General features: G+C 40.3%; 1 protein-coding gene across 2 annotated transcripts; it reads right to left on the reverse strand.

Moving 5' to 3' along the window:
* Positions 1–25,802: 25,802 nt before the first annotated feature.
* On the reverse strand, positions 25,803–52,703 carry map3k7 (mitogen-activated protein kinase kinase kinase 7). Of its 2 annotated transcripts, XM_050058021.1 has the most exons (18): positions 52,479–52,703; positions 51,799–51,918; positions 51,552–51,662; positions 51,264–51,329; positions 50,066–50,111; positions 47,781–47,919; positions 45,625–45,753; positions 43,465–43,589; positions 42,911–43,041; positions 40,622–40,703; positions 39,417–39,541; positions 39,154–39,301; positions 38,277–38,357; positions 34,056–34,123; positions 31,605–31,704; positions 30,113–30,174; positions 29,670–29,785; positions 25,803–27,535 (listed from the first exon to the last, which is right to left on the reverse strand). In XM_050058021.1, exons 2-18 carry the CDS (start codon positions 51,889–51,891, stop codon positions 27,355–27,357), a joined length of 1,803 nt encoding a protein of 600 aa, XP_049913978.1. In that variant the 5' UTR covers positions 51,892–51,918; positions 52,479–52,703; the 3' UTR covers positions 25,803–27,354. The 2 variants fall into 2 exon arrangements, with proteins under 2 accessions (XP_049913978.1, XP_049913979.1); XM_050058022.1 differs by lacking the exon at positions 38,277–38,357.
* Between the last annotated feature and the right edge of the window lie 19,386 nt (positions 52,704–72,089).

Here is a 72,089-nt window from a genome sequence, read left to right on the forward strand (position 1 = left end):
TTGTATTACTGCTTAGTCTGGATCTCTTGTTCAATTATATGTATATATACTGTATATAGCCTACCCTTCCTTCATAATTCATTTTTCTGCTTCTAACCTCTCCTGCACAATGTTTTAACTTATAATTTATTTTTTCCCATTGTTTTCAACACATGTACATGCAAATAACTAAGCTAAACTAAACTAAACTAAACTATGGAACCAGCACATTAAAGAAGTGATAGGCTATATGAAGACATGTTTCCATTTAGGGCTTTATATAAACCAATAGAAACCAATTTCTATAATGCGTCTTACTGTACCGAACCTTTTCATCCAAGATGCGATGATAAGTAGAGTAATGGTTAGAGGTAATAAATCTTAGGGCGGAGTGATATACTGAATCTCGGGGTTTAAGAGTGACGGCAGAGGAATGTCTGTAGATGACATCACTGCAATCCAAGACTGACAAGATGATGGATTCAGTTCTCTGCTTTCTACAGAGCATCGGAAAAAGCTCTGTGTGTGTACATATATCCAATGTTTTTGTTATAGCTTGTTGACAAGTGTGTCTGCATTCAGAACTTATTTCAAATTAAAAAGTGCATCTTGAAATTTATCAAAGGCTTGTTGTAGGATGTCAATGACCGAGTGTGCAGTACTAGCAAAGCAATACAGAACTGTATCATCCACATAAAGATGGGCATAAGAATTTGTTATAGAGGATGTAGTATCCTTCCATTTTCTAATTGCTTATCCCAACCTATCTCCAATCTGCATGACTTTGGACTGTGGGAGGAAGCTGGAGTACTGGTAGAGAACCCACGCTGACAACATTCAAACTCCGCACACGGGCTCCCACACCCGGGATTGAACCGGGAACCCTCTTGCTGTGAGGCAACAGTGCTAACCACCACACCACCATGCCGCAGGATGTAATATTGTCAATATAAATTGTTAAAAAGACAGGACCTAACATTGAACAGATGATTCATTGATGATGCAGATTGCAGCTATCTGATCAGTGTGTTTCTGTCTATATATTTTGCTTGCTCTGTGGTGGCCTGATGAAGTCATTAGCTTGTGGCAATTTGATTAAATCAAATTTTGTTCAGGAACATGCACCATGTGAGTACAATTACACCAAAAATAATACAGGTCTTAAAATAAAGATTTGACACAGGGATTCTTGATCTCCTCAGCTGATGTTATACTTAAGTGGTACAAATTTGCAATTATTGAATTTACCGAACCTAACAGACATACAGTACACCTTGGACATTTGGAGCCCCGAGGGGCTTGAGGCTGCCAGCCCAGTCACCAGAAGAAAATGTTAGCATTGTACGTTTTTGCAAACCAGGAATATGTTACATTTGCACATTTTATACCTATCATATCAAGTTACTAAAGTGATGAGGTATAAGATCATCGATCACCATCAAGAGGTGAAGGGGTGATGGATGCATGTCACCTAGGTGAGATGGCTGTCAAGCCCCTAGACAACAAAATCAGTTGTTTTTTAGTGAGTCATTGCTGTGCTTCCAGAGACTTTATAGCCACCAAATGTGGGTGTTTTCTAGTGACCTGTCGCTGTTTTTGAGTCACAAAAAGCGGTTGTGTGTTTTACCGAGACATTGCTGCTTTTCCCATGGAGACTGTGCCCCACAAACCGGGTATTTCAAGACAAAACACAAACTTTACGAAACCATAACCAAGTGGTGACTGTGCATAAACCAAACCACACATTAACCTCAGCGTTGTTGAAATGTAAACTTTCAACATGTCCTCTATATAATAATGTACAAATGTAATTTTTTCTGTGGTTTGCAGCACCGTATAGTACCAACATTTTTTCTGGTGAATTGGTTGGAGGCTGTAGGACATTTACCTGCTTTGTACAGTTGGTAATTCAGCCATGATGCGATAAGCAGTCACGTATTGTTTGCCTATAAAGGGTCATGGTACATGTCCATAGCAGCGTGTTCGAAAGCGAGGAGCATCCCAGCATTGTAAAGCATAATACATTTCAAAAGGACATCATGCACAATAAGTCCATTTCCCTATGTTTTGGGGTACTTATGGTGATATGAATGCAAAGGTTACTATAAACTATGACTAGTGAGTTCCCCAGTTACATTACAAGGTTCTATAGAAATGTTTTAATGCTATAATATTGTAAGATGGAGGGTCAAACTAAGTGATTGTATTTGGTGAGAAAACCAGTTACATAGGAGCTTATTCTAAGTTTTCAAAAGTGAAAACAGACCAGGACAAACAAACAGAAATGCAAATGCATGATGCTAAATAAGCGGAGCAAGGCAGTGGGAGGAAGGTAAGCTGGAGAGCGCTGTTCGGCTTAAACATCAGCCATGTGAGGGAGGCAGGGTTTTTGTTCTGGAAGGAGCTCACATCCTATTTGGACAAGCAAACACTCACTGGAGATGTTTTAATTTCTAATGTAAAAACTACCCCTGGGGAGTTTGCATGTAATTATGAATTATCACAGTACAGCAGACAGCCCCTTCTTCATAGCAGCCGTCACTTTTCACCGGATATTTCATGAGTGGCATTCAAAGAGCAGCTCCCTGTGCTGCTGCATGCATTAAACTGGCGATTTGAGATGGTGCTGCTGCTGACATCAAAAACAACACCACCAACAGGCGTTTGTTATTGGCATGGAGAAGGCATCAAAGTGAGAGACATTCAGAAAAAGGACAGAGAAGTGTGCATGCTGTGTGCAAAGGGAGATGATGGTGCCATTTTATGATGATGAGCAAACTTCAAAATAAAGTACAATATCAAAAATGAGTCTGAAAATGTCATTGTAATTTAATTGCTATCTTTAATGCACAGGAATTCTTTATTAAATAAACACCAGTGACGATGAACCTTAAACTCCATACTCTACACCAGTGGCTCCTGACTAATGAGTTGTGGTCCAAAAGTGGGTTGTAGGTCCATTCTCAAAGGCCCGCAAGTGACTCGCAAATGTGTCGAGTTTGTAAAAAACACACTTTATTTTAAAGCACAGTGACTTTCCGACACAGAGCTTTTATTTTGAGGTGCCATTTCCTGCTACCCTGGAAATTCAGAGGTCTCGCGAGAGCACAATTTGAATTTGCTTAGTGAGTCAAGGCCAAAACACACCGGCGCTGTACGAGCGCGTCAGAACAGCCGCCCCCATTATTTTCTATTTACAAACCCACACCGGTGGCGGCTCGACGCTCGTCGACGTTGTCCTATTTTTCCAGCGTCGCCGCCCTTGAAAAAGCGCTATTTTGTACTTCCCAGCTCCCGTAATTTAGTTTTTCAAGTTATTAATAACATAAAGACAACTACAATAAGCAACGTAACGTCGTTGTCTAGTTGTCGTGGTCGTCCTGCGTTGTGTGTTTTCTTCTTGCGCCCCATCTTCTTCCTCGTCTTTTGTTCTAATTGGCGGTTGGCAACCAGTACCGCCACCTAGCGGACTGGAGTGTGCAATACAAATCCGCTTGACACCCTGCAGTGCAACGCTTTTTGTGTGTGTTGGGGGTGGCACTTGACTCGCGTCAATGATGCCGCCGTCATATGACGCCGCCGATGTGTTTTGGCCTTCACTCTGGCAATCAGTAATGATGCTCATTACCCATGCCATTGGAGCCAAGCTGCACCAATCACATCAGTGTATCTGATATAGGCGGGATCAGAGGCGAGCTAAACAGATGACACNTGCTTGGTGCTGCCCCTCGAGTTGGGCCATTTTCATTACTCATAGCTAGACCCTAAATCTTTCTAGATTTGGGTCTGGATTTCCAGGCTAATTTCCTGCTGTAGAGTGACTGAATAACAGACAGCTTCTTAACAGAGACAGCAAACTAGTTGACGGCATGGCCAAACGCAAGTATGATGCTGAATATGTTAAACTGTGTGGACCTTGAACTAATGACTAAGGAGAGATCTGGACCCCGTGGCTGGACCAGTCTGTAGTCAGCGCTATGCCATACTTTTGGTACTCCATACTCTGTGATTCAAATTATTGACATTACTAGCCGTGTTCCCATAAATGTATTTTCACGTGCACTTGAAAGTGTTGCATTAGAAATGCAGTATGAAAATGGGCAAGTTTGATAAAGTACAACTTCCTTAATTGGGTAACAAAGTTTTTATGCTCACTTGAGCTGGTTTTTCCTTTGTCAGAAAAGATTTGCTGTGCTAAATGGGATATGGAAACACCTTTGCCAAATGATTTCTGACATTCCGAACATTCAACTTACATTACTGATCAGCTGTTTCAGCTGTCAGGGTCTTCCCAAATATTGAGTATCACTGCTATAAACGAACAACACCATGCTGTGGATGACTTAAAGTCACTATCACAAGGCTGAAAAGCTGTTTTCGGGAACGTTGCAGTGTGATGACGCTCTGTAGTCTCATTTATCCACCTGTTTGCAGCTGTCTTTTTAAAGACACATAAAGGCTTTAAAATTCACAAGTGGGGTATTTACCAACATATTTTATGTCATAGAACAAAACATGAAATTCTCTTAACCTTAATTCAGGCATGTAACTAAAATCTCATTCAAAAAACCTACGGACTTAAAGACAAGGGAAGCGGAAGTGCTAATATGCTTACACATTTCCAGGTTTAAGGACTCATTCCTGCACCACTTTATGCAAGACAATAGCAATTCTGCACAATGCCCATTCTCTTGTCACTATGGCACAGTTTTTAAGACACACACAGCTTTCATCACCAGTGTAGCCTAACAGTGGAACACAAAATGGGGGGGGGGAATGCTTTTTGCTCAGTATAGGCTATACAGCATGATCCTTCTGTTCAGAAGTGAAACATCAGTTGTTTATCACTCACAGCTGGTTTCCACAAATATGTCCAGAAATATTTTTACGCTTTTCTTGAAAACTTAGGTTCAGTGAGGAGAATTTACATTTCAGTTGGACTTTAAACATGTCACTTCTCGACAGGCCCTGTAAACATAACAGGCAGAGGAGCCATTTGCTTAATCCAAATGATACTTTTTTATGTGCAAAGTCAGCTTACCTCTAAGAACTCAGATGATAGGCACAGATTTCATTGCAGCCTGCACATGCTGCCATTTGAAATCATTATGCATTACTTACAATTTGAAAGTTAAATGTGGGAGAAGAAAATCAGAGGTTCCCTGAAATAAGAAGCTAAATAAAAAAGTACAGCACTGAGGGAGAATTGCAATCTGTCATGGGCTGATTTTTGGGGTCCAGAGAAACACTTTGACAATCCAGCAGCTAATCCCCTAGATTAGTGAAGGTATTCATATTCATATTCATCCACGCAGAAACCTCTGAGACATCTGGGGGTTTTTTAATTCTGAAGCCTGAAGTGGAGCTGCAAAGCTGGGCCGGGGGCCTTCAGCAGGCAGGAGCGGCCCCGTGTCTAAAGCGGCTGGGAGACGAGCCTCGACTCCTTTGTCTCAGCGCAGTGCATTCACAGTCAACATTTTGCTCTTGCTCCCAATGCACTAAATGCATGAGGAGAATTTAATTACAGAGTATAGACTCCCTGAACACACACACATGCATAGACACTCGGTAAGCAATGACATTCCTGCACTCGATGACCTTTCCTCGAGGCCTTTTCAAGAAAGACGGCTGACTGAAGTTGGGTGGCGGAAAAGGGGGGAAGGCGTGGAGTATGAATGTGGTGTTGGTGGAGGTGGAGGGGTGCTGAAAGAGTCTACAGAGCGATGGTATTGGCCTAGGCTTCCCGCCCAGCACCCATACTGTGGACAAACACTGTGTTCTTATGTCAGGAAGTCTAATTAGACTTAATAAAAGCAGCATGTGAAACGTCTGCCATTCCTCCATGACAGAAAGAGGAAGCTCCACGTAGAGGGGGGCCCGGTCTGTGTGGAAACTCTGAAACCCTCAGCTTAAGGACAAGGCAGTGCTGGTGATTGTGCAACATGAGTGGAATGTTTTTGTTTGGTTGATAGTTGTCAGAAGAAAATACGTCTTGTCATGCACGTGTTACTGAGAAGCAACCGATGGTAGACATAGCATGTCCATGTCAACAGGTGTTAGTCTTTAACCATGCAGGCACACTGTCCTAGTCCTGCGCTCAGACACAATATGACCAACATGGTTCACAGCAGGACAGGAGACAGGGTGAGGCAGTTTCTAATGACACTGTTAGTTACAAATATAATCCAGTTCTTTTTGTATCACATCTCCTACTGTGTGATGAACCACTATATACAGTTTTTTTTCTATGTACAGTCTATATTTCTCTATGAAACATGATTATATTGTGAGGTAAATGCCAACCCAGTCGCCAGAATAAAAGTTGGCATTGTACATTTATGTAAACCATAGATATGTTACATCTGTAGTGGATATGTTGAAACTTTACAGTACGTTCTTTTACATTTCAGCAACGCTGTGGTCAGGGGTGTAAGTATAGACAGTGCAGGCAGTGTGGTTGCACTGGGGCTTGTGAGGTGGTGGGCCTCCAACAATGTGTTGGGTGGAAAATGGGCCCTTCTGAGTGATTGCCACCTTGAAAATATGCCTGTGTTCAAAGAAGAACTCCCATTAAATTAGAAACAGTACCATTTGCTATATATGAAACTGAAAAAGGCAAACCCATCCCCGTCATGTATTTTTTTCTTTTTGTCTAAAATATTTAATAGCATCTGTAACAAAATTAAATGCTTATTCCAAATAAACAAATTTTTAAATGTAGTTATTAATTTTTCATTTTCTTTGGTATTGTTTGTGATATACAGATATGCAATGATGATTGCTGGGTAACATGTATGTTAATGTTATCCAATGTCAAGTCTCTGATCATGTGACGAGACAATATATGCACAATAGCGCACACTATTGGGCCCTTCATAATAGCGTGCACTGGGGCCTGTCGTAACTGCCTTACACCACTGGCTATGATTAACATGTAGTGATGCACAAAATCCACCTGGTAACGGTTAGGAAAACATCATGTGTCAGCCCCGATGCCTGAAGAAAATGTTGGCATTGTATGTTTCTGCAAACCAAAGATCCGTTATGTTCATGCGTATCATATCAATGTTTCTAAAGTGACGCAGTATATGAGCTGACGTTGTCAGGGGATGGTGGCCTGTAACCTAGGTGATTTGCCTGCTAAGCTACAGACCACTGCACACTACTGTTCGAGACCATAAAAAAAAGGTTGGTTTTTAGTCACCTGTCAATGTGTTTCCAGCAGGTACCATGGCAGGAAAAGCAATTACTTTTTACAAAGACATTGTATTTTTCATGTTTTAAGCCTGAACCAAGAGGTTTTTGTGCCTAAACCCTAGCCACACATTAACCACCGAGTTGTTGAAATGTAAAAATACACGAAGATTCAACGTATCAGCTTCGTTATAACATGTAATATACTTGTTGTTTGCAGAAACGTACAATGCTGACATTCACTCTGGCAGTTACTCCACTCCACTACACTTACTAAATAAAACATATACCCTTACTCTGATACATTTTTCCCAAGTGTCTTAGTTACTTACTACAAAATAGGGAAGGAAGGAGGGAGGAAGAGATGGAAGGATGAAGTGTCAGGGAAGGAAAAACTGGATTTTGTTCTTTAAATCATTTAAGTTGTGAAAAAAATATGTGTTCTTCAAGTTTGGTGTGGGCTCAATTTTTATCGGTGATATCCTACAATGAAATAATTTTATAATTCTCAAAATATTTAAAGCAACACAATGGAGTTTTTGAGCCCTTAAAATATATATCCAAGATCCTTTTGATGATACATCAACTCACAATAGGTTGGATGACACCGCCGTCATTGCTTGAGAGCGTCTGTTTCGCTTGCACTGGCACTATGTAGTTTCAGGGTTCAGGTAGGAACCCGGACACAAAACAGGACTACAAAATTTGGCTGCTTTACGGCATACATCATATCTACTTCCTCTCTTTAGAGTAGCGTAGCTGAACCAAGGTGAACGAAGTTAGACATGGTTGTCATGGCTGAAGTGACAAAGAAAAGGAAGAAGGTGAAGGTGTTGTCCGAGGAGACAAAGAAAAGAAAACAGGAGAGTGATAAAACAAGAGCTCAAACAAGGATTAATATTGGCCCGGCTTTCACACGCTTGCGAGAGCTGAAAGAGGAGGAGGGATGCCCGACCGATGGTGACCTGGCGCTGTTACTGCTGTTACCCTCTACTGAGGAGACTCACTGTCTGCAGGTCGGCTGCCTCAGGTACATCTTCAGATAAAGTGTTAGCCTACATACAGACAGCTTTCATTTTAGTTTGTCTTTAACACTTTGCTGTTAGCACTGCTAACAGCAAACATAATAGTGATGAATGAGAGACTGCAGACAGAGCAGATTGAAATACAGCTTTCTACATGCTGATCACATGTATTGATCACAAAGTATTGGCTTGGCTGGCAGAGGTTTTATCACACTTACTTACAGTAACAAGCGTAGTTGTCGTCAACTAGAGTGATCTTGAAGTTATATTCCCTTCATCTGCACTGCGGCCTCTCTGCTGTTGTCTGACTGCACTCTGTTGAGTTTGTGTGTGTGTGTGTGTGTGTGTGTGTGTGTGTCGGACCTTATGAGGTAAAAAGCGCAATCCTCCATTGTGTTGCTTTAATATTCTAAAATTACTTTTGATACTTACCTGTAAGTAAAGTGAATATCAGATACTTCAAGACAATTATTGAAGTAATATTCTTAGGGATGCACAATATTATTGGCATATCATCAGTATCAGTCGATATTGGCTTTAGAATGAACGGCCAACATGCTTTTTCTTATTTTGCACAATGAATGAATATACATACATTGTACAGCATTCATGTCTCAATCTGCTGGTGGGCCATCACAATAAGAGTATGTATGCATATCATAATAATTCCACTACAGAAGAGACTTGATGATCACCAAAATTAGAAAGGGGAAAAAGTGGATATATTGTTGTTGGTATTGTTATCGGTATCGTTTATCGCTTATCGGCCAAATAATTGTTATATATCGGCAAAATATCCAATATAGTGCATCCCTAAATATTCTAATAGGCGACTTGAACTTCTATCAAAGTCATTTACTGGTAAGATATCTGTACTTTTTCTTAGGTATAGCTTTCAAGTATTGCTTGCCCTTCCTGATGTCCCTATGTCTGTGGAATGTTTGCTTATCAAAGGCAAGGGTCTAAGAGGTGTTGTATGCTGCCAAAGGCAAATTTGCAATGTGAAAAGAAATCTGACTTGAGAAACCCTGCATTACCCTCAATGAGAATGTTTCTTTTTATGTCAAATAGCAACATTTTTTACATTTGTGTGAATAAATGATGGTTAAAGTGAGACAGCTTAAACACTTTGACAAGGTGAAGGATTTTACCCTGGTTACACGTGAAGAAAACTGCAACCTCTGATTTATTGTATGAAAGTCAGATATGCTACATGACGGGCACATTATGTCCTGTATTAGCACTAAATGTTGGCCTTGGACGTAAATTGTGAGATGTGTAATTTTTTAATATGGACTTATAGAAATTCCTAGAATGGACTGATACTGTATACTTTGTGCTTCAGTTAGGATTCAGTAGTAGAAGAGATTTGTTTCCTCTCATGCAGAGATATAACTCTTTGATGCTGCACCACTGGAACACAGTTGAGTCACAAAGTCAGGTTAATCACAACTGCTATTTAGGAGAGATTAGATAAAACACAGTCTCTATAACACTAGTTTTTGTACTCATGTTAACACAAACACACCAGTAGCGACACAATTACAGTTGACAGTTTTTAACTAGCCTGTATACAGCAGTTTAATCGAATTCCTGAAATTTAGTTATGGCTTTTGGTTTTGGTGTGCCACCCAAAGATTTTCAGCGGTCCCATCTGTCCATCCCAATGAAAAATCTCTGAGGGCACCACTGCAACACACACATAAACTGTGGCTGTATTTAGCTTCCCTTCTGCACAGAGAAGGCTCATTATTAAAGCGCCCATGAGAGCCATTTGCAACATGTTGTGAAACTACAATGTATGACAGGTTTAAATAATTCCTTTTCTTTATCCAACCATTTTGGGATTTCACTCGGCTTTTCATTCAGTAACAGCAGCACAGTTTATATCCAGAGCAGATCAGTAAATTTGCACTGTGAGCAAAACAGGCACATGTATAATCCTGCATCTTCTCATAGCTGTGACTCATAGGAAAAGTGTTCAAAGGCAAATCCAAAACCATGAAAAAAAAAGCCCTGCTCAGAACGAGAGACACGTCGGTCAAAGAGTCATCACTTTGAGAGCGAGGATGACTCATTTCCAAGTGATTCATCAGGGTTTGCGGTCCCACAGATAGACCCGCCAGCCAAGAAGAACTTCCATGAATTCGCTGGCTAAGGAGAGCGGCAAGTCCAGGCAGAGGTACAAAGACGTAAATGCAGTGCTGTTGTCAGCCAGCAAGCCGTCATGTGACCCAAAGCCAAATGCCTTTGATTACATCAATTACTGTGAGTCTGACGGTGCCTCAGGGAACGTTCTAACCGCCATTCATAACAGCGGCTGCCACAGACCGACATATCAGGCTCAGGTTACCTTCAGGACAGCTCCTCATTCCTCGAAAAAAAAACATACAAACACACACAATGTCATGTATGAAAGACAACACACAAGCAATGTAAACCCACAACAGACAGTCAGGAACACATATGACTCTCTTAACGCTCAACTCCGATGAACCTGTTTCCTATAGTGTTTAATACATTTCTGAATCTTGTTCTAACATGTCACTGGAATTACAATATGTGATGCTTATACGCTGATGCTTATTCAAACGCATGATGCAACTGCAAATGCAAGATGCAAACAGAAATGCACATCGTACAGGTTGGTCGTTTCCATACTTACGTGCTTTTTACACTTGTTTAGTTTACTTCTGTCTTCTGTCTGTCTTCTCCTGCTCCAACATTCATTTTTAAGGAAAAGTTAGAGGAATACATTAAAGGAAAAATGTGTATTTTATTTAACTTCATTTGTGTGTTTGAGTTGTTTTTATTTAGGCATTTCTCATCTTCCACACACTTGTTCGAACTTTATATGATGCAGGCATCCGTGTTTTTATGGCTGCATCAGTAGGTGCAGGACGTAGGAAGCAAGGGACAGGTCCCCCTCAATATTTAGAACATGTACTTTGGCCCCTCTGCGCCCTCATGAAAATATGAAAGTAGCGGAGGACTTTTACTTTGTCAAAATGGACTCTTGTGACTCTACGTCCCTGTATGCAGATGCTCAGGTCATTCTAATAAACTGCTCATACGTTTCCCTATGAAAAGTAATTCATAATTCTCTAAACACCCTCAATGAAAAGCTGCAATCACGTGACCAATGCGCTGATGGGAGTAAACAAAGAAGCAGTCCTGAGTGGTCTTGTAAGGGGTCGTCGTTATTGCTTAACGGCGCCTGGCGGCATCAGAGGGAAACACGGCGTGACAAGAACCAAAGGTGAGGCGGCGAAAGTCTGACTAGGGCAGGTGGGAGGGGTGGTGGATGGGTCCAACAACCACCGACAACATAAGTGTATTCTTAAAACAGACAATGCAGGTGGAAGTTGACGCGGCGTCCCACAATGTCAACAACGCACCCAGGGTACCTTGCACATTGTATCAAGGGGTGGAAAGTCCATGACCAAACATCTATGTGATGAGGTCGGAGTGGGACTGTATTGATGGGTCACAAAAATGTGGACTCTCCCCCAGGACTGTCCCCTGGAGACACATGTTCAGAACCATCATTTTAAGGTACATCCTCACCATGTTTCTTTCCTTAACCTAGCCTCCATAACTTTACATTAAGGATGTAACATCACTCATGGGGCATTAATTCGTAGGATAGGTCATGTGAACATTTTCACAGTATATCATGGGAACTGTTCTCAGAGGATACATAGGGAAATTAGATTTTGGGTTCCCTGCATTTTATACTTAATTTTGCTTAACTTAGACATGTTGTCCTCATTCGTGGACACTTTTATGTGCCATCTAGTAGTAGCAAGATCACAATACACAAATCCATGTAAAAACAAGATGGCAGCCATCTCTGCCAAGTCAGTGTAGAGACGATCCCAACACAAAAATGGATGAAATGCAAAACCTGATTTCATTTTATGGTTGAAACTTGTTTATTTGCGATCAATAACATCTGCAATTTGATGCTGTGGAAATATTTGACCAATTTTAGCAATAATAAAGCAAAGACACTGTTAATTAGGAAGGGCTCATTTTAGGACATTGAGACTTAATTACTGGTTTATAGCAACATGAAGCATACAAACAAATCACAAGCTTTTTTAGAAATGTTGCGCTATTTGCAATTTTGTCTTGTATAGCAATGTTCAGGCAGTTTTGAACCGTTTAAGACTTGAACAGTGACCCCTAACCCCTGGCGTTACAGAACACTGAACAAATGTTGCATTGTTTGTAATTTTGTTTCTGCACAACAGTGTTCTGGCACTGAAATAACCAGTTTTATACTTTATTACACATTTGTGACTATTAAAGATAAACCCAATGTCCCCACATGAAGACATCATTAAAAAAAACCCACCAAGACACAAGGCAATGCTTAGTTTGTTAATATTTATCAGGGGAAAAATGGGCAAAATTTGGTGCATAAAAATTCACCAGAATGCAAGACATTAACTGTTTTCTGGCAGAGGACCCCCAAACCATATGTGTCCCTTGGCTGCATTGTTCCATCAAATGGACATTTCCCCAGAATTCATTTGGTATCTTTGGAAACTTTCAGTACTCCACAAGAATTAAAAATCAAGTTCTGTGGTTTGAACAAAGTTTGACAACCTGACTTTGTAAAGACTGACTCATCTGTGGGTCACTGAGGCTAAAGAGTTTAACCCTTTCCGGTATTCTTTCTTTGTGTGGCAATGAGAGAGGACAGCAAACAAAGGATTTCATTATGCACTGCAGCTTGTTTTCTGTGTATATGACAATAAAGCTTTGAATGTTGAGTGTTTGCGGCTGCATCAGCCACTCAAGTGGAATTATTGGATATGTTTTATGCATCATTGTAGACATTTGGTATCTTTGGAAACTTTGCAAACTTGAGTACATTTCTGTACAAAAGTTCTGAACAGTGCTTGAGTGCACAGCACACTGTATGTTTGCAGTAATGAACCCACTGCTGGGTATGACGGGGTCAGTGAGGTTAACAGACAGAAAATAGTGGAATGTTGCAGAAGAACCCAGCTGCAGGAACCCACCTCCCAGTGTGTGTTCTCCGAGGAACTACTGTTTGGCTGGCTGAGTGGAAGGCACTGTAGGGTCAATCCCTGCCTCCGGCTTACCACAGGATCTATCTGACAGACTGAGCTAGTTTGCAGCTCTCTCCATACCTTAGAGATTAAAAGGTAAAAGCCTGAACCTCCACAGATGACAGGTTGTCATTGTGTGTTTGTCATGTGTGTACGAGTGTGCGTGGCAGGCATGTACGTGGGCGGTGAGCTGGAGAGTTGCATGGGTGGAAAGCCAGTTTCTTGGCGCATAAACACGACCATCATAGTTTTGGCTTACAAACCAGAAGTACAACTGTCCAGTGAGGAGGGTGTTGTTTACGCACTGAGAATCTGAGCTCGCAGATTAAACCTCGGGAGGGAATCTGAGTTCATCTAAACAAACAAATATATAATCTAAAGGTGGAGATGATGTCATGACATTCAAGCTACAAGAGTTTCAGATGCCGATCTGATGTTTTTCAGACTGTTAAACTGTCCGCAGCCAGCGTCAGTATGTTCTCACCACACCTGTGAAACCTGGCTCATGCACATCCTGCTAATACCACAAAATTTTGTATCACAAACAACAAAAGATGACTGTGCAAAAACAGCAACAAACTAGTCATACAAATAGCTTAAATTTTCTTTGTTCAGGAAAGAAACTCCATCGATCTCCATCTCTTTAAATTTTCACTGGGATTATGTTCTAGAGTGATATCTGTGGATTATCCTCACAAATGGAGACTGTCTCTTGATGGACATGTTGCTGTTGATATTTTTGACACATTATTTTTCAGTGTTGTGAGCAGTGAGCACCACAACCAAAATGTATTTACCTTCATTATATTGAAGGCAGAAATCTCAGAGACCGATATCTCAAAACCACGTCAAATATTGCCGATGGTAAATACTTCCAGCATCAGACACCGACGCCAAAGCCACTTGTCGTGACAGTATAAATTATGCCACTGGGTGGTTTCAGTTTGTAACGTGGCCAGACGGAATCTGTCTCGGTGTTATGATACACCACTGGTTGGCCAGACGGCACCTGTCACAGCAGTAAGATATGGACATGCAGCGTCAGTTCAAAATGCGGCTGGACGACTCCTGTCGTGGTAGTATGATACGTCGATGGATAGCGTTATTTTAAAAGGCTGCTGGTAACAATGTTTTATAAGAAGCTGGAAAGTTCCTGTAGGGTGGGTGGGATAGGCGTAGGAATGGTCCCACACACCCTGGACTTTCACCTTAAACTAAACCATGATGTTACCACATGCTTTTATTGCCTAAACCTAACCATGTACTTTGATTTGTTTTACCAATGTGGTAAGGTTATTTTGAAAGAGATTCATCGAACAAGTAGGAGCTGTACATGTCATGTGACAGTAGAAGTGTATTTTAAAAAGACACAATTTAACAATACATTTAACAGACGGAAATTGACAAAACACATGAGGGTACCTAGCAAGTAATATGTAAATGTGAACGGCACTGACAAAGTGGCAATATTTGACGAGTAGGGATGAGAATGTGTTGTACAGACACAGCTGAACATGTCCCGAACTGCTGTTAAAAAACGCCCTGGTTTGGTCACTACAAACTTGGTTGGAGATATCCCAAACTTTCATTTAGAAACACCTGTTTGCTACAGATGTTGCTACAAACACGGCAGGACATGTCCCCAACTGTAGTTAACAGACACCCAATTTAGTCACTACAAACATAGCTGGACATGTCCTGAACTGTTGCTAAAAACATCCGGGTCGGTCACTACAAACATGGTTGGAGATATTCTGCACTTTCATTAAGAAACACCCATCAGTCGCTACAACCACAACTGGACATGTAATGAACTGTTTAAAAAAAACTGTTTTTGTTGCTACAAACACAGCTGGACATATCCCAAACTATTGGTAAGAAACACCCACTTTTGTTGGTCTCAACAGTGGTCTGCTGCTTGGCAGCCATTTTGCCTACATGTTGTACCACCTACCATCCTCTCCTTGTCCTGATGAGAAACCCAGCTCATATACATGTAATGTGAAATATGTCATACATACATGCAAATGTACAAAACGTACAGATGTAACATGTCCATGATTTGCATAAATGTACTATGCCAACATTTTATTCTGACCACTGGGGTGCATTTATACACATTTCCTCACATTTTAATCTATATGAAACACATTAAAATGCATCAATGTAATAAATAAGGGTTTAGTGTCTAGCAGTCTAATCCCAACAACTGCAGCTCGTCTATCATTGGGAGTGCAGATAGTAAATTTAGACCTGTGTCTGACTCTCCTACTCATTCCAGTAAACAGAAGCTTACAGTCTGCCAGCTCAGGAGGCTGTTTACATGGGAAGTGGACCTGGATCTAACTAAGCTGCTTGTCCTGAAGTCTAAACAGGTGAAATCCTTTAAGACGGCCCAATCATTGGGTGACAGTTCCCTGTCTGTCACCACTCTGGCTCAGGCTGTTAGCTGAGCAGAGTAAACAAACAGGAGTGAATTGGGTGTGAGAGATGAGTCATCAGTTCTGGGCTCGCTGTGCCTCTCTGTGCGCTCTGCGTGCCTCAGTCTGCTGAACATCCGCTCCCCTGAAGGCCCTCGTCACCGCAGGCATACTTCAGCAATTACCTTCTCGCCCACACGCTGTCAGTCACATGGGCCGTAATAACAGGCTGTCGCACTGTCCCACTCCAGACTCACCCACCAGCACTCTCCAGTTTACACACACACACACACACACACACACACACACACACAATCTGATTACAGGGGCTACACACAGTGATATCAGGTTTTATTACATTTAACATATTTTAGTCAGGCTGTCTTCCATTACTGACAACATAGAACCCCCCCCCTCACACACACACACCTTTTTTTGTAAAACACACAAACAAAAAACAAACCAAAGCAACAGCAAAAATCAAATTAAAACCATTGATTATTTCTTTGATTAAAATTTTTGTCAGTTGAATATTCAGAGTCTAAACCAGTTCTCAACATGGAGGCGGCAGAAGCAGCAGCTAGCAGCTGATGGTGCTAACAGCACAAACAGTGCAACAGTGCTGCAGTGTTTACATGGGGGAGAGCTGAAGGGTGGGCGCTATGCTCCCACAACACCGCTGTTCCACTACTGTGAGTTGGGAGAGCGTTATCAGCGTTAACTGCCGTATGAGCTCAGTGCACAACATCAGTAATAGCTAACCAGTGCGATACACACACAGACACAGTTGCATGTTCTCCCTGTGTCTGCGTGGGATTTCTCTGGGTACTCCGGCTTCCTCCCACAGTCCAAAGACATGCAGGTTAGGTTAGTTGGTGACTCTAAATTATCCGTAGGTGTGAATGTGAGTGTTAATGGTTGTCTGTCTGTTGCCTGTCCAGGGTGTACCCTGCCTCTCGCCCAATGTTAGCTGGGATAGGCTCCAGCCCCCCCGTGATCCCCAACAGGATAAGCAGTTACGAATGAATGAATGTTTTATTGTTGTAATTTTTTGTATTTTTTATTTTTATGTTTTATTTCATGTTGTTTCAATTTTGCTATGTGAAGCACTTTGGGCTACATGTTTGTATGAGAGGTGCTTTATCATTACACTTGAGTTGGAGTCTTGAGAATATAGAATAGATGTAAAGATAACAGTCTTCTAAGATTGAATTGAACTGTGTGAACCTCTGGATACATTCACACCATCACTCTGTGTGTCTTATGTATTATCATTACATTTGAGTCACATAGCTAAGCATTGGTTTATATGAAAAATAAATGATCTTTGGTGTTTAAGGTGTTTCTAAAATCCTCAGACTCTTCTATCCATCTGGAGCAACAACAAAAAAAATCAGTCCCCTACACAGTTAGACAGAGTTTTAAGCTGTTTCCCAAGTTGTGACTTTCCCAGTTCCAGATGGTAACAGATGGGGTGTTATATTTGTCTACATTAATGCTCCCCCACTTCTTTTATATATTTAAACTCAACAATGCTTTTATGTTTTTTCTTAAATGTGGGTGTAATGATAATACATGCTGGGCTCAAAGTAGGGTGCATTTACATTGTTGCTTAATCTGACCACACATGACCTTTTTTTTCCCCACATGTTACTCTGTTTGTTTTAATTAAATGGCAGGGTAAACGGAAAAAAACCCACATTGACTGACATTTTCAGCTCTGATTTGGGCCACTTGCATATGTGCTGTTAAATCTGATTCAGCCTACAGTGATATGTGGGAGTGCAGCCTTATAGTTCACTTCACTCCAATGTGACATCAGCATTTAGAACTGATTCACCTCCATTCCTGTGCATTAGCATCCTGGGTGTGTTAAATGGTCATCTCACAAAAAACATGAAATTCTCTGAAAACATCTGATCGGTGCAGTCGATCAGAAACAAGCATGACTGCATTAAAGCTCTCAGTGTGAATGGGGGCCTGTTATTATGCAAACAGAATGCACATATTACGCCTCCAGACCTGCAAACCTCAAGCCAAACTAGCAGCTAAATAAAACCTTCTTGACATTTGACTGTTTATTTGTGCTTTTCCCAGACCTGTGCTTGTGGAAAACTGTGCGGGTTGATGCAGGCTTTGTGTTTACATGGCAAGAAACTGGCTTGCTGTTGGTTTGAACTCCACAGCATGCCTCCCACAGTCAGTTTCACCTTCTGCTGAGAAGATGCTGCAGTAATGTCATTAATAAAGGCCTCAGTGGAGAATGTTAGTAACATCACAGCATCGGTACAGCTTCAGAGGCTTTCCAACCCTGAGTAAAAGTCTAGCTGACACACACTTGTGCACGTATTGCTGATATAAAGTGTCTAACAGCAAAACGTGGCTACACAAGGTGTAAGGAAGCTGCTGATGCAGTGAACAATAGGCAATTTATTTTCTTTATTAGCTGCTCTCATCACATCCTACTCATTCTCTCCTAATCCTGAGGGCATCTGGGAGGAACATGTTTATTCCACCGTGACACACAGATGTCTCACCTCTTACTCATGCGGTGCTCTCCAGCATGAGGCAGCAGCACGCTGTCTGCTGAGGTCAGCTGTTCGACATGCAACACATCACAGGCAGGTGTTACACTGAGGTAACAAATACAAATACTATAAGACAAATCAGAAACTTTAAACAGTTCAGCTCTCATAGGATTGTATACGTTTCCTCTAATGTTTGTTTAGTGGGAGTCAATGGGCCTCATGCATGAAGCCATGTATGAACAAATATCCTCTTATTTTTGTTCGTATCCACGATTTGTTCTTATTAGTATCCAGTTATTTCTTGTATTCATCAAACCAAATGAGCGGAACGTTCCAACAAGCATCAAACCTACTCTACTCTTGAACTATACTTCAGCATACTTTCAGCAATAAATGTCATTCATACTTTACATGAGGCGTCACACGCTGAAATTATACGTTTTTCTATATTTAATATGTTGTATGTGCTGAGCCCTGTGCCAGCACTACCATCTAGTGGACATTTTTGGTAGTGTTGATTTTCTTAAGTTCCGTTTTCCTAAAGTTTTACTTTCCATCCTCCATGTTGTTTTTCAGTTTCCAGTGTTCTCTTTACGTCTAAGACTGAAGTAGATATGGCTGTAAGCACAGAGAAAAACATTTGTTTAAATGATTTTTCTGAGAGGAAATAGTTCTGTGACAGGAAAAATTTTGCTACGTTGTCTGATAAATGTACTTTACACATGCTGGTCATTTGCGCCACATTGCCACATTTCCCTGATGCTGTCAGGCGCCATAACACACTGACGCTGCCCGACCACTTATCATGCTGATGTGAATGTACAGCTTCCTTCATCGGTGTCTGACATGGAATTCACTGCATAAGCACTGGTATTTGATGACTTCAGAGTGAGACTGGGTTGAACAAATACAAACAAAAAAATAAACTGACACTTGAACTTTTTTCAAAACTTCAATTCATTTCAGCTCTTTTACTTCAATTTACTCTCCATATCCTTTCAGCACATTCACTTCAGCTGACACTCACACTTCTTTCAGGTTTTGGTCTTGGAGTGGCTGTTGGGCGGCTGTGGCTCAGCTAATCTGAAGACCAGTGGTTTGATTCCCAGTTCCTTCTATCCGAATGTTGAAGTATCCTTGGGCAAGATACTGAGCCCCAAATTGCACCCAGTGGCTGTTCTATGGTGTGTAAGAGTGTGTGAATGGTTACTGAGTAGCAAGTGGTGCCATATACAATAGCCTAGGCCACCAATGTGTGTGAATGAGTGTGTGAATATGACATGAAGTGTGAAAGCACTTTAAGTGGTCAGAAGACTATAAATACACTATAGAAGTGTAGTCTATTGACCATTTTACCATTTACTTAGACTAACTTCAACTCCTCTCAGCACTGTCACCTCAGCCACTTTCAATGTTGTATTTCAGCACTGTCTCCTAGAAAATATGATTATATACAAGTATTTTGAAACAGCAAATGTGTTTTTGAAGGAAACATAATGCCAAGCATTTTTTTTTCAATTAATAGAATGAGTAAAAGTTATGATATGGTATGTAACTGACATACTTAACAAGTCACAAAAAGGTTGACACTGAAAGTATCAGCAAAATGTTCACTGACACAACATATTTCATTTGTTTTCCACCCAAATAGCAATCTTGCAATACACCAGCCACTCTTAGTGACTACACTATTTTTGAATTTGCTACTTTTTAAATAACATTTAACTGAAATCATGATCTTTTCCTAACCTTAACCAAAGTGCTTTTGTTGCCTAAACTTAACCACAGACAGGACTGTGGACGCGAACCCAAGATTCTAATGTCACACTTCGTATGTCTGCCATCCACTCTAACCAACTCCTTGCAAATTCACTGTGGTGCATAAATGTAGTGTTTCATTAACTCAAAGCAACATTGTCTCTGAACATAATCCAGGCAGCGGTTACACTGTCACCACAGCGTAATTATGAATGCAGTTTAATAATACATAAATCTAATTTCTAGGAGACAGGGTTGTGTTTTTCATCTGGCTCTTTAGCTGCCTTCAACACTTTTGCTTCAACTGTCACTTCAGCTTCCGTTAGTGCTTTAAAATCTGCCAATTCATTTATATCAGTGCCTCTGGTTCAACTGATACTTCAACTATTTTCAGTGCGTCAGTACAAAAAGTCCAACATTTTCAGACACTTGAACATTTTCAAATATTTCCATATAAGTTTTTAGGCCTAAGGGAATTTTCCCTTGCCATTTCAAGTTGTGAGGTTTAGAGTCTGAGCCTTGGTAAGTGGGTGGTGGCCCCTCACCCTCTACTCTCCACACAGCCTGTGGAGTGGAAATTCAATTCTGAGTCGTACCTGGTGTCTTCCAGCAGGCTGCACAGAGAGCTTCGACCTTTCTCACTTTCTGCTACAGCCAAATCACAGGAGGGTTCATTCAGACTCTCTTCAGACTACTGATATGCCAGGTCAATAAAAATGAAAAAAAAGAAAAAGAAAAAGGAAAAAAAATCATAAAAAAAATACATTTGTTGAAGCATTTGCTCCCAATTTTACATCAGAAAAGGAGCAGCTGCTCACACTCTCCCTTCCCTCACCCTCATTAGTGCCCCTCTAAATAGACCCACGGTGAAATTATGAATGGAGAATGACGGAGTTCAGTGCTGTTCCAAATAACAAATTAATTCATGATCCCAATTAGCATACTTACACTGTTACTGTAGCTAAAATGCAATGTGTAATTACATAATGCATGCGGCAGAGTAAACAAAGAATTTGATGTTAGAGCGTGGGGCTCTCTGCTCCTCCAACATATTTGACTCTGCAGAGGAGACCTCGTCGAGTTCCTAAATAATCGCCTGCAGCCACTTTGAAGACCGACCAGGGATTCGAGCAGATTAATGGAATCCTAACTGGCACACGGCGCAATTTATAGACCAACATGCAAGATATTATGACCCAAATTTTGTCCATTATTAAAAACTGCAACATCTCTCTCTGCCACTGCTAGCCTATTTATGTCACCCAGTTTCCATGGCTACCATGCCATAGATAAAATCTAAAGCACACACAGGTTTTTCAAGAGCAACATCAACTTTCCCTTCCAAAGAGGGAAGGGGGATGACATTACAACCCTGCATTCATTAATGCACTTGAACAAAGGCAAATTAAAAGATTTATAGAAGGGAGTAAAGCATACACACCCTGAGAGCTTTTGCTAGGATGCCTTGCCAAATGGTTGCAAGTTTAAGGCTCCAGCGCTGCTAATGTATTTTTGAGTAAAATACATTAAACCAGGTTTTGGTTAAGGGTACTAAATCACAATACTTACTAGTGCTGACCAAAATGTCTCTGTAGCCCAGAGTATCACAAAAATCTGTACCGAACCCTGTTCTGGATGATTTGGTCATGGATCAAACAGAATTCATACCCAGTACATATTCTACCTTTACTTTAAGACTTTAATGCTATAGACACAAAAAGGAAAGGAAATTAAGACCTAGTCATTCTTGGGCTCGATGCTGAAAAAGCATTCGACCAGACTGAATGATCGCATTATTTGAGGTCTTGGACATAACTTTCTAGCATGAATCAAACTTCTCTATAAAAACCTAACACCACAAATTCTAACAACCCAGAAACTATCTCCTCTATTTAGACTGTTTAGAGGAACAACACAAGGCTGTCCTCCGTCTGTGTTAATATTTGTGCTAGGGATGCATGATAATATCGACATATCAGCTGTATCAGCCAACATGCTAATAATATCGGTACGTCATCAGAATCGGCCGATATCGGCTTTAAAATGAACAATCAGTATCAGCCAACATGCTTTTTCTTATTTTGCACAATGAATGAATATTACATATACTGAAAAGCATTCTATTTCATGTCTCCATCTGCTAGTGGGCCATCATGAAAAGAGTATTCATGCATAATATGATGTTGATTCCACTACAGAGGGGACTTGATGATCACTAAAATTAGATGGGAAAAAAAGTGGATATATTGATATCGGTATCAGTTATCAGCCAAATAAGTTGTCTATTGGCATATCTGATATGGGCAAAAAAAAAAAAAAAATCCAATATCGTGCATCCCTAATTTGTGCTTGCCATAGAGCCACTTGCCCAGAGTATTCAATTAGACCCCCAATCTATGGCGACGATACCAAAGACATACAAAATATCATTATATGCAGATGATATTCTTCTTTATATAATGAAAGCACAAACTAGTATATCAGCAATTTTGGAAATAATTGATCTATTTGTTACATTTTCAGGATATTAATTGGAATAAAAGCATATTGATGCCAGTCCATTCTATCTCTCCAAAAACCTTAGCAGACAGAAAAATTTACTTATCTTGGGACTCAGATTACAAGATACCACTCCTCTCTTCTGCAGGCCAACCTCCACTCCCTAGTAGATACATTAAAAGGTAAAATTTAATTTAGGAAAACTCCCTGCTTGGCAGAGTGAGCTCCATTAACATGATATTATACCTCAAATATTCTACCTAATTCAAAATATCCCTACTTTCCTGGATCATTTGGTCACACAGTTCCAGAATTAATTGATTATTTTACCAATTCTAGGCTGGAAATCTAAAATTGTAAATTATAAATCTAAAAGTGAAAGTAAAAGTGAGAGCAGCGAGCACACGTTTTATTTAGACAAATTTCTTGTATGGTTTGTTGTGTTTAGAAAACATTTAACACATTACAACTTCCTTAACAAAACCCGGCTATTGTTTGGCAGTGGTATAGGGAAAATTCAAAGGATTACCCAGCCCGACTCTGCACAGAGGAATTTAAAGAAGCAAATCCTAAGCAGTCCTAGAAAATTGCATTGGAGTTTTATTCGTCCTTGTGAAAATAAAAGCTTACATACACAGTAAAACCCCCGCAAATGGATAGTAGCCTTCCTTCCTCGGTGAAACACACACAAACAGACCATCGCCCTCGATTTCCTACCAGCCCACAGCGGGCCAAACACTTTATGTCCTTCTGAGAACAAAAGAGCACAGGACAAAGCTGGCAACAATACACTGTCTTCCTCGTTTCCACCAGTTCAGCGAGGGCAAGCAGGAGCACATGCACAATACCTGGCTGGACAGGGAAGATGACATCATTTCTCCACAATGAAATGACTCATTGTTCCCCATTTAGCTATCAACTTCAAACACAGACAGTAAAATGAAACAGAAGCCTTTGTCAGCAGAATGCTGAGAGAATTTCAACCTGAAATGTAAACCAGAAGCCTGAGCTCAAACAGGTCATATTCAGGGTCCTCCCTATTAAAAGCCATACACGACTTATGTTACTGAATCTATTTTTATTTGAGATAAATCAGCTCAGTTAAAAAGAGCGGCTGTTCACACAAGCAATAAAGTAGGTCAGGCTCTGCCGTATAGCATGACATAATAAGGATTCACTTTGATCCTGGCCACTGATACACTGAAGATGTATGCTTCTTTGTCTGTGGAAAAACAGCTCCAGCTCCACAGCTCTGTGTTCACGATGAAGACTGGATGTTCAGCACCACCTGCTGGCTGAGTGGAGACACTGCGGGAGGGACAGGTGGAGTTTGCACTGCACTGTCTTCCTCATGCAGGTCTTCAGGTTCTCGCAGGTTTTCCAGTCTAATTATCTCCAAGACAATGAGTTGGCTGATTTGCATAGCATGCTGTTTAAGTTTTTTTTTCCGCTCCTCCCTTGATAATTCAAAGTCCCCCTCACTTTCCCACTGTTCTTTTATGTATTACATGTTCACCCCACTTGAGTCTTGGAGACCCTTATGTAATCTAGATATTGTTTTATGACCTGGTTCTGCTTTATATGCTGGGACAAAAACTTTAGTAATTGTCCTCCACATGCAGCTCTACTGTAATCAGCATGGTGTTTTCATCTTTAAGCTTGTAGGTGCAGGTAACTATTTCAAAAGCAAATGGGACACATAACTAACTGGGTACTGTTTTTGGTAAAAAGATAATCTCAGAATGATGAGAGACATCTTGATGGAAAAAAATCTGCTTGTTTTCCTGAATTAACAAAGTTATAATCTTGGTGGTTTAAAAAATAAATAAATAAATAATAATAATAATAAAAAAACATCCAAGATTATTATCTCGTTAATTCAGACGAACAAGAGCAGGTTTTTTTCTATCAAAACTTTGCTCATCATTCTAGGATTATATTTTTAATTAAGCAAAACAGAGCAGAATTTCTTTCCTCGTGAAAACTTCTCACTTTTCTCAGAATTCTGAGATAATAATCTCATGAATCAAGAAAATCGGAGCAGATTTTTTTTCATAACTCTTCTCAGAATTCTACATCAATCATCTTAATTCAAAAAAATGAATTGTTATTCTTTCATCTGAACATTCAAAACAAAATATCTTGTTTTGTCATACTGATGATCCAAAGGCTATCCTTAATTCATTTGCAACAATATAAATCCATGCAGCAGCTCTTCACACTAGAACCAGTGAATGTCTGTTAGTGTTGCTCAGTAAATTGCTACATGGTTTATTGTTTAGTTTGAAGCACAAAAGTGAGACAATTTCTTACGGAACTGGCTGTGTGCACTGGGGGGCGCTATCATGTTGAAACAGGAAGGAACCAAATACAAAATTGGAAGCACACAACTGTCTAAATTTTAGTCTCTCAAACACATTAAAGGGATAGTTCACCTCCAAAATCAAAAATACAAATTTTTCCTCTTACAAGTTTTGGTGTCAGTCGCGGAGTGTTGGAAATATTGGCTGTAGAGATGTCTGTCTTCTCTCCAATAAAAAGATGGCACTCGGCTTGTGGTGCTCAAAGCGCCGAAAAGAAATACACTTGAAAAACTGCCTCATTGTGAGCAGTTTCATGTAGGAACTATTTTCTTTCTACCGAACTACACCCACCAACTCTTATCACCCCGCAGAAGGAAGTGTGCATCTACTACTGGCTCACCTGGCACCACTGAGCTAGCTAATGATACAGCTCAGCCAAGGAGGATGCCATGTTTAAATCTCATGCTGTCACAAACATGAACCTCTCATCCATGAGTAGATGCACGCTTCCTTCTTTGCAGTGAGTGAAAACAACCCCGCCTTCATTTGCCGGTACTGTCCGTGGTGGAAATGCTAAACAGACCTAGGGTCTAGGTACCCATGTCTGAAGGGTTACTTTTGGTTCCATAAGTACCATACCAAAGGTGTTTGATGGAAATGGGGCTAATCTGTACTCATGTTCACTTCACCCATCGGAATGAATGGAGACAGGACAGCTGCTAGTCTCTTGATGGGGCGAGGCAGTGGCGAAATTATCTCAATTTATCAGCAGCCTCTGGCATAATCCAATTTTTCTTTATTCACCATGGAGGCATGCGAGAAAAGTTTTTCTACTAAATTCAGTGTAACACAGGGTGAGTACACAATCATTTGGGGAAGGGGTATTTCTTTACGAAGCACAAAACATGTTCTTACGTGGCACTTGAATCCATCACATGGCCTTAGAGAAAACTGATATTAGGAACTGCCACAAGGATACTTCAAATACATCTGACACAAACATCCAGGCATGAAGTGCATCTTTTCACCATTCAGTTTATTTCATAATGCCTTGCTCACGGTCATATACTGTTCCTCAGTTCCCAATAACTTAGAAAACACTTCATAAACAGTGTGGTACGTGTGGTAAAATCCTTCGTGAACAGAAAACTCATGAGGAGAACCGGCAAAGATTCACTCCCATACAGTAACACATTTAAAAGTAAGACTCGTCAAGTCTTGTACTTTTAAAACCAGGATTGCTTAAATGAGAAATAAAATTTGTACATGATCAGACAAAACAAAGTGATTGTGCAAAAGTATTTGAGGGAAATGAGACCAAGAAAAAAAAATAGTTATATCACATTCTTTTAGAGTACATGTCATGTTTTGGATGTAAAGCTGGTGGGAAACATTTACATTATCAGAATAGCTTCTCACTCTGTTCAGGAAAGAATTTCATTCAATGTCCATTACATTAAAAATATCTTCTTTTTTGAGCTTTTATCCCCACTAAATGTCACATAAAACAAGCACTTAAAATGCAGGCAACTTCTAAGGCAACATGTGAACTAAAAACAAACTAGATACTGTATAGGGAGGTATAGGCTCCTCTATTTGTCCGCAAGAGCATTCCCAGATCAGATAAAATATGTCCTAATGCAAAAATGACACGAGAGCTATCATACAAAGTGAACTACTGAATAGAAAAGACAAAAACATCTACACGCAAAAACAATACTGAAGTCAAAATAAAAAGGGAATCCACAGCTCCCTGTATTTGCTCTGGAAGCTAGGTGTGTATTTTGTTTTAAGATGAGGAGGAGCAGATTATTGATGCTGCATCCAGGTTCACACAAACCCCCAGGCTATTTGTTTAGCTGTGATGTCTGACATGACGCACACCCTTCTCTGAACTGAAGACATCAAATGCCTTGAAGTAGTAAACTGGTGGTCTGTGGAAGGGCTCAAAGGGAGAGGTTAGGGAGATAAATTACGTTGATTTAAGGGTGTGTGTGGTTTGCATAACAGGGATTCCACACGCACACTGTTTCAAGCATCCTCATTGATCTCAAAATTCTGCATACGATTCACACTTTTTGCTGAAAAGCCTTTGTCTTGGTTTTCACATTCTGGAGGACGGTGTAGGCTGTCACCTGCTGAGGAGCGGACACACACTGACCAGGCAGCCCAGACGCCCTGAGAGCAAGAAACACACGACCCACATTCATCGGCCTGCCGTCGCACTCAGAAGACACGCGGCCGCAGAAGTACAAGGTCCACCCCTGAGCACAGCAGCAGGGTCTGGGGTGATCCAGATAGGGTGCAGTGATTGTTTGGTCTGCGCTCACAGAACACACTGTGACGATGTGCAAATGTATGTACAGAGGACGTCGTCTTCCTGCTGGACAGAAGGGTCTACAACGCAACATGCAGGACACAGTAGAATGCAGGTCTCTTTACAAAGCTGGACTGGGAACAGTGTGTGTTAAGAGCATGAGAGCGGGTAGTGTTGTAGTGTCGGGGGGGAAAGGTGGGGGGTGGGCAGGGAGGGGATGGAAGCAGTTCATAATGTCTCTGTCTCATCACGACGTGCCCTGTCTCTTCTGTTGCTGGACCCGGATCAGCTCCAGCTGTTTTTTGCACTTCTGGTAGTATGTGGACAGACTCTTGTTCTCCTCCAGCAGCTTTTTGTGCTCCTGCACCAGACGGGACGTGTTCTGCTGGTCCTTCTCATCTTGGTCCAGTTCAGCGATGAGCTCCTTCCTGCACACAAGATATGAAGCAACATTAACTCTCAGAGCAGAGGCTGCTCTTGCTTTGTTTACACCTGTATCACAGACTTGTGGCGTTGTTACTACTGGGCAGCACAGTGGTGCAGTGGTTAGTACTGTCGCCTCACAACAAGAGGATTCTCTAAATCACTATTATCAAGCTGCAATTCATTTATTTTGAAAGTCAATGACACAAGTTGAACCTTTGACCCTGTTGTCACATTTGACACCAGCTATGAAACATTGCAGCCTGAGGATGAGGTGGCAGTCTACATTCGAGTTCAGGACACAGCCAACGAGAAACATTTTGAGGTTTTATGGTGGTGGAAGGAGCGTGCTAAAATGTTTCCTAACCTGGCAGTGAGTGAGCAGAATATTTTCGCCATTTCAGCATTGAGCACAGTCAGTGAAAGAGACTTTTCCTCTGCTGGATTAGCAATTTAAAGAACGGAGAACCCAGCTTAATGTGAGTGTTTGTCGCCTGTGTGTGTTAAATCATTGGTGCCGGTCAGATCGCAGGACTTTTATTAACGGGTATGGGTGGGTGTGGGTCTTCATACATGGACCTGTGCAGGACTCTAGCTCCAGGGTCAGCGTTTATTTTATCTTATTATTTCAATTATCTGTTGGAGAGAATTTGTAGTTGAAAAAACATTTAAAAAAAAATCACATTATTGCAATAGTTGTTCATACTCAGCATATCACAAAAATCACAATAATATTGTATCATGACCTAAGTATCGTGATACTATCGTATTGTGGGGCCTCTGGTGATTCCCACCCCTGGTAATTGGTGACTTAAAACTCCCTGTAAGTGTGAGTATGCAATAGTTGTCTTTCTCTATGTGTCAGCCAAGTGATGGTCTGGCAACTCACTTTAACTCATTTGAAATAATCTTCGATATTATTCTGTGTATATCTTTATCACAAAATGCATTCTTAACCAAGCCATGATTGCACAATTAAATGTTTGTTATTCTATATGTTAAGAAACTTTTTTTTCTAAAGTTTATCTAGTGAGTCGTTTGGTTTCTTAAGGGTTCAGTCATAATACTCTTCAATCTGGCAGCATTATCAAATTCTACATGTTATTAATACTGATGAATCTGGAAGAAGTTATCGAGATCATGTTTCTTGCCATATCACCCTGCCTCAAAATGCCTTTAGTCAAACACAGTTGTTCTAATGTGCTGGTCTTCTGCAGCTTAGGACAGCTGGACCAGCTAAATTTGGTCATTGCCTTTGGTTGGCTTTCTCTACACATATATACTAATAATAATGATAATAATGTATAGCACCTTCAAAAACAGAGTTTACATACTGCTTTGAAAGACAAAGCATATGCAGAACTAAAAATGGGATGCTCAGAAGGCAATAGAGTAACAGAGGGCCAAAACATAAGCAAGAAATAACTATGGTAAATTTAAGATTAAGTAAAAAAAAAAGACAAAAAACTGCTAAATGCAAGACATGAAATGTCAATATGAATAAATACAAATAAAAAGAATAAAAGCAATAAAACAACAAAATAAAAAAGAAATAAAAAGACATAGCAAGACAACATCACATAAAAGCAAGCCCATGAAGATGGGCTTAAGAAGTGACTTAAAAGAAGTCACAGAATCTGTGAGCCTTATCTCGTCAGGCAGGTTGTTCCAAACCTGAGGGGCCCTGATGGCAAAGGCACAGTCACCTTTAGATTTAAGCCTTGACTTTGAAACAAAAAGGGCCCCACCTGGAGATCTAAGGCTGGGAACAGGCTCATATGGGGTCAACATTTCTGTTATGTAGCTTGGGGCCAGACCCAGATGAGCTTTAAAGTGATCGGTAAAATCTAAAAATCAATTCTAAAGCAATCAGGGAGCCAGTGAAGAGAAGCCAGGATTGGGATGATGTGATGTGATGTCGTCTGTTAAAACCAGTGAGCAGCTGCATTCTGAACTAGTTTACACATTAAAATGTCTTTATCATATGAAGTCACCTTGGTATGGCCCTGTTTATTCTGCTGCCCTTGTGGCAACATGCATAATTAACTAAATAACCTCAACACCAAACTACATCCTTTCTAAGCATGAAGCTGAAATCTCATTTGATGAAAACTGGATGCTCTGTGCAGTGAGACATACTTTCTCTGGATCAGCAGGGCGATCTCTGTTTGCACTTTCAGGTATTCTTGGGCCATCTTGCAGTGCTGCTCAAACACGGCCATGGACTCTTTGGAGTTGGGACAGGGAGCGAGAGGCTGGAAATAAACACACGTTGTTACTTTTAACTCCAGAACAATCTGCTCATGAATTAAAGACTGTGTTTCTATCAGCTCTAAGTATAGTCCAAGCAGATATTAATACACCAAACATCTCACTGATGCTGCCAAAGTATATTTATATTCACTAGTGAATAATGAAGTAATTTTATAATGTCCTTCAATTCTTATATGAGAGGAAAGAGGTGAGCTGCAACACCACCATAACATGGTTGAATCTTACTCAGTGCAGCTTCTATCTGACAATATTTACACTAACAACAAACGAGGTAGTGCTGTCTGCTGGGGGCTGAGTGGATGATGCACCTGCAGCTGGTGATCCAGGGTGAGATAAGCCATGGGAATGGAGTTGTCTGAGCCGTTGGTGTCTGAGAAAAGAGAAGAAAGAGAATGCAAGGGTGGTTTGTTTTCTCTATGACGGCAATGGAACAGTGTAGTAAAATTCAACATTCGCTTATTGCATTCATTCACTCAGAAAGTTAATAAACTACATGCTAGAAAGATGGCTTTCATACCAAATCTGTTTTGGACAGTTCAAAAGACTGGTGCATTTGCCCATTTGGGTGTGGCGTAGACCAAACAAACGTACCAAGTCTGCCTGACAAAGTGGGTCTTTTAGATGCTCAGAGTCAAGTTAAAGGAATACTTCATCCCACCCATGAATAATTTGTATATCAATTACACAGCATGTGTAACCTTGAATTAATTGAGAAAATTTTGTTTTTCTTGCTTCCTCCGGAGAATTGAAGTCATAGGGGTCCATGTTTTGAACAGCACAACTTTATCAAAAGATCTGTTTACAAATTCCCAAACACCTCATGCAGCATAATCCAAGTCTCATTTATCCAGTCGTATGCTCAGTATTTCCCAAACACATGCGTTTTCACTAAAACCTTAGTATTAAAAACTGAAAGTGAAACTTATCTATGCTTTCTTCAAAGCCAGACTCCATTGACAAAATAAGTCATTTGACCTTGCTAAACATGGGAGCAGCTGATCTAACCACTGTTTTGATCAGGTAGTTTGTGTTATTGTGTGACTTGTTTGAAAATGGCTTGTTCAGATTTACCAAAGTCACAAACCAAAACAAACAAACTAACCAGTTGAGGCAGTGGCGGAAGAGCTGCTCCTGTGTTCAGCAAAGTAAAATTACTATTTTGTGAATGGAGTCCAGCTTTGAAGAAGCGTAGATAAGTTTGACTTTCAGTTTAGTTCCTCGTCGGAAAGGGCTGTTTGTTTGGGAAGTACTGAGCATACGGCTGGATGAACAAGACTTGGTTTTGCTGTTGTTGAACATGGACCCCTATGACTTCAATTTAGCAAGAATTTCTCGGTTTCTGGATTCTTCATTCACTGGAGGCGTGCAAAAAAAACAAAGTATCCTTCATGAATTCACTGTAACACTGAGTGAGTAACTGACATACAAATGATAATTTAGGGGGTTAAGTATTCCCTAACACACAGGTCGTGTGTTTGTGTCCAACTCCACATATTTTAGCTGTTTTACATTGAAAAGTGACAGGTTTCACCCTGTTTTTTTCCTTTTGCTTATAGTGTTTGTGTCTTCTTAGGCATCAAGTCAAATTTCCTCAGACCTTCATGTGTACTTTGATTAAGTACTAAGCTGTAAATAAAGTTTTGTCTGGTCACTTAACAGGCCTCATGGTGAGAAAGGGGAAATCACTTACTGTAGACATATTCAATTTGTTTTTTAAGGTACAATTGTGAAATGTTATCTTTCACTCCACTGTGATTGTGTTGTGGGAGCTGACTCCGGTGGTAAAGCTGTCATGAGTACCTGTGGGGTCATCAGGGGAAAAGTAACCTCTGCCGCTTGTCTTATCAGGTGGCATCATCCTTACACTAGGACTGGAGGACCGGCTGCTGTTTCTGCTCCCCTGCAAGACGACACAAACACTGTCAAACATGTGGAAAGCCAATCACACCTCCTGACTTTTAGGCTGGCAAAAAGTGGTGTGGACCACCAGAAAAAAAAGAATTAAAAAAAATGAATGCAACAAAAACAATCTGCTGATCGTGCACATTTGGAGGAACATGCCAAATGAAGTATACTAAAGAAAATTCATTTTTTACTTTTGTAATATGTGATTTTGTTCATTTGCACGCTGGTACAAAGTGCCTGCATGACATACTTCAATCTATCAAAGTAATGCTGCTGGAGACAGACAGCTAACAATGTCACTCCAGGAAACAGTGCTGGAAATGAGTCAGTGCGGTTTTATGTCCGTAAATGGTCCTGAGCCATTTCACTAATATACACAACATCTCTCTCTCTTGTAATGGCTTTTAAATAGGCTGAGGTACCACTTTTGAAATGAATCATCAACTTTCATTACATAGTTGACTATTGAGTGACACTGCCATGCGCTGCAAGTGCATACATTGATCTAAGTTCCTCATTGATTAGCATTTAATTTTTGAGTTACTGCCATATGAATGAATTTTAGTAACAAGAAGGTATAACTGCAACACCTCTGATGCTGGTGTTTGTAGTTGTAAATGTACGCCTGAGTATTACCTCTGGGTAAGGGCAGGGGCGGAGCTCAGTTATTTATGGCACTGAAATAAAGCCCTTACATGCCTTGCAATTAATTACATTTGGCCAAATCTAATTCCATAAAAATAAAAACTGTGACAAGAAAAAAATCTGTTAAAATAATGAGATTCCAAACTATGAACATTAGTCGAAAATTATTGTTTTTTTTTTTTTTTTTTGTTTTTTGTATGTGGTGGTATGACAACAAATAGTATCAACTCTGAGGTTAATCCAATGTTACCAGCATACAATGTTTCAGAGTGTCTCCAGAGATCCCAATATGGGAACAGAATCAAAATGTTAACAAAGTAAATTCACACAAACACAACTCCCTGATCAATGGCACTGTCACACCACTGGGAATCCCACAGGCAGCATGGCACAATTTATCTTCTTTAGCAACAGTATTTCTGTACAAAGTCTTCACGGTGAACTCTAAATGACCTTTTGACTGCACAGAGCTGTGGGTTTACTACCAAACAAATGGAGACAAATGTTTGGGAAAGCAGGAAGAGAAATGCTCCGAGCTAGAGAGCTTATTTGAAGCAGCATGTGTTTGAGGAGGGAGCATGTGGCTGTTCCTACACTGACGTCTTCATCTTCCTGGAGCTGACATATCAAACACATGTCATATTCCATGACCTTTTCTCCCAAAGGATTTCTCTCTTTTGACAAAGAATGCATCACATGAAAGATGGAATCAGTCAAACATCCACGAGGCTTCACATGAGGAAAGGAGCGATGAGACTGGCAAACAGAGAAATAAACTCCTCTGCTTGGGTTCTGCTGGAGTTCAACTCTTCATTCTGAATTACATGAAGTTTTGTCAAAAATTTGTGCATCAGTAACCTTACATTCAACCTGAAATCATTAGCCAGCTTTTAACCATGGGCGTAGCTTCCATGTTTAAGAATTAAGTCCAACTGAAATCACACTTTTGGGGGTGGGCAGGCCCGCGACCACTAACACTGATGGCTGAACTGGTAAGAACACTGAAAGACATTGTAAACAAACTTCTGCTGTTAACTTAAAAATTATTTAACAACTAAGGACAGACACAATTTTGTCAGTGGTGGTGGGGTGAACAACAAGGACCACAATATTGAGCATCCAAACGAATCTATGTTGATATATTGACCATTTTTGAGCTGCTCAAATGTGCTACATCTGATTAGCAAATATTGTTGGATGATATGTTAAAATTTTCCAGCCAACCACTGTCAACTGCCTTTATTCACGCAGGTTTATCAGTGGCAAATGCATGGGGCGGAGGAGTCCTGATTCCCCATGCGCATTTTTCATTTTAATTACAATTTTATTTAATTTATTTGCCATCTTTGCAAACATGTAGTGCTGAACGGCTGTCTGACACTATTTCAAAAAGAGTCACATGGTGTGAGATGAGGAACGCCTAAGCTTGCAGCCTCCAAATGACCAAGCAGGTGGGGATAACGTAGCTATGCTATTAAAATGATCAGGGTGTGTACTAGGTCATGCATTCACCATGTTTTCATTTGTAGTAATAGTGAGCATGATTGCTGTGTGCAATTTAAACTGATGTTAGACTCTGAAATACAACACCAGCTACTCAGACCAATTTCAACTCCCCGTCCCGACAGTGACTCTAACCATCAATGAATAAAAGTCCACAGACCGTCCTTCATTCACTCCTCGTGTCTGCCTGTGTCTTACCTGGCTGGACTCTGTGCCGATGCCTGGCAGATCCTGCACGGATCGACGTCTCTGAGACTCACATGTGGCTGTGGACGGGATGGACAGACAGAGGACAATATAATGAGACCCGGGCAGAGTTTGCAGATATGGAGGGAGATTGGCGCCCATGTTTGCCTGTGGGATATCCAGGCCCACAGAGCGACACGGGGACAGCTGCACTGATTTAACCCTCTATGATGTCCTGGCCTGTCAACATGTGCTTGTGACATGGCTAGAACGTGACCACAGCGCTAAAAGTGCCCGGCCCCACTGACAGCACACAACAAACATACACACACCTCACCGTAAACCAAACCTATCCACAAGAACAGCTGGGCCTGCTAATGTGATTGGTTGGCAGTGACTGGCTGCTTTGGGTTAGGGATAGTGAGGTGAGGTGAGGTCTCAGACAAGGCCAAAAAGAACTAGTGGCTACTGCATTCTATCTCACAAACCAACACCAAAACATATAAATATATACATATAAGTGAGTGTAACTGAAGGGATTCATTCCAACAATATACATACAGTAAATGAAAGGTTTTAAATATTTTTCTATTTTTCTTATAATAAATAAAGAGTTTCCTTTGCTCCAAAAATATTACATTTCAAATGTCTATATATTTTCTAGACCTGAATATCATGATAACAACATGATTTTAAGGGCTGTACTGAATGTCCTTTTTTCCATTCGAAGCTTCTTTGAGGTTTTTGAATGAATTTCCTTTGAACTAGTCAATACAGCCCTAAAACAAAGCCCTTCAACTATAACCCTGCTACACAGTGTCACTCCAAAATCAACTCAAACATACAGCATTACTTAGTAAATCTGGTATGTCAAGAGTTAATGAGGCCTTTTTCTAACTTCGTGGCCATGCACCCTTGAATTTGATGGGTGTATTTTTTTTTTCCAATGTACAGTATATAATTGTTTAACTGAAGCCCAAACACAAAAATCAATAAAGTAAACGTTCCCAATTTTCACATGAGGGCAATATGTGTGTTTACATGGGATTGTGTATTGGGACTGCACCTTTGTTTCTACAGTGTGTGCATTTCCCAAACTTTACAGGACATGGGATGGATCAAGTCACTTACTCACACTTCAAAACAAATACAGCTGACTGGGTTTTTCTGCTCTACACTGACTACAAGACACAACACACAAGGACACACATAAACAATAACTCCAAAGAGAACACAAACAACATTATGGATCTTCACCTTCTGTACCCTCTGAGCTGAACTCTCTGCTGCTACCGTAATTTGTCATTAAACTAAATCAAGTTTTAACATTTTCATAATTCAGCTTTTACAATTGGATACATGCAATTTTGAAAGTGACAATTAAGTAACAAATTTGGATGTCAGGTCTGGATTTGCAGTTGCATTTTTATCAATTGTTGCTTGATGGTAGGGGTGTAATGATACATTTATTCATCAATCATCATCCAGTACAGGATGTTTTGTTCAGTATGTGACTTTCTTCAATTCAGTGCACTGAATTAGCCTGTGAAATTTCTCTTATGTATTGTAATTTAGCCTATGTTAAGCATGTGAAGATCATCAATGGTAAAGAGTGAGGACTAGTTGGAAAGCTCTGGCAGTGGGACAGGATACAAGCATTATGTAAAAATTGGTAAGTACACTTGACATAATGTGCCTTCGTGGTGTTGTAGTGTTGGTCAGCTAGATTGTTCACTGCCATTAACCTTTGTATATTTCAACTCTTTCTAACACTGTCTAATTTGTATTTTTTGCTTCACTTAAATACTTAAAATGCTGAAAAACTGTTGATAAGTTATGATTCACAAAACTAAAAGAAAAAAAACAGGGAGTCTTGACTGAATATGACAGTAACCATTGAACTGAATGTGAAATAATAATAATTTTTGGACAAATCATCTATCTTTATTATTCCAACATTGCAGGTAAGTATAGAAGTAAGTAATATATATGCGGTTCTGTGAGGAGGTGGGTTTAATGCAGGGATATGGTTATTAGAGTGAGTTAGGTTAAGCTACATTTTGCAAACAGGTAAGTGCAAGTATGAAGTGTAAGGGCAGTATTAGGTTCAGTGGTAAGTTTATCTGCAACATCGGAAATGTGAACTTTGACGCCATGTTTACACTGGATGCGGAAGCGCCCTGATATATCGAATGACGCGCAGCTGCTCCTCAGCAGTCGCCTGGTCGTTCACACCAGAAGCGCATTTCTCAGCGAATCTGCTCCCCTGCTCTTTGCTGATCACATGTAGAGCTCTGTCTCTGTCTGCTTGTGTGTCTGTGTGTCCCCTCGTCTCTCTTGCTCTCTGTTTAATATGCGACAGCATGGGATGCATATGTTGTCATTTATCATAATCACATAATTTATCTATTATAGCCTTTATATTATTCATAATATACTGTCATTGTGTTTTCCTGACAGATTTCAATTAAATTTGAAGGATTTAATGTTATTTTGTTTTTGAGGTAATGCAAACATAGAAACAACGAATCCAAAGAGTACACCATATATATAAGTCTTTTGTTACTGTGTTTGTATTGTCATTACTATTATTATTATCTATTCTGGTCCATATGCCAATGTGTGTGTCTGCTTTTTCAATAAGGCCAGATGAAAACACCAGACACTCTTCAGGAAATACCCGGCTGGGAGCACTTGAGAGCGCTTTTGAGGAGCAGCATTTTTTCAGCTGAGACACTTGAGATGCGTCTGGTTGCTGTGATTTGGAATATCTGCAGAGGTAAACATGTCGGCACAAGTAAAAGTACTTGCTTTGGATGAGGGGGAGGCTGAGCCATGCAGGGTAAGAGGAGGGACCCACCGGTCTGTGTGGGTTCATTAGAGGAAACGTAATAATATATGTACAGTATATTTACAGATTTCTTCTCCACTGTTGTTGCTGCTCAGCTTGCACGTGTAAGATGTGACCATTTGTCTTTGCGGTATTTGTCCCTCCTCCACTGTGACTGAACAGTCGAAGTGACAGTGAGGAGTGCAGTGTTTTTACCCAAAGTTAAACATTCCTCAGCAGCCCCCCTCCAGCTGCTGACATTTGTAGCGCAGCGGAAATATACAGCACTCCTATTGCGAAGAACTTAAAAAATATGCTGGCTCCAGAAGAAAACGTTTCGGTGGACACGGCCCCTAAGAATTATAGCCAATGAGCTGCCATTTAATGTTTCTTTCTTTTTTTTTCTTTTAAAATAAATGACAAAAAACATAATCATCTGCATTTCTTTTGTTATTCCTGTATCCCATATCTGAGCTACATACCAAACTGAATTTTTCTGTATACAGTTACACCCCCACTCACTGGCCACCAAGGATTTCTGTGCTGGGGAGAAGGCCTGATGTCCAGGTGTGCACATGCAATCATGAGTACCCTACCTTCAGTAACATGCATCACCTGACTCCCTTAGTCACTGGATTAAATTAGCCACATTCATTGTGTCTCACACGGCTCCAAAATAGAAGCCTTTTCTGACATCCAGAGCTGTCCCCATTCCTCTCATCCGTATCTCTGCTTGTAATAATAGCTTTGACCCTCAATGTGAAAGAAATTAATCAAAATGACTTTTTCAAAGTTAATGGATGTAAAGAGAGCAAAAGGGGGAGAAAAAAATTAGCCATGCTTTCTCTAAGTCCTCTATGCATGAAAGGCAAGGACAAGCTCAAATGTAGAGAACTGGTGCACTGACTGTACTCCCACTACCCATGATCTGCTGCAGCCAAGCCAGAGAGATGACAGAGAGGACAGGGCCATGAGTTAGAAGACTTATCTCATACGTGTCACCTGATCTGATGCAATAAACTGATTGGTGACCTGACGTCAGCTAAAAATTTATTGTTATTGACACAAGTCATAGAGAGTCTCATAAACATCTGAGGAAATTTTGATTTTGGGTGTGAAAGGTGACACAAGATGAGAATATTAACTCATGTTCTGCTTCTGCCAACTAAAAAAAAATCACAGAGACATAAGGCAACTCTGATGTGTGTAACTCCAGGACCAGCTCAATTTTATCTTCTTTTTAAGAAAGAGACTGCCCTGAGACATGCAACTCATTTAATATAAATGAGCACTTTATGGCATCATATGGAGCGACACACAGGAGAGGGCCATGTCAGAGCACAGCAACCCAAGCCAGCCAAGCCAAGCCAGCTCCACCCGGTCACCAGGAAACCCAGTGATACCTGTGACGACGATCTTGGGGACATCCAGAATGGTGCCGAATGATGCTGTTTTACGGTGGCCTCGTTTATACTGCGGACGTGCTGCGAAAACACACACATACACACACACACGTACAGCTGCGAACACAACAAGCATGCGGACTAAGACAGACTGGGGCCCCACAGCTGGACTGGAACTGTGAGCCACACACATGCAGAGCATAAAGTGTACGTGCAAGGGCAGCATGCACTCCGTGCATTCCATACGCTGTGGAGTGGTACTGACGTAGACTGCTGACGGCCACAGCACTGATTTTTTTCAGCACAAACAACAGCAGGCATTCAGCGCTAGTGCTGTTTGGACTAAAGTTCAACAAGGCAATCTGAGGACAGAGGGTGTTGATGTTTGAATTACAGTTACATCTAAGTCTGAAAAGAGCAAAACCTAAAACTCTGACATACTCTCTATGCTCAAATCAAATCAAAAGTCTACACGAGAAGCCCCTGAGATTTAATTTCACCACAACAGTGCTGGTGAGTGTTGACTGCTTTCTGTCAGAGCCTTTAAAGCAGGGGAGACGTTTGACAGCTGGGTCTGACGGGCCTTAGTCTTCAGGGACATGTGGATGTGTTTATATGAGGAATCAATATTCACCTCAAAGTGATGAAAGCACATAAAAACAGAACCTGACTCGAGTGTCTGGGGAGGAGTTTCTTGTGGACGTGGAGAGGCCTCATTCCAACAAGACTCGATTGACAATAACACTGCATGCCTTTCCTGTGCAACTTTTCTTTTTAAATAAAGTTCAAAATTTCATAAGAGCATGCCAATTTGCCTTGATAAGCTCCTCTTCCTGCTTGCATGTGATGTTTTGTGTTATCTAATGTCTGGCATTACCTGCAGGTGCAAATGGCATCTTGGGCTCCAGCTCCGACAGGTCAGCACTCATTCTTTTGCTGTCAGATGATGCCAGGCACTGTGTTCGTGCAGGCAGACTCTCAACACTTCCCCCCCTGGACAGAGGCAGAGTCCTCAATGGGTCTGCCTGAGAGAATGAAATAAAACTTTTACTACAGAAGCTTATTTTGACAAAATTTGTTTTCTCCTGGAACTAAATCTATAACTCTTATCATTGATAAACTTCCAGTGAACTGGTTTACCTTTGGCTTGAAGTAAGGGGCAAACTGAGGCGTAATCTTGATAGTGTCGTTGCTCCCTTGAGAATCACTGTGCTCCATGTTTGCGTCGCTTTTGTTGCTTGTGCCAGTGTAGTCCACATATGAACCTGTTATTCCCCAGGATACAGGACAGGAGAGAGGTTTTATAGGTTTTTACAAGCTCTTGAGATAAGTATAAATAAAATGTACAGCATAATCAGTTATGGCTGTGGGGGGGTAAAATTATTACATACGTATTTATAGCAACCCTAACCTATGTAAAGAAAATACAAATGTTTATCACATTTTTTTCTCATGTTCTAATGTATATATCATTCAAGAAAAGGTAATTGTTACTTCTTTTGTTATTTGTCATAGAATGGGCAGGGCATGCCCTCTGGACTTCCATAGTTAGCCCTATGCTAACTTAAATGGGGATAAAATAATTCATCAATCATGTGGCTCTTCTTGATTTTTCAAATGTTATCTGACCAAACTGGTCAAATTGTGAAACGAGTCATTTCCCGGGCCTTATGATACTCAAACAATTTATTCACCATTTCACTGCTGCAACAGAAGTAACGGAGTAGGCTCCAGTGGAACCTATGATGTAAGCACAAGTTTACCTAAATTGATTGTGACAGGCCAGTGAGCCTGAGGACAAAATAATATGAATCCAAAGAGCTCTCCTGGTTATAATACTTTTGCTATCCAGACAAAGGATTAGCAGCAGTAAAGGAAGCTAAACATAAATGAGTGAAACATAATCAGGGTTTGTTTTTCTTGCCTGACGTTTTTCAAACGTATCAGATTCAAACATACATTCATGATGGTAAACAAAAAGTAACACTGACACATATTAGAGCTATGTTACGTCGTCAGCTACAGAAAATACATTTGTTGTTACGTTACATTACATGGAAGATTATCCACAGAAGATTAGCAAGTTCATTAAACACAAAAAAATCCATGACTCTTCCAAAACTTCCAAGGAGTTTTATTAATTTCTAGACTTCTCCAGGCCTGGAAAATGTGATTGTGAAATTCCAAGTTTTCCAGGTTTTCCATGACAGTGGGACCCCTACTGGTGTATTTCCTTACATTCTTCTGTGATACTGACTATTTGACACTCATACATTAAATGCTGGATACTGCCTTAACATGAACAGCCTGTGCTGGGAGTTGAAGTGTGAGGATGACTGTTGTACCTGTACTAGTTGCAGAGTTGCTCTGACCCTCATCTGAATACTGGTATGGATATTGCAGGGGTTCATCAAATCCTGGGAAGTACTGCCAGAAGATTAAAAAAAAGAAGAAGCATGTAAAAAGCATAGCGTCAATTATGACTTTGACTCTTGGGGATGCACACCTGATTGCCTCAAAGTGACCCAAAAACCACATCTATTGCCCATTCTCATTGTGTATTAAAAAGTGAGGTTGACTTCACTATAATAACTAATAATAACTTCTGTTCAGCTGTTGTGGTGTGACTGACTGCAAATGAACTAAGCACACTTTACACATACTTTTTTTGGTTGGCTTATGCTGGCATGAAAGATGATTTTAAATGTGGTGTGGACCAAATAATTGAGCAGAGATTGTTTGAAATGGTGAGTTTGGTCTGGATCTAATTGGACTCTGGTGTGGTTTATTTGTAGTGCAAAAGAAAAGCAGGCCAACCACAGGATTTTGACAGAAGACGTGATTTTAGCTTAAATTTAAAGGCTAAACTGCTATTAAATCAATCTGCAGAGAGTTAACTGTAAAGAAAGCAATCTTCTGTCTGCTCTATGCAATAATACAAGGTAATTTTCTAACAGAGGTAATATGTTTGCATGTGAGCTTGGGGATTTTCCCTGGTGCACTGGAAAAGAGTCAAAACAGAAACACTGCTCAAGACACCACTTTTGTGCTTTTTCTCATTATTTATGACTCTATCTTGCAACAAAAACCACATGTGGAGCCAGGCTGCATTTCTATGAGGATACAACGCAGGTTCAGCAAACATTCCTCCCGAGCTGTATAATGAGTTAAAAATGTAGGTAATGATATGCCTGAAATTCATTTTTCAAAATGGGAGGCGAATTCCCTCCTTATATGCTTCACATACAAGAGATTTTATACACAGTATGTAAAGTAAAAAATTAGCCTCACGTTTACCAGCTGCAAAATTACAGTGATGTTCTTATCAATTCATCAATACTTATAAATCAATGGTTCAGTACTCTTCATAATATTCTGAAATGGGCCATTCTGCATAATGAGTACTCCTACTTTTTAATCCTTTGAGTATATTTTGAGGCTAATAGCTTTGTACTTTTACTTGAGTATGTTGCATTTCGACTTTTACTACCTTTACTTCAGTGAAAGATCTGAATACTTCTTCCACCACTGGTCCTTATTCTTTCTTTTGGTGGCTCCCTCTGCTCTCTTGTCTCTATGCTCCATTCTTTCCATGCTATATGAGAAACACCATTTGAATGGTGATTTAAAGTTGATGTTTTGTAAAATCAGCTGGGAAAAGGTACAGCACCGGACATTTTACAAATCAAGCAACTCAGTTTGCCATTGTTCAGTTTGTCAACGGCTAGCCTGACATGTGTCTTTGGACTGCTGCTCTGCTTTAGTAATGTCACCGTTGCCTGTCTGAGCAGCCTGGGGTTTAACGTTAATGTTGACATCACTGGCAGTGCCGTTGGCGCTAGTCCTTTCGGATTCTGGTGCATTTATTCTGGGTGAAAATCTATGCTAAGTTACCAAGGGATGCTGCAACAGCAGAAGGGGCTCGTAGCCTTGTAGAGAGAGGGAGATATAGCAGCCAGGTGTATTGTCTGGTGGCAGAAGTTGGTCTGTTTGTTGCGGCAATCAGGCCAGTCAGCCCGCAGACTGCGCTCCACACTGGTGCAAATGTTGAGATGTCAGATTTGCCAGAATCAATGTGCAATACCCACAATCCTGCACTGAGATTCAGGCCCTGTCATCAATTCCATATCTTTTAAATGGTTATCTCTCCTTATATGACTGCACACTCTGTTGGCAGTTTATTAAGTATACCAAACTAAAACTAATGTTGTCTAATGCAACAGTCCTGCAACAAATCTTCCGTTCATCAAGGTTCTAATGGTCACTTATTGTTGAAACGGAGGATCATTGATTCTACTGTACGGTCATTTTGGTGGATGTAGTTTGTAGTGCTGTTGAATTGAACTGCATTATACTGACAGGTGTTTCTATTACCTTGTCCACCCTATTTTTATCAATGAGGGTGGGCTACATAACAGAAACACCTCTCTGTGTAAGGCGATACAGTGTATAATGTCTGTAGCATTAAAACTTTATCTATGGCATTCATATCCTGGCTCTCTCTTTACAAGGACCATTTCGCGTTACCTTCTGCTCTGTGTGACTGAACTCTGTGGTCAGGTTTATTGATTCATTCACTCCAGTTTAATGAAAGCCTTGTAGATGGAGTAAGCAGTGTGTGAGGACAGATTTACCTTCATTAGATGAGTCATGATCTTCACTATCTCCTCCATGGAAGGCCGCTGAGAGGGGTCTTTAGACCAGCAGCGAGTCATCAGACTCTCAATGGGCTTGGGCAAATTTTTGATTAAAGGAGGTCTTGTGCCTGAATGTGTAAAAAAAAAAGAAGAAAAAAGTTAGAATTACTCACACGCAGTCAAAAGAACTGATAGCTTTTGGCATCACACCAGACAAGCAAAGAAATATTGCGGATTTATGCTTAATCCCCCGTTTCCTACTGTGCCAACCACTAATGACTCAGGCAGGCACATCCAGCGGTGAAAAATATTTAACTCGTCCCCAGGTATTATTAGTGTCCCATTAGTATTCTCCTCCATCCATCTCTGGATTAGAGTAAACTGCAGGGAGCACTGCACAGGTGAACATGCGCTCTTGTGCCAGGCTCTTTACTTTCACAGTCTCCCAGCAGGCCTTGGTGGGGAGGCCCGTCTGAGGACTCAGAGCGGCTGACAGCTGGACATGGCCTTTGCATCCTCCACACACATACAGACACACACAGGTGACTCACCGTTGTGCACAGCCCACATAATGCGAAAAGCTGGTCCTCCAATTTCATCAAAGGGCTTCCTGCGAGTGATCACCTCCCAGAGAATGATCCCCCAGCTGAACACATCACACTTCTCGCTGTAATTGCTGCCTGCAAGTACAGAAGAACCCACGGCAACACTTAGGTCCTTTTCAAACAGGGAAAATGGGCTCTGTTTGACATCGCTGACTGACTGATAAAGCTAATTCTCTGTGGCACATTTGAGATGAGAGCGAGGATGAGCCTGAGAAAGTGCAGCAGCTTTTATGTCATCTCTGCTTTCAGTGGGGGGAGGGGGAGGAAAATAAGGGAGCAATTTTTGCCAAGGAACAGCTCCTGTGTTGCTTAATTACTGAGCCTATTATTGCAGAATTAAAGTGCACATCACACACCTATTTTAAAGTTGCTGCGCTGCTCACACTGATGCAAATTAGTTATTAAGAGTTCACAGAGAGGGCAAAAGTGAAATTTAATTGCACTGGAGTCTTGTAACTAGCCTCCAAAAACAAGATAATGACTAGGGCTAAATTCATCTTTCCTCCTGACCCCCTCGCCAAGAACATGTCTCATCATGTAGAAATACATTAGGCCCCTGGCTGAATGAGAACACAAATTCTACACCGTCGTCTCCCGGGGGAAATAAAGCCACCAGCATCACTCCATTCATCTTCACACTGTGCTTGGGAGACTACCATCAATAAAGCAGTAGAGTAAGGCTGCTGATGATGAATCAGGAATTAATGGCTCCATGCTGGGAGCGCTAAGCTGCCATTAAGGTGAAAGGTGACAAAACAAATGCTGCATTTTTCACTGCATGGTACAGTACAGCTCAACCCACCTTGACTCGTTGTGGATAGTACCTGGTTCTTTTTTTGATACCACCTCGGTCAAAGTTCTAAGTGAGCAGAGCTGATACTAAAAGGTGGAGTTAGAACACTGCAGACCACTGATCAGTCAGAGAGAATCGTCACTCATTCGCTCAACCCAGATTTAAAAAAAATAAAATAAAAGCAGCCTGCAAAACTACGCCATACACTATGTGCGCTTTGCCTTACAATCGACAAAGTGCCTTTACCATTCAAGTAGAGGCTGAGATCAACCGCCATTTAACAGTAAATGATTATTGTTGCCATGTTAGGCCATTGTTATTGTTTATAAAGCCAACACGTATATGTGTCATGCTGGTATGTTACATGTTAAACCTATCACTGCTCTTTTGAGAGCAAAGTTATGCCACTGTTGTTTAGTTCAGTGTAAAAAAGCAAAGCCAGCATTATGGAGGGTTGTTATTGGGGCAGTAAAAAGGGCTACAGACTAGTCAGCGAATGCAAGTGTTGGTTAAGCGGGCAGTAGTGCAGTTTTATTGGAAAAGTGTGTATATGTGTGTGAAAGAGAGACAGAGAGAGAAAGAGAGTGTCTCTAAATACAAGTGTTGGTCATATGTTGCAGTATGTGTGTTAGTGTGTGTGTGTGTGCGTGTACACACACATGCTTGGGTTGGTGTCACAAGTGTTGGTTATATGCAGGGGGATCCAGATATTAAACTGTGGTGGGCAAGTAATAATTCAACCTGTGTTTTTCATCATATAATGACAAGATAAAATCTTTGACTAAAACGACAAAATTACTGGGGGTTTTTTTTGTTTTTTTTTAATTGACTAAAATGTTCAATATGACCTGATGACTAAAAATGCCTAAAATGTTAGTCAACTAAAACCACACTATTCAAACTCAGAGCAAGTTGACTAAATATGATAAAAACTAACAAGGACATTGGATTGGGATTACGATAAAATAAAATAAAACAAAAATAGCTTCCAAAATAAACAGTAATGTGATAGCAGTTGCTCGCGGCGCCTACTCTGAGGAGGAATTACCCGCACTGGAAAATAAAACAGAAGAAAGAACATGGTACCCAAAGTGAGTCAAGTTGAGCCGAACCATGCAGGTGAAATGCCGCAAAAGGTGGGTGCAAGAACGAGTACATATAACAGGGTGATCTGGTTCATTGGATTGTGTTGATTCTGTGAGCATTTGTACAAATCACACAGTAACTGGATACATATGAACACTTTTTAGTTAAAAAACAAGTGACAGGGCCCGTATCCAAAGCTCTTCAACTACTTGGAATGCCACTCATACTTGCCTTCAAATACCTCTGGGGCCATCCATGCTGCACTTCCTTTGTTGTTGGTCATGTGGGTCTGAATGTCGCATGCTGTTCCAAAGTCACATATCTTCAGCACAGTGCCGCCTGCCACTAGAAGCAGACTGAAACAAAGAAAGCAAGAAATACATCTCATAAGACGCTGACAATGCTTTGATCCTGAAATGATCAATTATAATCAATAATCAATCATTTCAACACTTTCTTTTCTTGTTTGAGTAGAAAAAGAGCACTGTGACCAGCTACAGGTTAACACAGTGGATACTAATATCTTTGACTTGTGGCCCTTTTAATAGTCTTGTAAACCCGCAGATTTAACTTTGGACCCCTTGGAGGGGGTTTGCCCCCTGGTTGGGAAGCAATAATGAAATAAAAATTTAAGTGAGATACCAGAGACAATAGCGATGACATAAGTTCTACTGTGACACTGCATCAAATGAAAGCTTAACAGTTTAATTTAAGTACTTCAAAGTGCACAATATATCAGTGTATTGACACAATCCCAACACTGAAAATAGAAGGGTAAGTCTGGCCATCTCTGCGGAGAATCATTAAAAACAGCATGGAAATAAATTCCTTGAACAATAACTCAAAGTTGACAACTTATCAAAATGTATGAGCTTGTTATTCCAAGAAACTCCACAACAGTACTCTAGGAAACAGACCAGCTGGTCATTCCCAGACAGTCCTGCCACTTCCTAGTAGAGTAACACCTCTGGGATCCCAACATCCTTCAGTAACACTATGTCACTGGGTGTTCAAACTGATAACACAGCAAAGCATAAAAAATGGAAAGGGCTGCGCTGGTGGCTGTGTGTTACTTTGGACACTTTCCAGACAATGGAGTACAATCCACCAAGTCCAGTTTGAGAAGCAGATCCATCCATCAGATGCCAGAACACTGCACAGCACTTTGGAACACTATGAGAAAGGATTTTACAACTAACTCTGGAATTATCTCAACACCAACGATGCTCTGCAGTAGCAGTGCAGGGTGAGTGTTGTTGGACAGATAATCTCGGTCTGAACCAGCTTTAACATGTATCTGTAAATATGAAACATATAAAAATGGAAAAGGGAGTCCAGAGGCTTTGCTTAAAAAACTGCTGTGTTGTCAAAGCCACTAGCGCAGAACTGCATAGTTTCTTATACATGCAAAATTTTACACCTCTGCCAACACGATTTTTGCAACCAAATAGGACAAAATCTGACCAAATGTCTTCCCTTCTGTTGCTGAGTTATGATGTTGAGTAATGGCCAGAAAAGTGTTCTTGCAGAACATTATGATGTCACAGTGGAGTTGACCTTTGACCTTGTGGATATAAAATGTCATCACTTCATCATTATATCCTTTAACACATTTGTGTCAAATTTTGTCATAATTAGCGTATGAATTCTTGAGTTTTGACCAAAAACATGTTTTGTGAGGTCACAGTGACCTTGACCTTTGAATGCCAAGATCTACTAAGTCCATCCTTGAGTCCGAGTGGACGTTTGTGCCAAATTAGAGTAAATTCCCTCAAGGCATTCTTAAGATATAACGTTCACGAGAACTGGGCAGATGCGAGATCACCGTGACCTTTGACCACCAAGATCTAATTAGTTCATCTCTAAACTCAAGAGAACGTTTGTGCCAAATTGGGAATTCATCTTAAGGTGTACTTCAGATATTGTGTTCAGTAAATTGAGTTGGACGGATGGATAGATAAGACAACAAAACATAATGTCTCCGACCATGGCTGTTGCTGAGGCGGAAGCATAATAAAAAGTGGTCTTGCTAATCTGGTCTTGTACTAAAACAAGGAAAGAGTGGTTGCTCCAGTTACAACACATAAACACATTAAAAATAAACATGGAAACACTGTTCACTAAAGAGACTGAGACAGATGTTCAAACCTCTGCACACCTGACCACACCTGTTAAGACACAATAACCCTGCATACCTGCAATACTGTGTGATTCTGGAAAAACCTGTACACTTCTGACTCACAATATCAAGGTTAACATCTGACCAATTTGAATTTACAGCACTTGTTCAACAACATGAACTTAATCAAACAAATTAAAGGAAACCACCAGGCACTTTGTTGGCACAGTGAAACAGGAGAGTGTGAGGTGAGGAGGAGCATACTTGGGTGGCTTGAGGTCCCTGTGAATGAGAGCCTTTGGTTTCATGCCATGGAGATAGGCCACGCCCTGGGAACACTGAAAACACCAGCTCATGGCATGGGAAGCAGTGTAATAGGGGAGGGGTTCAGCACCATGCAGCACTGTGGACAAGAGAGCACAGTCACAACCACCACCACAGACAATAAGCCTACAGTGGAAGCAGAGAGTACTGCTTCATGACACTGTCGTACACACATCCACAACAACATACAGCCACCTCACACACTGGACTAACACCTTTTCCTTATAATTTCAACAAGTTAATTCCAGGAGGAAAAACTGACAATACATTGTTCAAAAACAGTATTCACAACTCAACTGAATGACATCAAAGTTAGGGTGCCATAGTGTAGCACCCAGGAGTAACTTTGATAGAGATTCAGTATCCAGGGAGGAGAGGTAATTGTGAAGTGTAAAGCACAGCACAGAGTCCCATATTGTGTGGTTTAATCCTGGAAAAACAGAAACTTGCCAATCTGAACCTCTTGGGAATGAAAGCTGTTCTAAACATGAATGTGTTGGGGGAACAGATAAAAGGCCTACACACAGCCTGAAACACTCATGCATATATTAATTACCTGCAGTGATTCTTATAGAGCTGAGAAGCCTCTAAGTGCATGTATAAACACCACAATTTTAATGAATAATTCCAGTTTATTCACACTTTGTCCTTATTTAGTAGTTTTGGCCATCATTTCAATCACACTGTCTTTTGGACCTGCTGAGATCTGGGACCCCTTTTACACCTTGTGTTAAAATGCGTCTTCTATCCAGAGATCGTCCAGACTTAGTTTTCTTTGTTACGTACATGAGAGCCATTCAGGCAGATTTAGAAGGCAATAGCAAGGTCAACAAGAATGACACAGGGAAACAAGATTGTAAAGTCAGTGATCGACAATTAAGAGTACATCAGAGCTGAGGGAGACACTGCAGTAGTGTTAGCATTAAATGAGAGAGAGACCACCTTCAGTGTCAGAAGATGCATAGCCGCTGCTACCTCGCTGGTTTGGAACAGTCACACACAATGACATATTCTCACCCACATAATTAGTCTATGTAGATTGAAAACGCAACTGCATTTACACTTGTGTTCAATGTGGTCACAATGCATTACTGACCATCTCAGGAGGTGGTACCTCTGATCTGATCAGAATCCGTCCTAAATGCATTTGGGTGCATTAAAATCTGTACTTTAATGTGGTTAAGCTCTATCCAATTGTAATCCTATCAACCAAAAAGCATTTTAATGCAAGGTGTTAGGGGGATCAGGGAATACAGCAACATCACTACAACAAAGTCCAATGTGGAATGAAACACGATAAGTTGCAGATCAGACAGGTTGTAAACAAACCAACAGTTTATCCGGCACATCTAAAAGCACTGTATTTGGAGGTCCCAAACGGGCCAAACTGTTAACAACAATCCCTGACTGTATAGAAAAAATGAGTGCAGGCGACTGCTGTATGTACAGTTGGTCAAAGTTTAATGAAATCTGTTTGTAGGCTATGGTGGATGTTTATTACAAAAAAGCAGGGTATTCAGTTTAAATGAAAGTTTAACCTGGGGATTGTCTAAAACCTGTCGATCGTCTGACTGCTCATATTTCCTGACCCTATGGGACTTCATTTTAGTGATATTTCCACATTCTCAGATCTTAACAATTGACTATGGAAATACAATCTTTTTATTACCCATAGTAATGATGGCCAAAGCAATAAAAACAAAACCCAAAATGCAATAAAACTAATTATCCTTTAACTGGAAACAGTAAAGTTCCAACTATATTCTATGAAGTGTGAGTAATAAAATTGATTATGCTGTGCCTTGTGTGGTCAGCTTTAGTGGTCCATATCCGCAAAGTCAGACCTCTCTTTCAGCAGTGTTTTCCCTACTTATTAAACATAAGGTTACACTCTTGAGGCCATATTTAGACAAGGTCTACGATGCTGAATTTAGCTGAAACATTGGCAGATTGTTATTCATGAGACATAGCATGACTATTTCCTAGGTCCACTTGGATATATACTGCAGGGACAAACAAAGCTGTGCTGCATGTCACTGTGCAGAGACTAGTATATAAAGGAATTGGACAAATGACTGAACATGCAAACAGTGGGAGGGTCAACTGAACAGGGCTGCTTCTCATGTCTGTGCAAGGCTGTGCTCATTTCGCTACTAGCAAAGCAGAGGAAATGCCGTCATCGCTAATACAACAGTATTGTTCTCTCATGCAACATGTAGACTCACCATTGTACAATGACCCGCCTTCAGCATATTCCATCACAAGACAGACCTGAAGAAGATAGAAAATTATCAGAAACTCACATATTCAATCAGACAGACATTTAAAGCAGAAAAGACCAGTGATGCTCAACTCCTGCCCACAGGCCAAATCCAGCCCACAGTAGGGTACCTGGTGGCCTGATGACCATTTTCTAATTTATAATAAAAATGAACTGATTCACACTGGGATTTTTTTGTACTATTAATGTAAATAAGGTGCCAGAGAAAAAGCACCAAAAAACAGTGCTAGGGGAGGATCCCCCGGACCCCCTGACAGAGATCCAGGCATGTCCTCAAATCCTATGAACATCTGTGTGCAACTGACCTGTGCAGTGCTGCTCTGACTGTATTTGCCTCTTGGCAAAGATGAGCGAGGACAGCAAATGTTGAAAGGTTGCAAACAAGCAATTCATTTATTATATATTCTAATAATTATTATCAATTTTCGTTTATCAACTGGTCCCTGGTCTGATGTCATTTTGTAAAAGTGGCCCCCAGGTAAAGCAAGATGAGTATCCCTATACAAGGATATATTGAGACACACAATTACTGGTTAGTTGAATCATCAACATGGCTGTGTAGTTAAAGTTCCATTGTGTAAGATTTAAGTGTAAGGGAATTGTGTGTAAGGGGAATTAAGTGGCATCTAGCGGTGTGGATTGCAGACTGCAACCAGGTGAAACTTCTTTGGGGTTGAATTCCTTTGATGTTCATTGTTCAGCTGGTTTTTACCAGGAGCTGAATTAGCCTCAGAGGTCTCTTCCTCTCCAAAGCAAACAGACCCATTGATTTAAACCGCTAAAAACACTGAATAAAGCAGCATCACGTTTCAAATCAGTGTTTTTCCAATGCTCTTGTCTCGGGGGGGCTGATGCAAAAACGTGAATGGCCCTATTGAGAGCCATGTGTTTGGTTTGACCATTCTGGGTTGCAGTAGAAACATGGTGGTGCAACATGGTGATCTCCATAGACAAGGACCTGCTACCTATGTAGATAGATTTTAAGGTAACGAAAACGCTATGGTTCTTATTTTCAGGTGACAATACACTTAAGAAAACAAACTTGTTTCATTAGATTCCACTTCTGCCAATATAGCCCCCTAGATCCTTCATATTGGACCTTTAAGAGAACATAACATATAATAACATTTAAGTTGACTTACTGGATTATTGCAAGAACCATACAACTTCACAATGTTGTGGTGATTCACACGTGAAAGCTGCCGGAGCTGGGGAAAGAGAGGAAACATTACACACAATTCCATCCACATACATACTATTCAACCATTTCAATACACAAATATTTATAACCCTGTGTGTCACTACTACTACTGATGGCACTGATATGATGTGAAACAAATTCAACTGTAACAATAGCTAGATTTTGATAGGGTATGTCAGCTAAACATGTTGTGGCAGTGAAAACTCCAGTTAAGACAATCGCAACCTACCTCAACAATAAAGGCTTTCCTCTCGGATTCACTCTCAATGGTCTTGATTGCAACATCTTTGCCTTTCCATTTGGCTTTGCAAACAACACCAAAGGCTCCTCTCCCCACCACCTACAAATGGGCAGATCACAGGAAAGTTACCCCTAGTTGTAAACATCTGCACCTTGTCTTTTGAACATCCATGTAGAGCACCAAGTCTTGTCAGTGTCATGGATATGAACAGACCACAAAAATAAACACAACCCACCTCCTCAACCTCAATATCCTCATAGTTGATTTCCTCAAATGGATATCCAGGAGGTGTTTCAAGTATATCGGCGGATGGTAACGTTAGAGACATTACTAGCTAACGTCAGCTAGTAACTTACTGAAAAGAGAGCAAAATGCGGACAGAAAAAACCCATAAATGTCAACGGCTTAACACAGTTTAACTGAGCACAGAGATGCGCAGACTTGCTTTGAGACATGTATCACAATGGCACACACTTGCATGACGGACGTGTTAGCCAGAGCATTGTTGAATAACATAATAAATACGTTAGCTACTTAAAAAAGGAGCTGCATGGTAAGTTACACATCGTTTCCCGAACTGTCAAACAAGATTCAGTGGCTTAATATTAGCCTCCTGTCAGCTGGTATGATGCAGTCAACCAACTGGCTAACCGTGTAGCTTAACTAGCATATCGGACTGTAGCTGCCACAGAAAACTGTCACTGAAATGTCATAGTCCTTAAAAGTTAGCTTTCGGTATATGTAATTCAGTACTATAGTATCACCATAGACGGGTGCTGACAATAATATAACATTAGCATACCACAAAAACAAGCTACTCAAGGCCTACAGTGTATTAGCTAGCCAGCTTGCGTTAGCTGGCTGGCCTGGTTGCTAACGCTAGCTACTGGGACTTATTAGCTTTAACAATCCAACCCTTCGCAGTTGTCTTGTCACCAGCGCCGGCTCTCTGGACATGGGGATATTTTCTGCTATTAATGTACGGAAAACCGAGGAATAACGTCCATTTTTAAAAATAGTCTTTCTCTATCCACTTGACAGCCACACATAACTTTTTCACAACTCGTCTAGCTGGCTTGCTAGGAGTGTATTTTTATTCTTCGCAGGAGCAGCTCCATCAGGAAGTGTGTGCGCACTGCAATTGTGTCCCCTGCACACTGAACAGCAGACCTCATTCCAACCTATGAAAAAGAATAGGCTCTCTTTAATGTTGTAATTTTTTGAGGTGGAGCTAATACTGAATATTACATATTATTAACTGAACTAATTTCTATGTTGCTGAATAGTTTAAACTATAACAAAGCCTCATATTTTATGAGACACTCATTTATTTTGTATGAAAACCTAGTTTATTTGACTACTGGGCCTAGCAACTTATTTAGCTGTCAGTAAAATGTAGTAAAATTGAAACTGTAGTAGTTAACTAAATGTGGTCCAATTACTACTTTAACTACAATTTGCAGTAGTTGGGTAGCAATTCAAATTTAGTAGTCAATTGCATAAGTTACTACTGCGATTGAAAACTATGAATAGAGTACCCCAGGACCAATGTTAGCTTGCTACTAGCTTTGTCTAAGTGTGTGTGCACTGCAATTGTGTCCCCTGCACATTGAACAGCAGACCTCATTTCAATCTTTAAAAAAAGAAAAAAAAAGGTTCTCTTTAAACTTTTTGAGGTGGAGCTAATATTAAATATTATGAATTTAACTAATTTATATATTGCTGGATAATTTAAACTATAACAAAGCATCATATTTTATGAGAAAATCATTTATTTTGTCTGAGACACAGTTTGTGGGCCTAGCTACTTATTTAGCTGTCAGAGAAATGTGTTGATAAAAACGAAAACATTTCCTGATGAAATGTAGTGGAGTTTAAGTATAAACTAACTACTGTTGCAGAGTAGTAAACGACTTGAAGTTTAATTACTACTTTATCCACAGTTTGCAGTAGTTGGTTAGCATTTTAACTACATTCAAATCTCAGTATCTTTAGTGTTTATTCACATAGGCTACTATTGCGATTGAATACTATGAATAGAGTGCCCCAGAAACAATGTTAGCTTGCTTCTAGCTTTGTCTAAGGGTGGTTAACTGGATATGATTGGCACTCCTTGAATATTTTGAAAAGATAAGTAAGTGTTTGTTTGCCATACATGTTCGCATAGAGTGCTTACTCTGCCAAGACAATAAAACTGGCCGGGTAACTTAATCATCCCATGTGTCGCTGCCACCATCTGCTGGCTAATGTTAAACCGAGAGAAGGATCATGTTAATTATTAATGTCAGCTTATAGGTTTATGGAATGCAGGAATAAATCAGAAAACTCGGAAATGAGTTAGCATTTTAGCACTCTGGATTCCCTCACCTCAAAGTCAATGACTTTTTTAATGTGTTTTTGGTTAGATGCCTGAAATAGGGTTTGTGGTTAACACAAATTTAAGAGGCCTTTGTGTTTCATTCTACCAAATAAAATACATTTTTAAGCTTTTATGTCCTAAAAAAGGCAGTTGCTAACAAGTGGCTAAATACAGAACGTCATCCAGTTGAACACGGCTTTACTGCTTTGTTGTTGTAGGGATGTTAACCATAGTGTAGTTCATTAATATCCCTGCATTAGCTTTAATTTCTGTCAGTTGCATTTAGGCTTGGAAAATCATAAAAGTGCTGTTCATTTGTGAGGATCATCTTGCTGAATAAAACATTTAAGTGTCATAAACATTTATTTGCCACAGATCTTATTTTCTGCAATAATCCAAAATCCAATGGAAAAATCCCATTGGCTTTTTGATGAGGGAACCAGGGTGATGCAAACAACCATGTCAGCCTACAGAAAAACGTCATCCCTGGAGCACCTATTTCCATAAAAGTTTAGCATCTTCCCTGAATCCACCTCAACAATTGCTCCTTATCCTCTCCTTAAAACACATCCTTGGACTGCCTACTGTAGGTGGCCTGCCCTAGTCCCTAATAAAACACACCTACACTAGGCTACTCAGTGTCAGCTCAGTTGTACCTTGGTGTAACAATATGAAATTCCAGACTCAGATTGTTATCATTTCCCGTGATGTAGTTCAAGTGTAGTCAAACTAACTTTTAAAAATAGTATACTTTGACAAACTATACCTTTTTGAGGGTAAGATGTAGTTAAACTACTTTTCATTGCAAAGTAGCTAGTAATTTGGTAAACTACAGTTTTAATGTAGCTTCCCTCAACATTAAGAGCAGCACAAAATGAAAATGGTCAAGTAAAGTACAAGAACCCCAAAATTGCTTAAGTAGCCTACAGTATTTGAGGAAATGGATTACAATGTCAAGTCAATGTAATCCATCGAAATCCAATATTTTTAATCAAATCAGAGTCCAATTTGTTTTACAAAATATTCATAACTCAAGGTTCACTTAGCTTTTTCAGTATATTTCAACCGCATCTCACAGGCTTTGACATACAGTTGGAAGCTCTGGAAAAAAAGCTAGTTATTATTGTCAAGCTACTGTTTCCAAGGTCAAAAATGTACTTTTACTCTCAGCAATAGTGTTTGAGTGAGCATATCTTTTAACATCCCACTTGCAGAAAGTTAAGCCAAATTCAAAATGTTGAAAGAAAAGACAAAAAAGTTGCCTTATAAATTAATAATTTATGATTTATTCAAACATAATTAACAAAATAAAAATAGAGTTGCTTGGTTGGCTTGGTTCTGCTCCCCAAGTTGCCCCCCCCCAAATGACAGTGAAGCCCTTGAAAAAGTGTTAAAGTTGCATTGACATTAATGTAAGGAAAATAAGTATTTCTGAAATGCTGCTCACATGTTAATGCATCAATATTGTCATACATAGGCTAATAATATAACATTGACAGGGGCCATTCTGCTGCCTAATGAGTACTTTATTTTTGAGACTTTGAATACTAAAAGATCCGAATACTTCTTTGACACTGTTTGATTCTATTCCAATTATTTTTTGTTTCCACTAATTGGTACCATGGTCTGTCCATTTTGTCACTGTGCTGCTCCTAATCCTCCTGGGGAAGATATCCCTTTGAATTTCTCCCTTTGTTTTTCTCATTTTGTTTTCCTTATGTGCTCAGATTTTTTATTGTAGCCCTCCCAGGCTGGCTCATCTAGAATAGTTCCATGTCTCAGTGGTAAATATGTGATAAAGGCTAATAAACTTGACTTTTTAATTGACATTTGACTTTGTGTGAAATACAACTTGTTGGTTCGGAGCACCTCTGTCAATCTGTCTCTACGGACTCTGAGTTCAGTGAAAGTTCTGCTGACCTTTGATGTAACAATTTAGCCTCGCAAGCAAGACCCTCCTTGATCAGACAAGTAACACTTATGTAATGTCAAAATTACATTTGTGAGGAGGGATGTTATATAAACACAGCACTTGATGAATGCTAATTACATGCTCCACTCACAGGGAGTAATAAAGCTAGTTCCCAATGGAGGCTTTCCAAACCACTAGGCAAGCACAACTCATACTAATGAGCATGAACTAATTTGTTGTGATATTGAACAGAGGGTTGTTAATAGCAGGAGCCATCCCTCTCCCCTGAAATAATTATTCTAATCGCTCATTTCAAAGGTGATTAAAATGCTCTCACCTGGCAGTTTTTCCGGGACTACCTGCACAGGCATATGGTTTGGGACCTGCGGTCAACAGGAAGTTGCATGTTTGTTTACTCTCTTAGCTGCCTGAAATCTTTGAAGGGCCAGACCTGATAGACTGCTGTCCTTCTGGACAGGTGACTTTCACTGCTTGCATAGAAGGCATCCTTGCAGCCGTGTGGCATCATCATGCAGCAACATGAGGATATTGAGTAATATGCTGCAATACCAAAGTGACATTCACCAGCTGGGGATGGAATTTAATGTGATCTGTGAGAGGACAAAATACAGCTGTCATCAGGTCTGTACAATCCATTCAGGAGATCCTGACATTGAACACACAGTGATTACATTTATAAGTCCATTTCCAAGCTGGATTTTCTAGTTGAAGTCTTTGAAAAAAGAGGTTGCCAAACAGCCTACAGTTGTCTTAGATAAGCACAATATTCTTCGAGTGTCAGTTTGGTTTCTGCTGATGCTGTTCGATCATAGGACAAGCACTTCGGTGAGTATACTGATGACTTGTATCTCTGAGTCAGCCCTTGAGTGGTTCTCCTCCTACCTCTCTGTCAGGAGCTGGTGTTCAGTCACTGTTGATAACTATGCCCCCTCATCTTTCAGATGTATCTTCTCCAAGACTGTAGGTCAAATGCTTGAGTCAAGTTTTCAAGCTGTGTATACTTAAAGAAACATTGTCTCTGGCTGGCAATATTGGGTCCAATCCCTCTTTGTTTGAAGAATATCAACTCTTGCCATCACGCTGAAAATTTAGAGTCCCACAGACTTGACTGAACAGGTTAAGGAACAACCCCGAAGTACTACTATGGCTTCTAAAGAGCCTCAGTGTACATAGGTTGAACACTGAATGTGATAGGAATTACTAATTTGTTGCACTGAATCCACTTTTCGTAATGTCTGGTGTCATTTTTTCAGCATTTGTAGTATAGTTCTGTTGTTTGGTTAAATGTTGTTTTGTAATTTTGGATCTGTGTGTACCTATGTGAAACAGTTGTTGCCCTGGGATACAAGAAGAATTGCTGAATGTTTAATGATAATAAAGTGAAATCAAATCAAATCAAATCAAATCAAATCTTCTTTTCTGTGGTGTGCCCCAAGGCTCTATCTTGGGTCCTGTTTCAGTTTGCCTCATATGCTCCCACTTGGACAGAAAATATGATGTTTTAAAGGCTTCTATACAATTATTCGTGTCACTTAATAAGTGTAAAAATTTAGCAAAATTAGTCAGCTCAGTTTCTCTGATCTTAAATGTACCCTTTGAAATCTAGGCATCATTATTTACAAGACAGTGATTCTTTACCATTATGTGTGATTTTTAATTTGATCCTATTTTTTCCACATGAGGAACCTCAACAATCTTAGGTCCATTGTGTCTGAGAGTTTGATGGAGATAAATATTCATGATTTATTTCATGCCATCTAGACTGCTGTAACTCTTCTAACACCTTTCACTACAGTAAACCAGACTTTCCTGGAACACTTACAAGTGGTCCAGAATGCTGCTGCAGTACATTAGACCAGGTCTTTAAAAGAGTCTGCTGTGACAAAGAGCTTCACTGGGTTCACATCAAATTCAGAATTTAATTTACGATTCTTGTGCCCCCTTGTAGAGTCCGGCATGGTCAGGCAGCTGCCTTCATTAGCAGCCCAGCGGCCAGAAGCAAATGTTGGCATTGTACGTTTTTGCAAACCACAGACATTATATGTGTACGTTCGATACTTATCACATAAAGTAACGCAGTATATGAGCTGAATTTGTGTGTTTCCAGCGGCTTTTTAAGACACCAGGCTTGTGTATTTTTTTTAGCGACCTGTCATTGTTGATGTCTGTCAAGACATCGCTATGTTTCCTGCCAGGCTAGTGCTATCAAAAGCAGTTGTATTTTTTTTTTTAGATATAGCTGCATTTCCTGCTAGGAGAGTGCAATGAAAAGCAGTTGGGTTTTTTACGGGGACATTGCTGAGTTGCCTGCCTGGGACACTGGTATGACAAGCAGTTGTTTTTTACTGAGACATTGTTGCGTTACCCACCTGGCATAGTGTCATGAAAAGCTGTTGTTTATTGCTGAGACATTGCGGCGTTTCTTGCCTGGATATTGCCATTAAAAGTGGTTGTTTTTTTACAGAGACTGCTGCATTTCCTGACTAGGATAGCGTGACCAAAAGCGGTGTTCTTTTTACTAAGACACTGTTGCATTATCTGCCGGAATAGAGCCAAGAAAAGTGGTTGTTTTTTTACAGCAACATCAACAGCTTCTCCAGCTGTAATTTGTTTTTTAAGCCCAAACCATGATCTTTTCCTAATCATAATCAAGTGAGTTTTGTGCCTGAACCTAACCACACATTAACCACAGTGCTGCTGAAACCTACGTACAAATGTAATGTATCCATGATTTGCAGAAATGTACAATACCAACTATTGCAGCCCTCAATCACCAGCAGGTTTCTGAGGTCTTCAGATCAAGGTCTGTGGTTGTTTCTCACTCCTCTCGATTTACTGGCCCCTGAAATTTAAAAAAACAAAAAACAAACCTAAAATCATTTCTTTTGGACTTCAGATGTGTCATCCCTTTTTAATCAGCTCAAGATATACCTTTTTAGACTTGTATTTCATTCATCTTTATTTTATTTTCTATCAATATTTTTGAAAGTGCTCTCATGTCTATATTTTATGTATGCTGCTTTGACTTGTGAAATACTTTGTGATACCTGCTCCAAAAAGGTGTGACACAAATAAATGTACTCCTTTCTAGAAATCCTTGTATTCTTTTGTCTCATGCACAGTAGGAGTCAGTGTGTTATGTGTTAATATGGCCACAGGGTGTTGCTGTTGCACTTCCAACAGCTGGCCTCTCCTTCAGATGAGTCTGATAGTGATCAATCACAGTTCCCTCTTTTTCTCCACTTATATAAGACCAGTATATTTCATCTGTTTGTGCGCCACTATACACAGGAATTTCTCACAATTAGAATGCATTCATTTATATTCTTATGTCAGCATCAGCACTCTCCTACGCGGGAAATAATCTGTTCCCTCCGTTAAGTCGTATGATTGATTACGGTTCAGTCGTGCAGCTGATGAACATTTGTCTTGTGTTTATGGCTTTTAAGTGCCACGAGCGCTCCAGGTCGGCGTTATGGATATCTCCGTCCCCGATAAGACTTACATTGTTTAATTAGAGTGGAGGCAAAAAAAAAGGCCACTGTTTGCAAATATTCACCCAAATCATTTTCTATAAGTGGAGCAACTCCCACCGCTGCACCCCACTGACAAGTAAACACTGTAGACACTGGGGACCGCTGCAAAGTCATTTTGCAAAATCATTTTAACTTTATCTAAATGCTCCGTTCACTTGCGCTGAATTTATTTGACAGATGAAATACATCACCTGAAAAATAATCCCATAGGCTAATTAGTATTAGTCTGAGGGACTGTTTCTGCAGCGTGCACACGGCTGAATACCCAATAGAGTCACAGTGCGAATCAAAGAGCTACACCTGAAAGAGTGGCTTAAATCCTATAGAAGGCTCTGCAAAGACTGTAGCAATGGGACTATTACAGCCAAGGCATGTTCAAAGCCCAGGTAGAAATGAATGCATTATTTGCCTCTCTGTTCTCACTTGAAGAGCTGCTTTGAATCAGATTGCCTCCCCAGCCTCCTTTTCCCTCCTGTTCACCAAGTGACAAAGCAGCTCCAGTCCATCACAGTTGGTGGTGGCTGCACCAGTGTATGGACTGACTGCTCAGCGGGGATGTGGGGGGTGTGGGGGGTACAGGCAGAGTGACCTTTCTGTATTCTCCCACCAAGACTGGGATGCATCAGAGTTGATAAGTGGCCTTGAGAGGAGGGTACGAGGGCCCACGTTGCTGTTAGACGCAGCCTTTCCCTCCCATCCTAACCCACCAACCACCCACTCAAACGCCTGTGTGATGAAGCCTCCCTTGTTTCTCTTGTGGGATAATTTATCCACTCAGGCGTATCTGAGGGGAGTGGCTGACCTTTTCATTCTGAACACTAATGCTACCTTTTGGGTGATTTTAAGAGCAGGAGTTGGTGTGTTGCACAAGACACCTGCCTGCTGGATTAGCCTCTGACAAGCTCAGTGTTATAATAAAAGTAGTGATATTTTCACCCTTTTTTTAATGAGGTAAAAATATTACTCTCAGTTGCCCTCCACTTTTATTATTTTCTACCACGTAATTTACTTTTATTAAAAAAAGATAAAAGTCTTGAGGCAAACTATGCTTATTTTCAACGTCACATATTTCATGTTTTCTTTTTCTCTTTTTAAATCATGTTGAGGCTGAATTTATCCTCTGAAGATTATGGAACCTTTTTTTGTTGTTGTACTTTTTAACGATATAAGAGGGGAGACATTGTATCACACACACCCACAAATGTTAATTGTAGAATTCTGGTACAGGTAGAATTCACACAATAATGTCCAATACCTATTTACACCAACTTACACCAGTAAAGACTGAGTATGAGTATAATACTATCAACCAATAAAATGATTTAAAATGTGTTATCAATAAAATAACTTAGTTGAATAGAAAGCATAAATTATATTAGAAATGTTTGTATAATTTGTAAGAAAAAACTATTATTAATATGAATTCTTTATAAGCAATGCTTTGACCTTCTTTTCAAAAAGTCTGTGGTTATTGAATTATTTTATGCCTACAGCAGGGGTGTATTTTACCAGAGGAAAAGAGGGGGCATGTTTCCTGCACTTTTTTTTTTTTTTTTTTTTTTTTTCCCAGATGGCAGTATTGGACCCCTCCACAATATTTACAATCCAAAAAAATGACATTAAATGTTATATTAAAAAAAAAGGTATGGAGGTTTTCCCACAACAAACTTTATGATTAATCTACTGATTAGTGACCCACAAATTAATTGACATAAGGTTACAGAGATAAGGTTTGGGAGAGCAACCATGGTAAAGACGTACCTTAAAATGACTCGAAGTTCACTCAAAATTCACATGGTTCTGAACATCGTCCTCCTAGGGAAGGTCCCAGGGGAAAGTCCTGTGTTTTGTGACCCATCCACCACCCCGACCTGCCCCCTAATACTACTACTACTACTACTAATAATAATAATAATAATGATAATAATAATAACAATAAACTTTATTTATATAGCACCTTTCAAAGCACAGTTACAAAGTGCTGTGCAATAAAACTAAACACAATTAAAACACAAGAACCGCTTTGGTTTTTCTTTCCCCTGGCAGTGCATTAGTCACGTGACCAAAATATGTGGGTAATGTATGACTTACTGGCTCAAAATTATGTGGGATATGTTCGAATTTGGTGCATTACTTTCCATAGGAAAATGTATGAACAGTGCATAAGAACAGCCAGGAAGGGTGGAATGGTGTTTGTATCTTATTAGTTGTAGGCTATTACATAGAAAATGAATGGAGACTATGGAAATAAGAATAACTCAAAAACTATAAAGAATTTAGAGATATGTATAAAATCATCAAAGGTGGTAACAGTATCCTTTATAATGAAGCTAAAAGTGTCAGGTCTGAACACTCTGGGATGAGATACAATATGAAATCTTGAGCTCCATAGGGTTTGATGTGGTAAAAATGCTTTTTTTTTAAAAAAAATCTATCTCCAAAAGTATAAAAGAGATTTAAAAAACAGCAAATTTTGCACACTTTGTTACATATTAAGATAAAAAAGCTTATTACTTCTCACTTTACACATGTTGCTTTATTGTGCCACCTTTATTGTTTTTGAGCAAAGATTCTTGATTAATGTGGTAACCTGAACCAACATACCATACCGTATTACCATAGGCTCTAGTTTTGTCATAAATACATATTTGATAATCATATTGCTTTGAGGTGTAGGGCACTATTATTACAAATTTGAACAAAATGTTAGCAGTTAGTGAAAAATTATGTAAGATTCTATACTTTTTCACCTAGGGGTCAGTCAATATATTGATCAATTTCATCACTTTTTGCCATATAAAAGATTTTTGTAAAGACTATGCAATTTTTGAAGGGGGCATATCAAAATTATGAAAAAAGCATGGTCAGGTTTTGTTCTACCTTGGGTTGAATATCTGAAAACTCTGCCTTTAAAATCAAAAATTCTGCCCCTGATGCAAAGGCATCTTATTCCAATTCCTGGCACCATAGAAATTTAAAGAATAGGTAGGCCTACCCATGCTGGATCTCTGTTGTCATGAATATGAAATACTACCCTGAGCTGTACTCAACAGTCATCAGAGATAACCATCGTACGCGTAGCTACTTGAAGGGCAGGCCCGTCCAATCACAGAGCTTCAAACACACATGGGGTCAAATCTTAATGATTGAAGACAAGTCAATAACTATTTTCTAATGTCCTCTAGATTATGTGATGACTGAAAATAAAGCATATAATGTATAATGTAACAGGAGCGCTACTGGTGTGTCCCTCAAACCACCGGTGCTCACGGAAGGGTTAAAATCCAGAAGGCTTGCGCCTTCCTGAGGAAGTTGGTTGGTTGGTGTTTATAATGACTCTTGTCCATTAAATAAAGGCTTTTTAATTTTTCCAAACCGACCTAAGTGCCTGGACTTTGATTTTTTAAGGCATATAATGTGTTTGGGTCTTGTTTACTACTTAATGATGATTCTCATTTTTGAATTGCAGCAATACTGTGTAAAACTGTCAGGTTTTCATGTGTCTATGATCCTCCTCTGTCACTGCTCAGAGCAGAGAAATGGAAACCTATCAGGCTAGCTGCTTTAAGTTAGCTTCAAGTTTAAATAACGGAGAAACAAATAAGCTGTAACACAGCATGAGGAAAGTGAGGAACAGAAAAAGCTCAAATTCTGCCGTCCTTGTCAGAGCTGTGCCATGACCTGTGCTATTTCCCCGTCAGAGAGTAAGTGGATGGATATGGATGCTAATTCAGCCCCAAATCAACCTGCCAGTAGCCACTTTTCTCTGATGCCGGACTTGATGAAGTAGCCTACTGGGCATAAAGTTAAACCTCAGTGACTTATTCCCCAACATGAATGGTATCCTACAGGCCTTGGTCAGCACACACAACAATCTATAGCTACAGTTACATCACACTGTTAATCAGATCAAGCCTGTCATCAGAGCATCAGTGTTGACACAGACTTAACTTTCTTAAGACTTCACTGAAACGGAACAGAATGAACTAGACAATAGTGAAAATAATTCACTGTGCTGACATGCAGTCATCACAGTTATTCCATTTACATCTTATTCCATTCTGATACCTGTTTTGGTGCTGCTGTTTCTGCAGTTCTGCAGGAGTGGATGTGCTTCTGCAGGAGTGTATGAGTGTGTGTTATTATTTGACTGTTGTGCCAGGTTGTTTTCCTATTGTGTCCTGTGGGCTTGTTGATTTCTTTGTCTGTGTTTTGTGGTCCAAGTATCTGTACCAGGGTTATATTGTAAACTAGAACTGAAACTTAAACTGTAATAACTAACTAATACTAAACTGAAACATTGCTTGGTTAAGAAATGGATAACTATAGTATAGTCTTATAAAATGAAATAACAAGAACATGATTTAAATATTGTAGTAGATAAAATGCAATTTAACCAGGCCCCCCCAAAAAGATTAAAACATTATGGCTATTCCTGCACAGTGCAAAATGTCTGCAAAACTTCACAATGTTATTGTCCTCACAACGTGAAATTCTAACATCATTAGACATTTAAAATATCTTAAAACTGATTTTCATTCCCATCAAAATTTAACTTCTATCTGACGTAAGAGTCCACCGTCTTTCTGACATCATATTGATGTCTGGTGCCTGCTGGGTTCATACTTCTATGACTTTATTCTTGGCCCTAACAAAATCAAACTAAAAATACTGTAAAATTAAAACTAAATACATAAAAGCTAAAACTAAACCTTTATGAAAAGCTGAAACTAAACTAACACTGGCAAATGCACTCCCGAAAACTGATTAAAACAAAGAAAAACAAATTCAAAATAATTTTAACTTTGATCTGTGTGTATGGTTTGGTGTGTTTAACTTTTGTACAGGAGACCACTGTAGAGTTTGCATCCCAGACATTTACCATTTACCTTTTTAATTATTTTTATTTACCTTATTTATCTATATTACTTTACCTGCACCATACCTATATATCCTATATATATACCTATATTCAAGAAAGACAGAATTTTAAAAAAGGCTGGCAGTAGGCAGTAATATGACTTTTACTGGACTTGTTTTTGGGTTTTGCAGAATTGTCCTAAATCAGTGTTTTTGTCTGACAATCATGGGCGCAGGAAGGTGGATGCTCAGGGCACCGTAGCAACCCTATTGACAAGGGTTAGAACAGCACAGTCTTTAAATACCTGGCTATTTTACCAGAACTCATGGGCTCATGAACATTTGTTCTAAATTTTGAACAGCATATAATAAGGTGGGATGGCACCAAGCTGCAGTGGTTAGCACTGTTGCCTCACAGCAAGGGGAACTGCCCATTGGTCCGACAGCCCATTGGTCTGACATCCCATTGTTCCGACCATATTAAACCCATTGTTCCAAAGTCCCATTGTTCCGAAATCATCATGATGCCCTGTGGTTAAGGTCTGGTTAGGTTTAGGCACAAAAACCACTTGGTTAGGGTCAGGAAAAGATCATGGTGTGGGTTAAAATGAAAAAGAAAGTGACAAACACATAAGCTGTGAGCCTGCTCCGCCTCAAGCCTTTCCCAGCTGACCCAGAGCCGGTCACGGCACACCATCAAGGTAGAAATACGCCCGCCGGGAGCCGTTCAGCACCACGGACCGTCGGACCAATGGGCTGTCGGACCAATGACATGGACCCACAGCAAGAGGGTTCTGTATGTGTGGGTTTTCTCCAGATTCTTCTGCTTCCGCCAACAGTCTAAACACATGTGTGTTAGGTTCACTGGTGACTGTAAATTTGTGAATGTGAACTTGAATGGTTGTCTGTCTCTATGTGTCAACCCTGTGATTGTCCAGCAATCTGTCTGCCTATCGCCCAATGTCAGGATTTTTCCGGGGCGATTTTGTCAAGGCAATATTGTCAGTGCGACATTGGGTGAGACATTGATACCCAACATGATAAAATGAGCTAATTTAATTAATTCCTCCGATCTGATGTGACAACGTCATCAGGTCAAAGTGCAACTGTCAGGGTTGGCTCATGGGGTAGCTAAACTTTGGGAAAGATTCGCAGCAGTGAGAGCTAATCAATAGCTTGGACAGGCTGAGAAAGACCAGAAAATCATTAGGACAGTTTTGGAGCTGCTTTTCAGATCCATAAAATATCTTGCACGCCAGGGACTTCCAGTGTGGGGGCAAAGCCATTGGGATGCAGTCTACGGCACATGAGTAGATGTACCATTATGATTCGCCCAGGGGACGACGTGAGTGGCTGTCCGACACCATTCAAAATGAAATATTAGAAATTTTGGCACATGCAGTGCAGAGAAAATGTATCTGAGATGAGAGTGCGCTAATGGGACCACCAATGTTAGTACATCTGAGCAGTTTTCCTGTGTCTCCTTACCCCAGTCATCAGAATAAATGTTTAAATTTTACATTTCTGCAAACCATGGGTAAAAACATCTGTACGTTATTACGTAGTGGATATGCTAACCTGGTTAATGGATGCTGAGGCTTAGGCACAGAAACCACTTGGTTAGGCTTAAGAAAAGATCATATTTTGGCTTAATTGCAAATATATTTAAGCCAGTAATCTACTTTTTACTTCACTACATTTGCCATCCTTTGTTACGAGTCTGCACTAAGTGATCAAATGTAGGGGGAGAGCAGGCAAAGAGCACCTCAGTTGCAAATGTGAGATGTTTTTAAAACTCCAACTTCAAGAAAAACACCGTGCTAATGTTACAATGAACAGCATTGAAACTGACTGCACAACCAAACAAAAAGCACAGAGCTGCCAGCCTCTGACCTCATGACAGCCGCGGCTAACGGGGAATTAAACCAGATGAGTGAGGTAAGCCTGCTAGTATTAATGTCAATGTTACCAGTTAGCTAACGTTAGACTGCTAGTCCACAGCCGATGTTTGCATTTACAGTGAGTGAGCTGATGATACTGCTATGGTATTAGAGTCAAAACTCTGCAAAAAATCATGTCGCTAACAATAACCACTTACCAACTTAGTGACTCCTCTTCATCCCCAGTGGGACTTAAGGCTGCAATGAGATCTGTCCATCCCATCCCCTTCAGGAAGTATGCGGGTCTTTGGCTTTCGTAGTGGCCAGATAGTGGTACTACAATTTCTATGGTCTGTCATGTGATGCCATAGGGCCCACAAAGACCTTTTTTCCCGAAGACCTACGTTGGGAAAGAGACGTCTATAAATCAGCGGATAATTTTTTTTAATGTCACAATCCTCACGAAATGACTTGTTTCACTATCAAGATTTAATCTATTCAGTCCAATTACATTTGGAAAGTCTAAAAGAACCCCAAGAATAAATCATTATATCCTCATCATATCCCCCCACGTCACGGGAAGTCTCTAGTGCGCCTGCTCTATGGACCCATTGATGCAAAAGCAGGGCTGATCATCCATGTAATTTAATACCGTGGCTTTATGTGCCACTGAGCAACTTTCATTGGAATGAACAGAGCCCCACCGCTGATACAGTATCCAGGTCTCTCAATAGATCCATGGCTGCTCCTTTCCCTATAACAGCTGCATCTTGTCCAGCAGACACACCAGCTAGCAGGGCCATTTCCAGCTTTTTGGGGGCCCTATGCAAAATCTTGTTGTGTCCCCCTATTTTAGTCACTCATGAATACACACCAAACCTGCATCATATTTTATATGCATGTCAGCATATCAAATGCTATGTTTCACACAAAAAAAAGTGATTCCAATTTAACTTAGCCCATTGGTCCGACATCCCATTAGTCCGACGTCCCGTTGTTCCGATATGTGATTATACTAGGCTATACTGTATTTGTGTACCATAAAGGATCAGCAACACAACAAAAGTAGGCTACTGGTCGAGATACAAGTGTCATAGAAAGAAGAGAGTGAAACACCATAAACTCCTGTTATTAACTCTGGCTCTGCCTTGATGGTGCGCCGCGACCGGCTCTGGGTCAGCTGGGAAAGGCTTGAGGCGAAGCAGGCTCACAGCTTATGTGTTTGCCACTTTCTTTTTCATTTTAACCCACACCGTGATCTTTTCCTAACCCTAACCAAGTGGTTTTTGTGCCTAAACCTAACCAGACCTTAACCACAGGGCATCATGATGGGATTTCGGAACAACGGGACTTCGAAACAATGGGTTTAATATGGTCAGAACAATGGGATGTCGGACCAATGGGCTGTTGGACCAATGGGCAGACCCCGTAAAAAACACCCTGAATATGTTTAGAAACAAATTAACTTACTTTCAGTGATTTATTTTAGACAAAGAAAATTGACCGTAAGCCAGGGCGGGATCAGCCAGTGGTGGCTTCGCGCATGCACGATTCATTTGCAGTCTGGACGAGGAGGGGTGAACATCTCCTGCTCGGACTGCAGTTGGGAGGGACTGCTGTGCGAGGACTGGGCCACCTGTGAGTGCTTTGGGACGGGGGAGGGGCGCATGGCAGCACCCGCTGCTCGTTGAGAAGAGTAAGAACGATACATGCTTTCACGTCAGAGTCTCCAAAAGTCTCCAATAACACCATAAAAAGTCGCTAGATTTGTCGCTAGAGGGGTCTGAATACTCGCTAAATATAGTGACAGTGTCGCTAAGTTGGCAACACTATAAGTAGGTTTCTCAAATGGTAATTTTCGCTTTTACTTGAGTCATTTTTATGGGGGTAATTGGACTATTTTGGCACAGATTGTCAGTACTTTACCTACCGCTGGCGAAAATATGTTCCCTCGCCCATGCTGGCAATAAGGTCATTTCATAGTGACTAACTCTGGGAGATTTGTCATTTATCTTTAAATATTTTCCCCAGACCTTTAAACCATGTACAATTTAGTGGCTGAAAAACCAAAAACAGTTAACGTCCTTCATCAATTATATTCTAGCCAAACATTCTAGTTCTGTCAGTCACTTTCCCCTGGGTCTATCCTGCAATGCTTTCTCTGCCCAGACTGCTTTCTAAAAAACATCCGAGATAACTAACAGAGGGTTTTTTGAATGTGTAGCATTGAGCTTTATATGTTTCTGAAGCTGAAATATGTGACCACATTGAGCATAACCAGCCATCAGCCAGTTCTTCCTTGAAAGGCTTTGTTTGTTTTGTTTTTTTACATTTAGCTCAGTGCACCAGTATATATTTTCCAAGCAAATCAATCATATTTAAACAAATTGCAAAACTGTTGGATAGTATCTAGAGTTGTAGATTAGTTCTCCAAAGAGCTCCCATGGGATCCATCTCGGTAAACACTACATTTCATCCGGAGCCACCAGCTTGACAGGCCTGTCTGCGGATTTGTTTTGGCTTTGGAGTATATGATTATGGAAACAAATCACTGGTACACAGTGGTTCAAAGCTGAAGCGGTTTTACACTCATTTAGAGGCTTGGTGTTTTTATTGGAAACATAAGAGGTTATCACAGGGCTCGTATAGCCCATGACATCATCTCAAAGAATGTCTGGTAGCCAAGTCTTGAAATGAAGTTAGGACTGCTCCCACAGAGTTCCTGATAAATACTCATTTATCAAACCTCTTTCACCTGGCTGTGTCCTCGACAGTGCTTCCAAAAGGGCGTGTTGAAAGATAACATTTTTTTCCCCCAGCTTTTTTGTAGTTTGCAGACTTTACGCATACAACTGCTTTCCACATCAGAGACAAGTTAATACAATCAGTTATTCCTGGCATCTTCTCCTTTGGTACTCCGACAGCTCACCCAGTCAAGAGTCTGCAGCTGTGATAAAGACAGAGCCTTTTGCCAAGGAAGCGGCCAGTGCAGCAGCACATCAGTGTTGTGCATCAAAACGCCTGGAGGAGTGGGATAAGGTAATGTCCGTACCCTTGAGCGGGTGGACAGTATCAAGGCGAGAACACAGAGGAGCAGAGTGTGGCAGTCTCCAGAGGGGGGTCAGAAGGGGATCAAGGGCGTTCTTGTTATTTGTGATTATTCCTCCTAGTGTCTGCTGGACTGCTTTTGAAAGTGATAAGAAACAGCATGAAAAAGTGGACAGCATTTTAGAGCCACTCCTCAACTCAGAAGCCCCGTATGAAATTGTTACAGTGTGAGGAACTAATTTCTTTTCAGTGGCACTGGGTCATCAGGTGTGCAACCTCTCAGGGATTTGGGGGGATTATGGCCAGTGGCCACCCCTTAGCCCCATCTCTCTGCCTGACCGCAGACTTTCACTCCAGCATCTCTGCAACATCAGGGAATGTTTATGTGACAGGTATACAGGAGAAAGTTGTTGGGAGTAATTTTAAGACTTGTAAGGACATTTAGTTTAATGTATTCACAAGGATTACACACAATCAGCATTTCAGTCTTTCTAGTCAGCTAATTAAGCAACACTGGAGGTTTATGTTGTGGTCATCACTGTTAATTATTGAAATAAGGCAAGTATGGATCACTACAAGCTTATGTCTAACTACAAGTGGGTCTGATTTGCTGATAAAAGGTCCACGGAACAAGACTTTACATAAAAAAATTTAAGGAAGTTAACTATCAAACACCAAAGGTGCTTTTTGGTCAAGAGAAAAAAAAAGAAAAATATCCAGCATTCTGTTCTCATGCACTGTTTGTACGAATACCCATTAAAAATAATGCACCAGAGTTTGTATATAACCCACATAACAATGAAGGCTGCAATCACATGAACAATACGCTGACAGGAGTAAAGAAGGAAATAGTATAAAGAGCGGAATTCCGTGTAAGAAGGCAGATTGGGGTGGTGGATGGGTCAAACAAACACAGGACTTTTCTATAGGATAACACTCAGAATGTTTACATGCACAGTTAAGTCGGGCTACGGTTGTAGCTCAACTAGGCCAAATAATTGGACTACTGTCCTTGTCCCAGTATACAAGCATGGGAGGGAATCGATTTATTGACAGAGGCATGTCTGACTCCGCTACAGAAGGTGGTGATATGCCCCCTTTCAGCTTGTTAGTATTGGACCTTTTTACGGTTGACCTATTACATCACAGACCAAACAATCGATAAACAAGTTCTCTGTGGTTAGCTAAACTGGTACCATGGTGGACAAATTTACAGCTCTGTATATTTTGTACATGCTGACACAGCATTAACTGTGTGTCCTTGTCCATTCAAAAATGCATGGCTCTGGATGTAGATTTTGCCATATTGTTACCTTCTTCTTCTGTTACCCATTAAATGCTATTCGACTTCTGGGTCAAAGCCCGGGGCGAAAACTATGAGCATGCGAAGAGTGCCCTGGCCAGTTTGGGTCCGATTGACTGTACATATGCAGGAGTAATTCGACTCCTTATTGCATTATCTGGGTGTGTTAGTTCGACCTTGAGAATTTTAGTATGATTTCAGTCAGACTAGCATGTTTACATGTATTAAGTCCGGTTTTAATTGGACTTACACAATAAATCAATTTTCTCTAATGTCATGTGCCGTCTGAGTGATTGTGTCGCTTTTGAAACCAAGTGAAATTTGAGTTATTTTAAGGTACATTGTCACCATGTTTATTTTCCTGAACCTAACCTACGTAACCTAAATTGCCTAAACCTAACCTATGTAACTTTACCTTAAGTATGTAACTTGACGTAAAATATGTAACGTTCATTTCCTAAACCTATCAAACTTTCTTTGCCTAAACCTAACCTATGTAATTTTGCGTTAAGACTGTAACTTAATGTACAATACGTATGTAAAGTGACAACACCATTTGCAAGTTTTAATTCATTAGATATCATACGCACCACTGTATGAGTTTGCATCTAATCACCAAGTTTAAAATTCACAGCATATAATGTGTTAAAATTAGGTGCCGACACCAATGTCAATGGAAAGTCAATTACAGTACAAATAGTCACAATTTTAAACACCTGGTTAATGCTGTGAAACGTTTGCAGTTTGGTTAGGGTTAGGGGTTAGACTGAGTAAAAGATTCTGGTTTTGGTTAAAATTAACGCGTATGTCATTACATCACGAAATGTTACGTGAAGTAGTTACATAGTAACGTAAAGTACGTTTTAAAGTTAAAACAATTCAACATTGATTTTTGGTTTCACACGGGACCAGAGGTGGACTGGGACTAAAAAACATCCCTGGACTTTGACTCGGCCCAGCCCACAACAACCGGTGCGCATACGGTATGCGCTTCCTTCTTCTTCAATTTGATTGCCGGCCTGCCGGCTCATAGATATCTATGGGCCAGCTGGCATCCAATTTAAAGGCTGCCACCTAGCGGACTGGACGTGGAACAGTAGATTATCAGGGAGGAAAAAAAACCAAAAAAAAAACGGTGATGACTGCGTGGCGGCCACCGGCTGTCCTGGAGTACTGGCCATTCTGTGATCCTCCAGAACCTCCAGATGGCCAGTCCGCCCCTGCACGGGACACGAATAGTAGTCTTGATGGTGAAAGTCTTATATTTAGCTGACTCTGTCAACCAACCCAGCCTCCTCCATGCATGGACTTTCTCGCTCTTTGTACTACTCTCTGCATAATATTTCACAGGGAATTTGTGTGTACCACAACAGAGGATACCAATTGACTTTCCCTAAAAAGAAAAGTCCTGTGTTTGTTTGACCCATCCACCAACCTGCCTTCTTACACGGAATTCCGCTCTTTATACTATTTCCTTCTTTAATGTGGTAATAAGTAAGTAATGTGGTGTTTAATAACATTATTGCAGAAACTGTCACTGTATTCTGAAAGTAGATTAGTCTGTTAAAAAAACTCCCTGCTCTTCTTTGTACTGCCTCAAACAGCAT

Source organism: Epinephelus moara, chromosome 12, assembly GCF_006386435.1.
Source record: "Epinephelus moara isolate mb chromosome 12, YSFRI_EMoa_1.0, whole genome shotgun sequence".
NCBI classification, from domain to species: Eukaryota; Metazoa; Chordata; class Actinopteri; order Perciformes; family Serranidae; genus Epinephelus; species Epinephelus moara.

Bases quoted from the DNA above. Each gene is read 5' to 3' on its own strand.
- map3k7 (XM_050058021.1), bottom strand. From the start codon at position 51,891: ATGTCTCTAACGTTACCATCCGCCGATATACTTGAAACACCTCCTGGA. The intron at 51,330-51,551 runs GTAGGTTGCGAT...CTCTTTCCCCAG, and splicing joins GGAAAGCCTTTATTGTTGAG to CTCCGGCAGCTTTCACGTGT. The intron at 38,358-39,153 runs GTAATGCCAGAC...GTGTTTTCGCAG, and splicing joins GATGCCATTTGCACCTGCAG to CACGTCCGCAGTATAAACGA.